A 70,310-nucleotide genomic window follows, 5' to 3' on the forward strand; every position below is an offset into this window, starting at 1 on the left:
CTGCTTCAGCTGCAAAGGTAGGAGAGTATCATGCATCACGCTCCAATGGTGTGACCTAAAAGGAACGATGCATCCGTTTACCAAATTTAGGTCGCGAATGTGTCGGGCTGGACAACACGTGTTCTCCCAGGCCCTCCAGCTAGCCACTAGCCAACACATGCTCCCACACATCCTCCCCTTGGCGACGCCAGGCCCTCCCCTAATGGCCAGCGCAAACCGAATGGGTCGCGTCGCTAGGAAGACTAGCCTAGCATGCCGCTCCTCGTTTCAATTTATGTTCGTGGCGTGGCCCAAACGGATAGAATTGGGTCGAGATGGTCAATATTGGCCAGATCACGCCGCTAGAGATGGCCTAAGAGCATCTCCACCGGTGCCCCCCAATTAGGCGCCGGCATAGCAGTATGGGTGGAGTCGGCACTTCATCCTCCATCTGCGGGTGTTGCTCCCACGCCGGCGGCCCCAATAGGATTTTTTAGCGAAACTAAATATTTTATTGTAGTTTCATGTTCATGTTAGTTAGGATGGAGGAATGAATAATGTTTTAGCAGAGCGAATTCGGGTTCGCTTCGCGGGCAGTAAAACGCTATTCATTCCTCGATTGTGGGTGACATGTGAAATCGTCTAAAACTCTAGCCTACTGGCCGGCCAGCTCTACGGAGAGGTGGACAATCGCCTGCTGCTGCGCCGCTTGCTCTCCCCGCTGGCGCGCCACTAACAGCGCGGCCCCATTTCAAAACGTGATGCGCCGACGCGCCCGATTCGCACCCTTTGCGAAGGGGCCGGCACGGGGTTGACGGCGCTTCTGTTGGGCTCGAAAACTAGCATGTGCCTTTTGGGGCGCGCCGGTGTGAGACCATTTCGCTGTCGGGACCGATATGGGTAGCGTCGATCGATGGAGATGGTCAAAGTAATTTGAATAGGAGCTATTTACCCCATCCTTACATTTAGTAGAGTAAAAAAAATTGGAGTAAGGACTTTGGATCGATCTTGGCATTTAATTGGAGTATAGGTACTACTAGTACACTTTGTGCGGATGGAATTTGAGCCGTTTGGCATGCATGCGCGCATGAGACAAGTTTGGTATGGCATGGATTAGATGATTAGCGATCTTTGTTTTTGGTGTGCAGCGCGGCCGGAGCGAAGAAACGAATGAAGCGGGCGGCGTATTAATTTCACGCATTAATTCGTGGCTGTCTTATATTGGTGCAGCACGGAACGGAACGATCGAAGCGGCTGGAGCTAATTAAGCACTACGTATGTGCTGCGCGCGTGGATGCATGTCTGACTCCGTCCTCATTATATTAATTAATGAATTAATTCTCCGCAACAAGGCCGGGAGAGGCAGGCGGGGATTTGGTGGCTCGCTCAACAGCCTGGCTGCAGCTGGCGAATATCCGTAAAGATAGCATCCGCACACACATCACACATGCATGCGTCCTCCGCTCTCTCGCACGAGACGGCGGTGCTACTCCTGCTCGCACGTGAAGAGGCGCGCGGCGAGAAGAAAAAGGCGAGAGCTTTATAGCGGTAGCCGATCGAGACGGACGGCCAACTCAGATCATCACAGAAAGAAGAAACTAAGACGGGAAGCAAATTAATACTGTAGATGTATTTCTGATCAGTAGACGTCTCCAGCGTGCAGGTAGTGGGCACGCCATACGCGCACAACCAGAAGTGCATACTCGTGGACACGCCGGCGTCCGAGGCCAGCCGTCGGATCACGGCCTTCCTAGGCGGCCTCGACCTCGCTGCCGGCTGCTACGACACCCCGTCCCACAGGCTCTTCGGCGACCTGCACACCGTCTTCCGCGGTGACCTCCACAACCCCACCCTCGGCGACACCGATGCGAACGACGGACCCCGGCAGCCATGGCACGACATGCATTGTCGGATCGACGGCGCCGCCGCGTACGATGTCTTGGAGAACTTCGAGCAGCGGTGGCGGAAGGCGACCGCCAAGCACAATCATTGGAAGGACGACACCCTGATCAAGCTGAAACGCATCCCCTGGATCCTCAGCCCCGCCGCCGGAGCCGCCGCCGACGCGCTGCGCGTCCTGCCGGAGGATGACCACCGGTGCTGGCACGCGCAGGTCTTCCGGTCGGTAGACTCCGGATCGGTGAAGGGGTTTCCGCGTTCCTGGGAGACGGAGGACATGGCGGCACGGCACCTGCTCTGCGACAAGAGCCTGGCGGTGGAGCAGAGCATCCACACGGCGTACGTAGCAGCGATCCGCGCCGCCGACCGGTTCGTGTATCTCGAGACCGAGCGGTTCGTGGGGTCGTCGTACGCGTGGCCGCCGTCGTGCAGGCACCCGGGCGCTGGCAACCTGGTGCCGATGGAGATCGCGTTGAAGGTGGCGAGCAAGATCAGTGCCGGCGAGGCGTTCGCTGCGTACGTGGTGCTGCCGATGTGGCCGGCAGCGGAGGGCCCGCCGGGGTCGGCGCCGGCGCAAGAGGCCCTCTTCTGGCAGGCGCAAACGATGCGGATGATGTACGAGGTGGTCGAGGAGGCGATCACTGCGGCGGGGCTCGCTGGCAGAGCGCACCCGCAGGACTACCTCAACTTCTACTGCCTAGGCAACCGCGAACCGGCACCACCGCCGTTGCACGGATGGACGTCGGAGACGGCGGCGGCGCTGGCGCGGAGGCACGGGCGGTTCATGGTGTACGTGCACTCCAAGGGGATGATCGTGGACGACGAATACGTGCTCCTCGGCTCCGCCAACGTCAACCAGCGGTCCCTCTCCGGCTCCCGTGACACAGAGATCGCCGTCGGCGCACACCAGCCGCACCACACCGGCGCTGGGGGCCGGCGGCCGCACGGGCAGGTGCATGCGTACAGGATGTCACTGTGGGAGGAGCACCTGGGCGGGCTGACTCTCCCGGAGATGGAGATGCCGGAGTCGCCGGACTGCGTGCGGCTGGTGAACCGGGTGGCGCGGCAGAACTGGGAGAGATACGTGTACGAGGGGGAGGAGGTGGAGAAGATGCAGATGCAGGGGTACCTTATGAGGTACCCGGTGGAGGTGAGCGCCGACGGCAAGGTCGGGCCGCTGCCGGGACACGAGTTCTTCCCTGACGTTGGCGGCAAGGTCCTCGGCTCCACCAACAAGCTCCCCGATCACCTCACCATGTAGCATTATTCTACCGCCTTCTAGATGACTACCTACTCGTCCCTTTGATTGAGTTGTACATATAAAAGTTAATGGCTAATGAAATGAAATTTTATGACTAGAGCAATTGAGAAGGATGAGCTTGTGCATCTTTTTGATGCATGCTAAGTGATACAAGTCGTGGCCTCGTGGCCCGATTTAGCGCTCTAAAAATCCGATTTTTTTAAAGCAAATCAACTCTGTGCTGTGCTGCAAATATTGATTTACTGCACAACTAGAACTAAGAAGGAAAAAAAATGAGATGTATGGTAAGTGAGTGAGCACTCTATTTAAGCCACATTCACGTCCTTGAAGAAAAAATGTATTAGCACTATGAGACTACAGAGAAGTTGGGATGATGCAGAAAAGACCTTGTGCATGTATAGTTTAAATAACATAATTGTAAGTACAAAGAAATAACATATATAATTGAATAGTGCATGACCCTCTTAAATGCGACCTTGAAATTACCTATGTATTGATCAGAATTCTCAAATACCAAAGGGAATTCTTCGACACAAAGAGACCCTTGGTGTGATAGCCCAGACGCTAGGATCCAGGCTTCTGATGCACATGAATATGTCAGGTTATGTGTTTTTGATGTATACATGTTATACAGGGAGGTGGGATGCAAACTAGTGGCGAAGACACGAAGAAGTTCTTCAAGCACTCTTCGGTGATTTGTGTTCTCTCACATCGCTACCCTAAAGGCAAGCTCAACATGGCCAAGCAGAAGGCAAGCTAAGATACCATATGTTCTCTTATGCCCCTAATATTATATTTTTTATTAGTAACTACATAATAATTTGTTGAGACATGAATTTTAGTAAAATGCACATAACAATATCTTCTTAAGCGCTAAATCCAACATGATCCCACCTCAACAAATGCCTCGTCGCATATCCAGATATTTTTTACTGTTTTTTTTCTATTAGTGCCATTTCCACTAGCTACATCTTTCTTTATGTGTCTATATCTTCTCTCTCCATGTATCGGGTTGAAAGTATTGTGGACGGAACTTGGGTTGATGTTTCTCATTTTGATGAGATCCAGTCCGCGTGATCTTACTTTATTAGTTTGCGATATGTGTGTGTGTTTGTTCACTAGGGGAAAACAAGGCAACCTTGATGTTGGAGCAATTACCACTTTAAAAACTCAATCACCACTGGTCACCACTCTTAAAATTTCTATTACACTTAAATAATTATAATAAGTTATATTTTCGCCAGAATATATTAAAATATTTTTTTGGGGATGCATGTTTGAAGTTGCGCGTTGTAAATACATTTTTATACGAAATTTCAATAATATATTACGACACAAGTTACATTGATTATTTCTCATTTAGTACCTTGCCTCTTAAAAACTTTCAACGCCCTCTTGGATCTCACCAAACTTAAACAAATCGCATCACTCTGGATATTAATTTAAATTATAGTGTATATGCTCTCCTCTTTTGTAGCATCCTCTAATGTCTTGATCCAAATATGTTATCAGATGTTTCTAGACAAAAGGGTTGTGTATGTTAGTTATAAATAAATAGAAAATTCTACATGATTTATATTTTTGAAAATATATAAAATGGATTTAAATGAGATCTAAAGTGCTAATAAGAAAGTTTACATGGCTTCACAGCGTCAATAGTAGCAACTGCCAAGAGACTTGATGTTAATTAACTAGAAATCATAATATAAAATAATGCTTCTATCTTTTGAAATTCCATATGAATCCATATAGGTGAGATTAACGTAATCAATGAATTGATAGTTCACAAGTATCCATTGGGTGTGTGGCTCACTTCAATTAACATCAAATAAATTTGGTTAGCATCATTACACTAGCTATGCATACACACCTTTTGATCCAACTAATACTAGATATGGACCTCACTGGCCTAATCTACTATTAACTCTTTCCCAAAGCTTAAGGATTTTTTTTTAAAGTCAAATCAAGCAAAGTTCGATCAAACTAATAGAAGAATTTATCAAAAAAAATGATATTTTGTAGATACCATATAAAAATATATTTCATTATCTATCTAATGATATTGATTTTGTATTTTTTAAATTAATATTTTTTGATAAAAACTTAATTAAACTTGACATAGTTTAACTTTCTAAAGAAATATAAGCCTTAAGCCTTCGGATAGAGGTAGTACTCATTTTGGCTTTTTGACACTAGTTAAGGCTAAATCCTAGCTCTTCCTTTAGCAAATTCCTCATTCGTCATGGAATCATTGAGTGGGCCCTATTATCAGCAAATTTTCTTGCATGATGGAACAAAAAAAAGAATATACTTGATTCTTACCTAAGTTGATGATTGTTCACTGAAAACCTTTTTAAAAATAAAAGTAGTAATATATTCTAGTCTTATCAACTATACCACATGGTCATATGGAATATTTCGATAGTTAATTTTGGATATATGGTTTCCCTAAATAACGAGCCCATGTGCATAGATTTTGAGTTGGAGAAGAAGCCCAAGTGAGACTTAGAGATTAAAAAAAGATGGGACACTAATTGAATATAAATTTTGTAGATGATTTTTTTAAAATTTAGACAATAAGTATGGTCACCTACTCTTGTGAGGACCCTTACTTTGCCCGTTCAAAGTTTTTGGGTTTATAGGGTAACGTTAATATATATCTACTTTCTTGTTGTTTATCTCTTTTATTTTCTAAAGATGTTTATTGTTTTAGTCTTTGCCGATTTCTCAATACAGCGTTGCATTTTTCTTTTGCTTCTTCTCGCATTACCAAATAATGTAAATTTAGTATCATGCATAGGCCACTATTGTATTTTAATTGTAATTTTTTAATTGTGATAAATCATGGCGTTTCATTTTAACCTTTTTTATGTATTTATTAATTAATACTATATACTGGTTCCATATTTCGTGTATATTTTTGATTTTTTCCCTTTTTCTATTTTTTCTTACTTCTTTGATGTCATCTTTAGGACACATGACTAACTGAGATCAATTATACCTTGGAAAAAAAACATGTGGCACAATTATATAAAGCTACCCATTTTTCATGTAAAAAGAATGGACACGTCTAGACTTCAGGCGATTTGGATTTGACTAAACCTCCGTGACGTGAAGTCATCCAAGTCCCCATTAGAACCTAGTTTCAAGTCATATGCAAGTCATAGCTAGCAAGAATCTTGAAGCAAATTTAACTATGTGGATATTTTCCTGAGTTACAATCTAGATGTAACTCAGAAAATCTCAGTTAGAGTTTACTTGCGAGTACAAAAATCTCAGTTGTAAACCTGAAAAATCTTAGTTGCAACTGACATATAACTAGAAAAATCTTAGTTGCAACTGACATATAACTAGAGAAAACTCAGCTGCAAGTCATTTGCAATAGTCGTATCAGCAAGAATCACGAGTCAAATCTAATGGTTAAGCAGTGGACGGAGAACAGGCGGCTTACTTTTAGCAAATCCGAAAAGGAATTTAAACGAAAACTTATAAATTAATAGATGCATTCTGATCAGTAGACTGTCTCCAGCGTGCAGGTGGTGGGCACGCCATACGCGCACAACCAGAAGTGCATCCTTGTCGACACGCCGGCGTCCGAGGCTACCCGTCGGATCACGGCCTTCCTCGGCGGCCTCGACCTCGCTGCCGGCTGCTACGACACCCCGTCCCACAGGCTCTTCGGCGACCTGGACACCGTCTTCCGCGGTGACCTCCACAACCCCACCCTCGGCGATACTGATGCGAACGACGGACCCAGGCAGCCATGGCACGACATGCATTGTCGGATCGACGGCGCCGCCGCGTACGATGTGCTGGAGAACTTCGAGCAGCGGTGGCGGAAAGCGACCACCAAGCACAATCATTGGAAGGACGACACCCTGATAAAGCTGAAACGCATCCCCTGGATCCTCAGCCCCGCCGCAGGAGCCGCCGCCGACGCGCTGCGCGTCCTGCCGGAGGATGACCACCGGTGCTGGAACGCTCAGGTGTTCCGGTCGGTAGACTCCGGGTCGGTGAAGGGGTTTCCGCGTTCCTGGGAGACACAGGACATGGCGGCACGGCACCTGCTCTGCGATAAGAGCTTGGCGGTGGAGCAGAGCATCCACACGGCGTACGTTGCGGCGATCCGCGCCGCCGACCGGTTCGTGTATCTCGAGACCGAGCGGTTCGTGGGGTCGTCGTACGCGTGGCCACCGTCGTGCCGGCACCCGGGCGCTGGCAACCTGGTGCCGATGGAGATCGCGTTGAAGGTGGCGAGCAAGATCAGCGCCGGCGAGGCGTTCGCTGCGTACGTGGTGCTGCCGATGTGGCCGGCCGCGGAGGGCCCGCCGGGGTCGGCGCCGGCGCAAGAGGCCCTCTTCTGGCAGGCACAAACGATGCGGATGATGTACGAGGTGGTCGAGGAGGCGGTCACCGCGGCGGGGCTCGCTGGCAGAGCGCACCCGCAGGACTACCTAAACTTCTACTGCCTCGGCAACCGCGAACCGGCACCGCCGCCGTTGCACGGATGGACGTCGGAGACGGCAGCGGCGCTGGCACGGAGGCACGGGCGGTTCATGGTGTACGTGCACTCCAAGGGGATGATCGTGGACGACGAATACGTTCTCCTCGGCTCCGCCAACGTCAACCAGCGCTCCCTCTCCGGCTCCCGTGACACCGAGATCGCCGTCGGCGCACACCAGCCGCACCACACCGGCGCTGGAGGCCGGCGGCCGCATGGGCAGGTGCATGCTTACAGGATGTCACTGTGGGAGGAGCACCTGGGCGGGCTGACTCTCCCGGAGATGGAGATGCCGGAGTCGCCGGACTGCGTGCGGCTGGTGAACCGGGTGGCGCGGCAGAACTGGGAGAGATACGTGTACGAGGGGGAGGAGGTGGAGAAGATGCAGATGCAGGGGTACCTTATGAGGTACCCGGTGGAGGTGAGCGCCGACGGCAAGGTCGGGCCGCTGCCGGGACACGAGTTCTTCCCCGACGTCGGCGGCAAGGTCCTCGGCTCCACCAACAAGCTCCCCGATCACCTCACCATGTAGCATTATTCTACCGCCTTCTAGATGACTACCTACTCGTCCCTTTGATTGAGTTGTACATATACAAGTTAATGGCTAATGAAATGAAATTTTATGACTAGAGCAATTGAGAAGGACGAGCTTGTGCATCTTTTTGATGCATGCTAAGTCATACAAATCGTGGCCTCGTGGGGGAGTAAGTCCAATACATATGTTTGCACTCGACACTTCCATTAGGCCCGATTTAGCGCTCTAAAAATCCGATTTTTTAAAAGCAAATCAACTCTGTGCTGTGCTGCAAATATTGATTTACTGCACAACTAGAAATAAGAAGAAGAAAAATGAGATGTATGGTAAGTGAGTGAGCACTCTATTTAAGCTACATTCACGTCCTTGAAGAAAAAATGTATTAGCACTATGAGACTACAGAGAAGTTGGGATGATGTGTTCTATTTGATGAGATACCATCTATATGAGATTAATTAATTAATTTTTGGATATTCAAGTCTTTGGTCACTGCCAATAATTAACATTGATTGATGATACCTAAAATTGTGACTTCAAAAATTCAATCACCACATTTATGGTCAAAAAACCTAGGAGAGATATTTTACACACATGTGGGATTTAGGCCCACATGTATATGCACGCCTTGAAGTAACTGATAATTTAACAAACTAGAATAATGTAATTGTACTAAAAAAAATTTAAAGTTTCATCCAACCTTCTTAGATGCGAGACCAACCATTATCGATTAAAGTTTGAAATCCCAACTAGTTCTTATTGGAGCTACAAAATGGAATCATTTCTTTCTAAGAGATTGCAAAAGTACCTTAGTATCCGAGTTTGGACGTGCATAGTTGGTAAATACACTCGGGGTTAAGAAAAAGCTGATTTCAGCAATCATTTCGGCGGTATTGTAAGTGAGAGAGAGAGCATGGTGTAGTTATAGTATTGCACTAGGTAATTATTAAAGTTTTCTATTACACTAAATAATATTGTTGTTGTGGTATTCTAAATACAATTTTATTTGGGATATAATTTTGAAACGCGGTGTCGCCAAATGGGTTTTATAAATTTAATAGTATATTACAACAAAAGTTGCATCAATTGGTTATTTTTTGTTACAATCCCTCTTAAAAACCTTTCACTAAGTCGTGTCCTTTGGGTCTCCCAAAAGCAAAAAAAAATGCACATCTATGTACTACATTAATTGGTAGCTCTCATGTAAATTATAGTGCATATGTTCTTTTCTTATACTAGTACAAATGCCCGTGCGTTGCCACGTGTCTTCAAATTTTATTTCTCAATGTACATATATAATTTACAACTCACTATAAAAATTTGAAACAAATTATGGATAACATAATATGCAACACGATAACACCAAAGCAATAACAAGAAACATTGTTGTGCATCTACGTGGTTTCAAGTTCTAGCTCTTGTTATTCTTCCGCGGCCTGCCTCTACGTGGTTTCAAGTTCTAGCTCTTGTTATTCTTCCGCGGCCAGTCCCACACCTGTGTTCTAGGCCTTCATAACTGTTACCTCAACAACCAACAATTAGAAGTGTGACATAGATAGTACAGACTTCATGCGACAAATCGAGATAAACTCAATATTTTGATTATTATATGCATCGTGCAAGAAAATCGGTAGACGACAAAAGAAATGGGACCTCGTCGATGGCCTTGCATATTGTCAAAGTTTTCTGCTGACATACACCTTCTATATGTCTACTTCGGCAATCTTTATAGCTAGGTCACTCTCGAAAATTACTTCATCTGCTATAATAACTTGCTTCCACATAAACTGGAGGCTGCGAGACAATGCAAAACCTAATAAAATGGTGACAGCTCTTTTAATAAATTAATGGTATGAAGTGCAAGCATCACATCCAGGGATCAGAAATGAATCATGTTATATTATTGGTCTGGTAGGTAGCCAAATCAATTTTGTTAGATTAGCATACTATTTCTTTCAACATTACGGTGTCTGGATTAGCATCTGAGTTTAACAACAAAGCTGCATAACAGTTCCACTCCTCACAGATCATCACATACCTGAACTAACTATTAAATCAACTAATTTGCAAAACAACACAGTACATCATCCCAAACCTGAACTAACCTTACATAGCAAAAAGGAAGCATTAAAAGAACACCAGTTTTTAGCTCACATAATACCAGCTTTTGAGTTCTCCCTGTCCTTGTCACCTTTGCATATGTACATGTTCTTCTGCCCTTGTCACCTTGCATATGTACATATTCTTCTGTCCTTGTCACCTTGCATATGCACCTGCTGGATAAAAAAATAATTTCTGATATCAAGAACTAAATCCAAAAATAGAGCCGTTGAACCCACAATTGCAGAAGTGATTAAAGTAGATTACAGAAGAACAGAGGGGAGCTGTCACTGCCCATCTGGGTGGCATGCTCATCTCCACTCTTTCTCATCACTATCTTATAATAAAAAAATATGATATTGATACAAACCAAATAAATACATGACCATCCAAATATATTACACCGACATATAACTCATAAGTCGTAAGTAGCTTGTAATATAATATCTTTGCAATTGTTTCTAAATGGTCCCAATTTGACAAAGCAAGCTCCCCATTGTGTGAAGTGCTTACAAAAATCTTCGGACCTAGTCAGGGTAGCTAGGTACTGCTGGTGTTATGCGTCAGAGGTCATGGTGATATAGGTTTGCATATGGAGATATTAAATTAGGAGGTCAGACCCTGGTGCTAAAATATTTTGTCTAAGTGCAGTAACTTAAGCTACTGAAGCATGTACTATATGAGACTATTGTAGTAACCAATTACTGTACAATATGTACTTAGGTGTACTGAGATAATTTATAAAATAAAAGGAGCAACCAACTATAATGAAGAGAGAACTGAGAAACCCCCTAGTTTCAATACTTGAATCTGCAACACTTTGTTTTTTCACCAATTGTCGTCATACAAGTGAATATTCATATCTCACGGCTATTTGACTGGCCATGCCCAGGTTTCTAATAGAAGAAGGAATCCTAACCCATGTAAGCACTATCTTGTTTGTAGTCAAAGAAATAGTTCATATACTTTCGAAACTTCTGTAGGAGGTGCATTACTTACCTTGGCCAATATCTTAGTGTAGGAGCTAGATGTCAGTTATGGCATCCTAAATAAATCATATTTAACGAAAAAAGTTTCCGTATAACTTAACCACACAACCTAGAAAAGAACCAAATGTAACATGCATTTTGACAAAAACGATATGGACAAATGTACAGAAACATCACCGAGACAACCTGCTATGATTTGAATAACCGAACTATAAGATAGTGCACCAAAAAATGATCAGTTGGGTCGTACTGGAGCAGCACAGACAAAAAAACTTCGCAGAGTTATTTACGAAAAGGAAAACCAACTATAGAGTTTATGCACGCTGAGTTTATTCACTTCTTGATGCACATTTTCATTTATCATATAAGAGGGATCGAGGCCTGTTAAGAAAAATAAGTGAGAAGGTTTGTAATAATGGAAAAAGGCAAATTCTGCATGAACACATGCATTTTCAAAAATTCTAAATCTTTAAGATCTTCTTGCCTTGATATAAAATATCCATAAGGAGCTTGACTTTGGTGTTAGAAAAAGGATAAATAAGTGTAGACAAACACTGTTAAACAGTCGGTACTGATGCAACTATCAGCAAACAAAACACCATCATAGACTGCTTATGCATATTACAAATACCAAGGTGATTGCTAGTGCCACTAACATAACCAGCTTAGGTAGTTCAAAAAAATTACAGAGGCTTTTTACGAGGACGACCAAAGTTTGACGTAGTGGTGGGTGGGGCAGAATAGGGAACATATTCCTCCTTTTTAAGTAGTGTAGATGTAGATTATACTGGAATACATATGCCACTAATAATTTTTTTGGTGTATCAAACATATTTAAAACATAAAGAACTGTTAACTAAGGCAATAATATTTAGCATATCAGTGGTTGGTCCATTGTCCATTTCAAACAGACCGACTACAAAAACGCAATTGGTTTCTAACCAGGCCTCGATCCCTCTTATATGATAAATGAAAATGTCTTTGAATGCCAAATAAAGGATGTCTAGAAGTAAATAATCAATCATTATTGCAGTCTAGTATTTTATTTATCTTCTCAAGGCCATATGAGTGACATTGATAACAATATAACACATATAATTTTATTTGAAAACAATTAAATAGAGACAACAAAAGAAGAGGTTTTGAACTTAGATGTGAAGCTATAAAGATTTATGAACAAAGCAGTACGAAATTCATGTCATGCACATGGAGATTTTGAGTTGTGCAGTATCGTTGAGGTCTAGTTCCAAACTTGTGTGCTCGGGATAGCAGCAGTCTACAAACTTGTGTGCTCGGGATAGCAGGAGTCTACAGGCTGGTGAGACAACATACATCAGCTGGTGTCTTTGAAGTCAAACCCCATGGAACTGCCAACATTTTTAGGACAGGATCAGCTGTTGTAAAAAACAATTGTATTCAGAATTTAGTTCGGTCCAAAGCATACGATGTAAACTTGGTCAGATCATCACGGAGGTCAAGAGAACAATCATGACTGTCAGTTGGGTTTCTCACCATTTTCTTTTCAAAAACCAAGAGGCATTTCTGATGGTCCAAAGAGACCAACAACCAGCATCAACTCCACAACAGATAAAAAACAATTCAGTTTTGCAGTGACGCACCTAGGCACGAAGTTACTGAATTGAAGAAGAATGGGACGGCCAATCTAGCAACTCCCCTATCACAGACCAAATGCAGACAGCTGTAGGACATCTGAAAATAAGATGATATGCTGTTTGAGTTTCCCAATGAAAGTGCTCATTAGAAAGTGATAAAACTGGTAGTTCAGAAATATATTTTGACTGGTTCTCATTTCCAAGAATGCATGTGTGATAGTAATTTCTGAACATGTACGACTCACATAACTCACCTAAATTCCATCAACATTACTCTTTGTCCATATTTACAGGAAAACACAACTCAAGTGCCTGGCAAAGAATGTTGATACACTGTTATCTATAAGAGAAGTAAGTTGATTATTATAGAATTATATGTACCATAGTTAGCAATCTAGTTTACCCATGTTGTACATCAGTAAACGAATGCTAAATCAGCCCATCTAACACTCCTCACTCATATTCATTTCTGACATAGCTCACCTGTGGATAAATGAAAGAATAATAATTTTAAAATTGATGGTAACCATTCCCCAAAATTATGTTAACACTAAATTTTCAGGTATTACGGTTACAGATTTCAAGTTATTTTCAACTGGGCAAACAGATATATCATTACAGACATCTAACACCTGATCCCTTTGACAGTTCAAACAAACTTACAATCACATGCACCTTTACCTCCGCAAGGATATATGAGTGTGCAACTTACTGAATTGGTTGGAGGTCACGAATTGGAGGTCTTGTCCAGGTACATATATAGGACAAAATTGCAAGCTGAAGTCCCCAATATCATTTCAAAGTTCAAACTGCAAATAAAAACACAAAGAAACTTTAGCATATCTATTCCTGAACTTCCATGTAATGTTTTCTATGTCAAATAATGTTGTTGCATCCTTGTGATCATTTTCATGGTTCCATCGATTTTAATCTAGATGAGAATTCATGAAATACACAAACTCTCATATACACAAGCACGGGTATCTAACCATACTACAACAGCAGTTAGGAAAAGAAGCAGACTTGTGTACTATTTTTGATTTGCATTTACTCGCACTCCAAGTAAATGACCTAAACCAAAGCAATTGCCGCTTTTTAGAACACGTAGAACACATTAGCACCTGATATGTAATGTGGTGAATGCAACAAACAAAATATAGTGGATTCGTTTATTCTTCTGCGGAGCAATAGAAAAAAGAAGAATAAATGAAAGGAGGTGAATTGAAGCTAATACTGCACGAGGTTACTGACTGCAGATATATGTGATCGAAACAGTAGTTATGTAGTGTGACCCAGCAGTTGTAATCTCGGCAATTTTCTCTCTTGTTGGATCGAGACACAAACGTAATACCAAATACAAGTCACCTTTCATGCATATTTACTATCAAATCAGAATTAAGAAAAGTGTATGGCTATGCAACAGTCTTTACTACAGTATTTACTATAAGCATATAAGTGGATGATCTTTTGTCCTACCAGCAAAACGTGCAACTATGTAGAGAACCTATTTTATTTAGGTGGATAGATGATAGCATGTTCTTATTACATGCAGCAGTATCCCCATTGTATCCAAAACATCTGGATACCATAAGAGGTCTTATACAAGAAGAGATGAAGATATACGGGTCTACAAATCAAAGGGGCTATCAATCACTATTCTCGATTCAGAGATCACTATTATCTGGTGTCTTTTTGACCTGCTTGCAAAAATATGGTTTTGAACGATTTGTTTGAAACATCACTAATAAAGTTGGCAAAAAGGGTATTTTTCCTAGCATTCAAAGTTGGACAGAGTTGGTACCTTGAAGGAGAACGCCGTAAGAAAGAGCAAGGAAATACTATTTGGTACCTTGGAGTAGACAAAATCACAGATCTTGAGACATGGAGCTGGATTACCATCTAGTAACGTATTCTCCAATTCCATGTCCCGGTGTCAGATTTGCTGAAAACTCAAACGAATTTAGGATTCCACACCTCATCAGTAGAACAACTTTCAGATTTATTCATGAAAAGAGTTTACTTCGTTGCTATCCTCACCATGAAGTGGCAGTAGCTAACACCACAAGTAATCTGATGGAAGAAATACCTCACCTAGAACAGAAAGGACGATGTTAGCACATCAATCTCAGAACCGTCTAAGAGCATCCTCGCTGAATATACAACACAGCAGATCTGGTCGAAGAGCTCATGATCTGAGCCCCGCCCGCTAGATCCGTCACTCTTTGGTCGCCAGCGACGACGTGTGGTACGCTGATGACGGCCAACAATCCGGTGCCGTCTCGGCCGAGCGAGGCCCGAACCGTGGCGCAAGGAGGAAGCTTCGGCCATCATCCCACCCAGTGGTTCTTCTGCTTCAGGCGAGAGAAGGTCTATGTAGGGGGATCTCGTCGATTCCATCGACTGGATCTCAGAAGAGCCTAGATGGGAGGAAAGGTGCAACGTCGCGGATAAAGAAGGGAGGCCCCTGCTTGCTGGCCAGGGCGCGTGGGATGGACGGCGGCGCAGGGTGGCGACAGGCGCGGGCGAGCGACGTGATATCTCAGGCAAGAGGAAGGAGAAGTTGGGCCTGGGTACTTGGCCCAGCTGAACGCGTGCGGGAGCGAAAAGAAGCTGGACGAAAGAAACGACGAAAGGATGGTCGTAGTGGCAGAATAGGGAACATGTTCCTTCTTTTTAAGTAGTGTAGATAACATCCTCTAATATTTGATTCAAATATCTTATTCAAAGTTTCGAGACTATATGGTTATATATGTCATATATAAATAACATGGAATTTCTACATGGTTCATATATTTTAAATATTTTGTAAATCTGGATTTAAAATGAGAGCTGAAGTACGCCTTAGAAAGTGTGCATGGTTTCATAGATTCAATACTAGCAACTATCAAAAGACTTAATTTCCTTAATTATAAAGCATCATATAAAATAAAAATTTCATATACTTTCGTGTATTTTTTTGAGTTTTGTTTCCCTTTACTATTTTTTCTTACTTGGTGGTGTCACACCCTAGCGTCGCCCCCGCGGGCTACCTGGGCTCCCTGGCGGCGCCCCTCCCTCCCCCTCCCCCTCCCTTCCCCCTCCTCCTCGCCGCCGCCAAAGGCGTCGCCGGGCAAAGCCCACGCGGCGTCGGCGTCGGCATCGGCGGGGCTCCTCTGCTCCCTCGCGCGGTGGCGGCGGCGCGGGTCTTCGCGGCCGGTGAGTGCGGGTAGGGCGCGGCGGCGAGGTTGCCCTGCAACAGCGCGGCTACTACGCGGCTCCTGCGTGCTCGCGGCGGCGACGGATCTCCGGCGCGGTCTTCTGCGGGCGACGCGAGCTCGGTGGTGCGGCGGGCCGGTGGAGTTCGTGAGCATCGCGGGTGAGGCCTGGTGCGGCAGGGCGCGGCCGGCGGCGGCGTCCGCCCTCCCCGTCTCGGAGGCCCCTGGCGAGGTGCTGGGTAGTGCGGCCAGATCTCGATCTGGTCGCCTCGAGTCGGGCTGAGGCAGGGGCCTGTGCCCCATTCGAGCCCACCAACCTCCGCCCCAGATCTGCGGGCTCCCGCGGCCATGGGGGCTGCTGGTTGCCGATCTGGACGGTGGTGTTCTCCTGGCGCAGCGGCGGTGCGGCGGCGATTCGGTGGTTTTGGATGGGCTCTCTGGGCACCGCGCTTGCGGGCCAGGGCAGGGGCCCTAGGTTTGGACCCATTCCATCTCCAGGTTCGGCGTGCCCGGCAGCCACGGGGGCTGTCGGTTTGCAGCTTCGGTTTCTCGCGCGGCGGCGTTTCCCGTCTCCTCTATCGTTCGTCGGTGCTCTGAGCTGGGACGCCGGGGCGGCGGCCCTGGAAGGTGGGAGTCATGTTGGTTGGCGGGCGAGCCAATGACTCTGGTGCTGGCTGGTGACCACGGCCGTGAGGGCGGCGTGGTGATCGGCGAGTTGAGTGCTGTGGGGTAGAGGGCGGTGATCTTGCCAAAGGGAAACCTTTGCCCCTTGGGGCCACGGTGGCGGCGTCCGCGGACGGCGTTCCCTTGTTGAAGGCGCCGTGAGGCAAATCTTCGTCCTTCTACTTCCTCCGGGTGAAAACCCAAGATCCTCGGATCGGGCGGTGGCGGCACTCCAGTGTCGTGCTCTTCTTGAAGACACCGTCTTGGAGCCCACAGCGCAAGGCTCACCGTTGGTTGTGACGAAGGTGATTCTTCGGCGATCTTCGGCAAGGCTTGCTCCGTGCCCTTCCCTTGTCGAGCTTCCTTGGCGCTGCTGTTCAGTTTGTGAGCTTCGTAGGTCGGTCCCCGGTGGTGGTCGGCTTCCGGTGGCGTTTCTGCGACGGAGGAGTGTTGTTGAGGCGCGCGTGAAAAATGGCTTGCTCTCGAGTGAGCTCCGGCCCGACACTGTAGACTCCAGCTCTACTCCGAGTCCTCGTAGGCGCTTTGGCTGAGCATGTTGGTCGCGTTTTCGGCTGTAGCTTCTTCGGTAGTTCGTGTGGGTGTGTGGTGTCGTTCTGTAAGCTGGGTTCATCACTTTGTACCGTTTTCGTCGTTGATGGCTTTGTTAATTCAAAGTTGGGCACTTGAGTGCCTTTTATCTAAAACAAAAAAAATTCTTACTTCTTTAATGTCATCTTTGGGACACATGACTAACTGGGATTTGGGCAATATCTTGCCTAAATCTGTGACAGATTAATTTGAATATATCCAAGAGTGGGGTAATTCTGTATGCATCTCATGGAAACTGTTTTTATTTGTATAAGTTTTTTTTAGATCAACAGGGGTCTCCCCCAGCTCCATTTTTCATTGAAAAAGGAAGCCAAGTCTTTTACAGGAGATAGTTCACACACACGCGAAAATAAGGAGCAGGCTTTTTTGCTGGGGAGTTTGGCTGCCATCCCAACCAACCCCGAAATACCAGCAAAATCCTGGAACAAGTACTAAGGATAACAAAGCACACGCTAAGAGCATACGATAGCTAAAACCATTACAGTAAACGATCAGAATGAGCCTGCCAGCATAGCTCCCAGCTTCTCCAGCTTTTTTTTTTTGGCGCCCTCTTGTGACTACCTCATCTTCTCAGTCTCGATCAGGTGACCACATGAATCTTGTGGGAGTCACCAGGATTGTCCAGGAGGTAGGCCAGCGACGCCCTGCCATCAAAGCTTGAGTTCCAGGAAGAGACCCAGTCGAAGGAGGGACATCTCACCCCACTGGGAGGCAGAGAGGAGCTCTTAAACTGGTTAGCAGCAGGTCCATGAATCGACCGTTTTCTCCAGATTCTAGCTCTTTGAAAGGTTTCAACCAGTCCCGAAGGAGGAAGAGGACCCTTCGCCACACCTGTTTCACATTAATCCAAGTGGTTTTGTTAAACACCAGACTATTTCTATTAAGCCATAAACTCCACAGAACAGCTGAAGAAGCTACATTAAAATGCATGAACTTTTTGTTACAAAGCCATTTAGAAGTTTATTTGTATAAGTGAATATATAGGTCATGTTAAACAACCAGAAAGCTGAAACTACTCTAACAAGTCCCTCCGTTCATGGATGAATCACTGAACATCGACAGATAGCTTCAAGCCGTCGTTGCAGTCGTTCCCGACGCCGCTGGAGAAGTACCACGTTCCGGACTGCCTCAGCACCACCGTGTCGTCCCCGGAGCTCAGCGTCGGCAGGTAGTTCAGCGAGGTACAGTCATTGTAGTCCCCCTTGTCCATCACCACCACGTTGTGGGCGTCATCCCCGCTCACAGAGTACACGAACTCTGCAGAGACATATAATTAATCAACTCGATCATCCTAACTCTTATATCATGGGTGCTATGCCAACGGAGAACAATACCGAGCGTGTCGCCGACTACGAACTCCTTGCCTTCCACCCAAGCGCTGTAGTCGACCCCGGTGTCCCATCCGTCGTCATCTCCGACCATGTACGCCGTCGCGGCGGAGGCAGTCGCCGGGAATAAAGCGACCACGTACACGGCGACGATGATGGCCATGGCAGCGAGAGTTCTCCTACGAGGAGCCATTAGGCGCAACAGAGATTAGTGGCTTATTTATTACTGGGTTATTTAGCGCAGTACGTGCTTACGATTAATGGAGGCCGCGCACGTACGTATATATCGAGTGGCGGCGGGCTCATGTCGGATATGGCTGTATTCGACCAGTGGCTTTTGGCTTGTTTGGAACAAGACGCGCAGCTTACGATTTCATCTATGGCGAAATAATGCACCGTTTTGGTTTGAAGCTCGACAAGTTCTTGATACGAACGTGCAAACGCTTTCATATGTACATACCCGCTGTCGTCAGGATAAATAAGAAAACTACCACAAATTAAACAGAGAAAACAATGATAAAAGATCAATGCATATAAATTTAAAACTCATGTCATCAGCATCATCAGCACATAGAAGAGTGAGCATACATTTTGTATAGCATACTAGTACTATGCGAGTTTTTACCGAGTGTCAGTTTTCCACAAATATACTATTGGTATCCTTGAAACCTAAGTCAGCGGTATAGATCCTTGTACAGTTTTTTTTTCCTCTACACATTTCTTGTATATCTATCTCCCATTCATATGAACCATGGTTTTAAATAGCCGGCTATAGGCTATAGGCGTGGCCTCCCAAAACAGCTATAGTCTGGCTATAGCAGTTAGCCGTATCATGCGGGAAAGGCTATATCGGAATATGAGCTGTGTTACGGTGATTGGGTAGTACTACCCAGTATTACCGAGTACTACCACTCTGATTAATTCTGGCCGTCCGATTAGCCTAATTAATTTAATTTATAAATTAACGTCCCGAGGGGTACTATGGTAACTTAACACTGCAGAACTGCCCCGCACGATCAGCCTTGCCTGGAGTCACTCCATCGTCCAGACGCGCGCCGCCCCTGCCTCGCCAGACGCGCCGCCCCTGCGTCGCCGTTTCGAATCTGGCCCGCCGCTGCCGGTCGCCGGATGCGTAGCCGCTCGCCGACGCGCAGCCGAATCCGCGCTCCGCCTTCGCATCCACCGCTCCCCGGATCACCTTCCTCACCTTGGAGCTCGGCCGGTTCGCCTGCTCGCACTCGAGCTCGTCCGCGTCGTACAGGAAGTTGCTCGCTCCTCTCGGCAACTGCACTGCAACAGAACAGCCGGGGACTTCCCACTCCAAACCCCCACGGCGGCGACAGCCTTTCACTCCCCGTCACCTCCGCGCCGGCGATCTCCACCTGAAAGTGCAGAGCTCCTGAACAGCTAGGTACACATCAACCCAAATCAGCTTTCATTTTTTGGGATTGTGGTACAGGAACATGCCATATGTTAGGTGTTTGTGCAACATGGATGCCCTTTTTAGTATTCACGGGAACCAATTCACACATACTAATCACAAGTTCAGGAATATACAGAACCATAGGAAATGTTAGTGTTTTCTGGCAGTAAACATCTGAAGATATGTACTCTACGAAGCGAGAAGAAACAGTAGTCAGAGCCCATTTTCTTGTAGTCATCTGACAACTGAATTTCAGCTTTCAGTTAGGCAGATACAAGTGAGAGTAGTCATGCGTGACAGGCTAATTGTTATATGAACACTCCCATTTTTCCCTGAAAAAATGAACTGTGTGGTCTAATTCTTAGTGCTATCTCTTAAGCAAGAATTTCATATGTATACATATACAATAGTGTATCACGTAGAAATATAGTTTAACTGACAGCATTTGTGTTATAGCTTCTTTTCCAAGATGCCTGTGCTATAGCTTAGTTTCAGAAAGTACACCTATGTGGTGAATAAACGGGAGAAATTATTAGTGAAGAAAGGGATAGTTCTTTGTAATTTTGGAATCCGAGAGATATGAATGCCACTCTCTTGCATGTTCTCATCATCTCCCCTTTTGCTTCTTATAGACATATTGAGAATTAAACATTGTGTTTGCAACAAGGAAGATATTTAGAAAACTAAACTTCTGGTTTGATTAATGCCTTTGGTTCTAATTTTTGTGTTTAAAAAAACGCCATTCTGACATTTTTATGTGATACTCAGGAAGACATGGGCGATGAGTCTGCGCGTGAGTACTATGACATCGTCAGCAAGACTTTTGCTAGTGAGGATGATGCCTTTGAGTTCTATAACAGCTATGCTCTTGAGAAAGGTTTTAGTGTGCGGAAAAGCTATGTTGAGTGGGATGAAGCCAACCAGGATATAATTCTGAGGAAACTTGTCTGTAGTCGTCAAGGTTCGCGAGAAGAGAAGCACATGAAGAGAGAAGATAGGAAGAGGAGGCCACGACATCTCACTCGTGTTGGGTGTCGAGCCAAATTGGTCATTGCAAAACTCAAGGAAACAGGTCGGTGGTTTGTGAAGGATTTCATCGATGAACACACCCATCCTCTGGCCCCACCGGATCTTGCTTGTCTGCTGCGTTCTCACAGAAGAATCAGCGACGAGCAGAAAGCGGACATTGTAGAGATGGAAATATCTAGGATCCGCAAACACAAAATCATGGATATCTTGATGATGCAGTACGGTGGATATGATGAAGTTGGATGCACCACAAGGGACATATATAATTTCTGCAATCAATATAAGCAGGAAACAGTTGCTGTCGGTGATGCCAAAACTGTGATTAGTCACATGATGGCGCGACAGGAGAGAGATCCAGATTTTTTCTTCAAGTACTTGGTTGACCGAAAGGGTCATTTGAAGGGATTGTTCTGGGCTGATAGTCAATCCCGGCGTGACTACGAGGCTTTTGGCGATGTTGTTGTTTTTGATAGCACGTACCGGACTAATAAGTACAATCTGCCCTTTGTGCCTTTTGTTGGGCTGAATCACCACCGCAGCACTGTTATTTTTGGATGTGGTATTATTTCTCACGAAACAGGCGAGGCATACGAGTGGATGCTGCGGACCTTTTCTAAAGCAATGGCCAATAAGCACCCGATATCCGTGATCACCGACGGGGACCTGGCAATGCGAGAGGGCAATCAGAGTGGTCTGGTCTGACACGGTTCATAAGCTGTGTGTATGGCACATTCAAGAGAACATTGTACGTCATCTGAGTGATGACGCGGTGAAGGAAGAATTCAGATCTTTCATATATGATCGTTCTTCCATACAAGAGCATGAGAGCAAATGGGTAGATTTCTTAGAAAGGAATAAAGTAACAAGTGAGGAGTCGTGGTTGCATCAGATGTATAAGATGAGGAAGTTGTGGTGTGCTCCATATCTGGTGGGACGCTGTTTCCTAGGATTGAGCAGTAATCAAAGGAGTGAGAGCCTAAACTCTGTTCTGCATACGCATCTTGATGGTAGCATGACATTGTTTAAAATGGTAGAGCACTATGAGCGTTGCCTTTCTACACGACGCCTAAATGAGGCGGTGCTAGACATTGTTGCCTTGCAGTCTGTTCCATTTACAGAGGTGGATGCTTCTAGTCTTGAGAAACACGCTGCACAAGTTTTCACACCTGCAATGTTTGTGCTGGTCAGATATAGCACAGATGCTGTCAGGAATTGTACTCTCAGCGGCGAGATACTAGATACAGACGATTTGACCACATTTGTTGTGGCTAAGAAGCATAGAGGAGAGAAGTTCCAAGTGGAGTATGAGAAAAAGGAAGGTTGTTCGGAGAGGATTTCTTGTTCTTGCCGCAAGCTGGAATGCTTAGGCACACCATGTTCCCACATATTTTACATATTGGGATTATTAGAAGTAAAACGACTACCCAGTTGTTGTGTTCCTATCAGGTGGACGATGAGTGCAAAGGCCACATGTCCTGGGACAAGAAAGAGCTGCATGTACGATTATTCGGCAAGCCTGAGGAGGTATCGTGAGCTACGGAACTTGAGTCACGCGAAATGTTTCTCGGCAGCTCAATCTGTTGAAGCGTATGAGCATCTGAAGATGGTTCTAAATGTACAAGATGATTGGAAGGAATCATCCAGTGGTCACAAGGAATGCATGAGGTATGGGCCGGTGCTGCCTCAAACGGCACGACTTGATTCTGGAGAATTGGAGAAGGTTCTAGATCCTGTGCATGTGCAAGGCCGAGGTGCACCGAAGAAAAGGTTGAAGAAGAAGCGGAAAAGATCAAACTCAAAATGCGGCTATTGTAGGTTGGAGGGTCACAATCGGCGTAAATGTGCCAAGTGGATAGAGGTAGTAAATCAAACAAAAGTTGATTTTTGCATGTGGTTGACTTGCGAATATAGTGAGCGGAATAAAAATTTTGTTTCTTGTGCAGGATAACAATCTGACAGGGCCTTGTTAGCTCTCTTCACTTTGTGCTTTCTCCTAGGTATTTTTTTAATAATCTTGGCTGATTACATCACATATTTTGTTTAGTTATGAAAAGAAAAGTGCAGACACAAAATTGCATGAACCAGCTTCTTGCTTCACCTTTGGTACTTTGAAATGTGAGTCAAGCCATGACCATTGTTGTTCATGTGCAGGAATTGGTGATCTTTCCAATAAAGGAGGCTATTATCGGAGTCTACATATGCTTCTTCGATAAGGGCATGCTTAGCTATTGCCTCACTTTGTCTAGGACCTCATTTTCCACAGATTATTTGCATAGTTTTTCTAGTAATTTTTGTACTACATTGTGTTGAGGTGAACAAAAAGATAATTCTTGTGCAGTATATGTATACCTTCTTGTTCTACTGTTAACCTTTGGCTTACTTACTAATGTATTGCCGGTATGTACTAGAAAAGTTTGCATGAACAAACTGGTAACTTTGCCTACTCCAAAAAAATGTAGGCGACATTGTATTCATTTTCCACGATAAAGTGAAATGCATTGGTGTTGCCTCAACTAAATTTACTCTAAAGTTTACAGCAATGCGTCTGGTCTAAAGTTTAAAGTAGTGTGTCTGCTCTTGGTTTACAGTAGGATGGTACAAACTATGCTGATACCAATTCCCTTTTCATACATGACCATTTGATCTGCACGGCTTGCTATGTGTTTGACGGAGAAACGGACGACAACCGAGGATAAGTATGTATTTCATGGTTGAAAGGAAAAACCTGCTAGGTGGCGCTATTTTGTGTACAAAAGATTGTTGAAATTTCTGGCCTGTTAATAATTTGAAATATGGACTGATGTTAACATTGATTGTACCTGTGGTAGCAATGTTGTCAGCTTCTGCAAAAACATAGGCAAGAATTGCATTCTCAGTTTTCCACTTACTTTATATGAAGTATTTGTGCTTGTTCTAATTTACTAGTACATTTGTTTCCAGTCGGAAGAAAAACGATCTTTCCAGCTTCTAAGAGCAACACTTATATGTATATTTCCTTGCTTTGTGCTGCAGACAATAATGGCCAATCTGTAGCCAAGACCAGATTTCCAACTAGCAAGCAGCATGCTATTGCTAGCCCTCATCATCTTCTTAACATGAAGCAAACATCTGGCTTGGAAGGTAAGAATACTTGATAATCTGTGGTTGAATTACAGTTATGATGAAATATGCTAATAAATTGGAGACACCTTGCAATTAAGAGAATGGAAAATACATGGCAGACATAGATATTAACCAGTAGCTTCATAAAATTTAGTAAAATTTAACCAGTAGCGCACACATCTGTTCAAAATAAGAATACAAATAACACCCAAATAGCATCTGTAATCACATAAATAAGAGTAGAGATAATTGCGTAAGGTAAAGTGATCAAACAAGAAACCATAGAGAGCGGCCGAACTACGGTTTTTGTAAACGAGAGTAGAGACTATGTGCTCGTGTCCTCGTCGTCGCTGCTAAAGTTCAACGCCCTCTTATGAGTGTTCAGTTCAGGTTGCTCCGTCTGTGGTGATGACCCAGCTTCCTCCGTGTCCCACTCGCCCCTATCACTGGCCTCCCCCCATGAATCTTGTCCAAAAGCATGAAAGATCATTACGATCAACATAGAAGGAATGTAGAGAAAAACTTTGTAAAATATGTACAAAGTTGTCAACGTAAGCTACCTCAGCCATGTCGTAATAGCCATCATTACCATAACTATCAATTGAGGGTGGACCATTCCTGACAATGTACAGATCACATTTTTTCCTTCCTTTGAGAGCTTGCATCATTTGCTCTACATGCTCTGGACCTTCGATCAAGACCATTCCGTTTGGTGGTACGCATCCATGCTCTATGTAGTACAAATTTGCTAGTCCTCTATAATCGTGAGGAGCTAAATGTTCCACCATCAGATACCACTCCACTTTGCCAGGTTCATTAATTATCATGGAACCAGGTTTTCCTTCAAGGTATCCTTTCGGGATATCAGAAAGTTCCCTGTCCTTGTAAATACTAAAATCCATTACAAGTCCCTACAAATAACAGTTATCCCATTATGTTTATGTTCATACAGAATTTTAGATGTGCATAGCATCGGTGCGACATACTTACCGGGCGGGATTTTGAGTCCGATTGTTCGGTTGGAGGGATCTGAAATTGTATATTGTTAGTCGTAGCTTGCAATTGTTATAGAATGGTCATGGTATGTTGGTTGGCGAAATGATGAACAAGATATGAAATGAAGAAATGTACCTTTCGATCTGTCCTTGCATATGCATGATCTTCGCTTCCTGGTTGACTTGCTCCAGCACGGCCTTGGATTCTATCTCCTCTCGCTTCTGCCGCAACTTCTGGTCCATGTCCGCACGTGCCTGCATATTCTTGCAGTCCATCTTGGCTCGCTCGAGCTCTATAGCGCGGTCCATGTCATCGCGGTCCTGCTGCAACTTCTGGTTCATGTCCTTACGGATCTTCTTGAACTGTTTCTCCAATTTCTCATGCTCCCGCTTGAACGCCTGATCCGTGGCTGCACGTTCTTCCATCACCTTCCGGTCCATCTCCTCACGCTCTGACTTCAACTTCATTTTCATCTGCTCATGGATACTTTTGAACTTCTGGACCATCTTCTCGTGCTCCTGCTTCATCACCTTGTCCACGGCTGCACGTTCCTGCCTCACCTTGTTGTCCATGTCATCACGCTCGCACTGCACCCTCTTGTCCATCTCGTCACGTTCGTGATACACTTGCTTATCCACCTCAACATTGTTGTGACACACCTTTGAATCCATTGTCCCTACAATACATATCCTTCAGTTAATCGTAATTATTCATTTGGTGAATAACAAGACGTCAAATTATGTGCATAGTAAAACTAGGTATATTTTACGCTTGGTACAATTGATATCTACAGGAGACAGAAATTCAATATTGTTCATTCATAACACTGTTCATCACCAGCTAGATTACAATGATTATTAGCACTGTTGTTTTACGAATTCAGTCCACATTTCATTAGTTCACTGAACCATGTTGACTAAACAATATTCATTTGGTTACTTGTATTCTTTTGGTTAGTTGCAGTCTAATTGGTAACTAAGGTGCTTGTTTTCTTGTTTTTTTTAATAGGAAAAAATAGAGGCGTCTTCCACATTTTTGATTACCAACCGTGCATAAATTATGCAGACAATGCATACAATTTTCATTCTAAATGTTGGAGCTGGTTTCAGACTGATCTGGACTGCTCTAAAGCTACTACTTGGTCTTCAAACGTGATCTAAAATTCATGTATGAACTGTGGTTGCCCCTGTGCTGCAATGGACTGATTCCATGTGGTTTGCCGGTCTAATTGCTCATGGTTGCTGTACTCAGATCATCTGGGACGGAAGATCACGGTGCCACAAGGGACATGATGTTGCTAAGGCTCCACCAGAAGGGCATCGACGCATACTGATGCAAGCAGTACACGGCAACATTCATACCATTCTGAACTAATGTTCAGTTATCTTTTTGCAGAGTAATTGCGAGAAATGGATACTTCCACTGATAGTTTTGATCGCACAGGGTTACCATTCAAAGAAGAAACAGATGACGTATATTCATGCCACTTTGCTTGAAATCTCTTGGTAAATATGACCAGATAGTTCTTTTAGTCTTACATATATTTCATGTGTGTTGCAGGAATTAGGTGTAAGACATGCAAGAATGAAGTTGGCATGCTCACCAACTAGATTTGCAAACACCATAAAAGGTTTCTCACCTGCCCACATAACGGCCATTGAAGGAAAAACCGGACTTGCAGGACTCCTAAAACTGCAGAACACGTCTCTACGACGTATTATGCCAGTGAGGATTGCCAAGCGATACAACAGAGATAAGAAAACTATTTGGATCCGTGGTAAGGATATTCCTATAACCGAAACGGACGTGGCCCAAATAATGGATCTTCCGACACAAGGGGAGGATATCAACCTCCGCACAAAAGGATCAGAAAACATAGAATTGTTTAATGCTTACCAATCAAACGGCAAACTTATGGTGTCTGCCCTTGAGAAGCAGATTAGAAGCTCCACATATCCTGATGATCACTTCATTAGACAATTTGTTTTGTATGCCATTGGCACTATTTTAGCACCCTCAGCAAATGACTATGTGGATCGCAAATATTTGACCCTTGTTGAGAATGTGGCAGATATTCCCAGTTTTAACTGGGGGTGTTTCACACTCACTCACTTGTTGGATTCCATCCTAAAATTTCAATACCTAGATCAAACTTCTCTTCAGGGAAATTTACCCTTGCTGCAAGTAAGTGACATAACAGTACCTCACGTTCAATGCATCAACCATACAAATATCCTTATGCTGCATCACTCCTCACACATTAACTAATGTTTCATGCAGGTTTGGTACTGGGAGCACCTCCGTGCTGGGGCGGCTTCTTATGCTCCTAGACCACCTCCGCTGATGGCGCGATGGGATGAAGCCAACGCAACCTTAAGAACGACGGCTTATGCTCTTGGAGGACCAGATCGAGGAGATGTGCTATTCTATACATAAGTATTTCATTTTAGCTTATTAATTTCTTATGACTGATGTGTTGTACCTTTTGCAAGGTTGTCATGAACATTTGCCATGAGAATGGACGGCGCAACGTTACCAATGCTCATCCTACCATGGCAACAAAAGGAGAGAGGCATGCGGATGCACATTTCAGCTATGAAGCACAGCCACCATATCAGGGCATAAGCAACCAACAAGTAAGTCCATCAAATGCACGTCCTGTTCAATACCTCAATACCACAGATAAGCTAACACTCAACTAACTCATTAACCTTCATTCACAATGTGTTGTTATTTATGTCATAGATGGACTTCATAATGCAAACTATCTCAAAGCATCGCCAAGAACTCGAGAAAAAAATAGGCAGACAACTATTTGACATGGAGCACAAAATTGACTCCAGAATTCTCGAATTGACTGATGAGGTAGGCGAAATTAGGACTGAAAACGCTGCTCAAACTAGGTTGTCTAGGGTGGAGGACGAACTTCTTCAGGTCAAAAGGGAATTCCAGGTATCTATACTGGAACATCAATTTTACAAGCATCTTCCTATAGATAGATATATTATGTATTTTGTGGTACAGAGATTCAGATGCATGGTTGATGCCAGCACGCAATCAACGTTTAAGGCTGCATATGTCCAGGTGATAATTGTAGTCCTAGACCTTGCTAATATGAATGGATTTCTGATCAATGAACAATTTTTTTTGGTAGAAAGAAGGCAATGTTAGAGACGACAGGTTATCACCAAATCCTCCGTTCGATGCATCTACAAGATCAACAGGCCAGGCTGCTGCAACAACACCCGCCGGTGATCACGTGGTGCAAAACAAGCCATTGGAGAAAGATGTCACCGACCAAACCACACCATCTCCAAAGCCTGTATTCGACAATGATTACAAGTTGACGGACGAAGACATAGAGGTGGCAGCTTTCCTCCGCCAAAGTTACGAAGATGCTGATGTAGTTGACGTCGGAGAGACGGTGCTTAAAGTTCATCACCTAAAGCAAAATGTCATAAAAAAATTCATTTTCGATGAGGTATGCCTCTTGCATTGCTTCTCATTGAACTATTCCAACCGGTGGCATGTTGCCTGATCGCGGATTTTGCAGGTTATTCATGCATATGCCCACATTAGTAATATAGAGACTGATACTACATCAGTTCTATACCCCAAAGATACCAGGAAGCTGTTACAATCATATGGGGGTACTGCTCGGGCACATGGTCCCAGCGAAAGCAATTGGCTTGCTCGTATAGCAAAAAAATGTGTGGGACGCCGAACGGTATGTGTGTTTCCTGACTTTCCTACTTCACAGACTTTCTTATTTCATAATCACAAACTACATGCAACATTTCATCTAGTCGGTCCCATCAAACTTTATTTTATTTGCATATCGAAATGCTTGCCTATACTGAGACTGTGCTAATTTTGCGGCAGGTTCGAATCCCGTTCAATGTAAACAATATGCACTGGCATCTACTTGTGTTGAATTTCGACAAAGAAGAGATTCAAGTCCTCAACTCTCTGCCGCTTATTCGTGACGAGGCCAAAGAAACTACACTGGTGGAGTGCATTCAGACATGCATCATAGAAGCAGTCCAGGGCGGCTTGGTACAAACACCAGGTCCCATCAACATTACAGAGTGGAAAAAAGTATGCTATACAAACATCCCACAACAGGAGGATGGGTAAGTATTGAATTCTACATTATTTTCCACCTACGGAATAGTACTGAACTTTAACTATACATTTCAGCTATTCTTGCGGGTCATACACTCTGAAATACATGTTGTATTGGGACGGAGAAAAGATGACCGATGATTTCACACAGGTGAGCGGAACACTAATTTTATTTTCTACCCTTTACTTACTATGCCTACGTCGCCATGCTAACATATGCGTTGCTACCACATTCAGGCACAAATTCATATTTTCAACTGGAAAATATGTACAAGCCTTCTACGTTCAGATTGTAACACGCTTCGACTAGAATCCTATGAGAAACCTATACTGGTTAGTCCGACACAACTGTCTTTTCAATTCAGCAAAATCTTCCATGTTTGCACAGTACAACTAACATACCGGTTTCTGCTCTACAGAAGAAGGCCTACAAAGCTAGAATGGCAAAGCTTGACAAAGACAATGCTGCAGATGACGACATCCAGGTAATGAGCAATCCAAATGATGCCAGCAAAAAGGAAGAAAGCCCTCCAAATGATGCCAGCATAAAGGAAATCAGCCCTCCAAGGCCAATTGGCAGCCAAAAGCGGAAACGCGGGCGTCCAAGGAAGATTGAAACTCTTAAACCTACTAATCCCGTAAAGGATCAATATAAATTAGCCACAGATGCTGTCACTGGGCTTGTGGAGGGAAGAGCACGCAGGAAATCAAATCCTGGGCCCCAACAGGTCAGCCCATACAAGGAACTATGAAACTCACAGGGAGTGGCTGTCAAGGGTAGTTTCACATGAGATGCTCTTATAGCATGTGATAATTTAGACACAGTCATGTTCTTCAATCTATGCCTATACTTAAGTTCTGCCATTTTGTCATATTGCTGGTAAACTTTGTAATTTTAAGTTCGAACCGATCTGGAGAGTTGTTACATTTTAATGTAAGCCATTTGTTTGGCTTGACTATTCTACATGACTACTCAATGCTGCAGTGTTGTTGGTGTGTTATTCAAAATTATCCTCGAATCTCGAGTTAAGCGGAACTTGCCTTAGTCTCCTGTTCTCCCTTGCCATCAACCATTATGAGCTTTGGTGAAGACCCATAAGCATATCGCAATGAGCAATATACAAGTACAGTGCTATATTGTATGTTTACTGCTCAACTGCTCATTATAAGCCTTAAAACCATCGTTTAACATCCTAAAGAACAAGTTCTATAATCTTGTGGAATGTCAAAAATTAAAGATAAACATATGCCATGCATGTCCAATAAATCAATAGATACCATGATACACTTAGCCTAATTATTTACTGCTAAAACTTATTTTTAAAGTAGTCGATGCCAATCAACAGGTAGTAGGATTAATTCGTGCTTAACCAACACTTCACAGTGGTTCTATTCTTAAAGCAAATGGCATTCACAGTAGTAGTGAATGCCAGCAAATGAGTTTGAAACTATACGCTCTATAATTCTAGATACAGGAGGATAAATCAATGAACACTAGCTTCATCCAGGACGTTGACCCATTGGCTAAGCAACCATTCTTACTGCACATGGCCATCGGTACATTTGCAAGAGACGGAACTCAAAAAAAGTGCTGCACTGGACCGGACGCACCTGATTATCATGTTCAACGCCTCCAGTACCTCCGACGCATCGGGCCGGCATCACGCGGCGTCCCGGCCACCTGCAGCTTCGACACCGCCGGGTCCACCTCCTCGGCCCCCGGCGCCGCACCGGGACGCTGTCAGAGAGGCGCTCTGCCTCCGACATGTAGTGCCGACGTCTAGTCGTCCGGCGGCCCCGAATGTGGCATTTCGTCATGTTCAACACCACCAATGCCCCATGTGGCATTTCGTCAAACAGCTTCCACGCAACGTTGCCAAGGTCCACCGCTGTGTACATGCCCATCAGCAAGTCGCGGTCTACTCGTCCCACCATCCCTGGGCAGCCGTGCCGGGGACGACGTCTCGGAGGCGGTCTAGTCGTGCGGCGGGACTGGCCACCCGTAGCTTATGCGCCGCGCTCGGCAGCTACAGCCAGCACCACCTCCTCTGCCTCATCCCAGTGGTCCAACGGGGGTGAACTGGAGGTTGTTGGAGAGCTCCTGTCTCGCGGACGGTGAGGTGTGAGTGGTGTACGTCGTCCTGGGCGACGAATCCGTACGGCGGCGCGGCCACCGTCCAGGGCGATGCTGCAGGAGATAGGGGATGGAGGTGGTGAGCGAGCATGGATGGGTGAGCCGGCGGGGACGGAGTGGCGGTCGGAATGAAGAACAGGGGCGGCGACGGGGGGATGGGACATGGGCGACGGGGGGATGGGACAGGGGCGGCGGCCGCCTCCATGGCTGAGAACAGGGGCGGCGACGGGGATGGGACAGGGGTGGCCTCCGTGGCCCAGAGAGATGAGCGATGCCATCTAAACACGAAATGACATAACTACCCTTCTATTAAATTAAAATAAATGAATAATTCAAGTACTTTTTAGTACTTTCCAGTATTTATTTTCCAGTGCTTCCCTGTGCTACTATTTTATCCACCGTCGGATTAAACATATTGAAGGGCTCCTAAATTCCCCAACCATAGTAAAAGTTGTAATCGGAATATAGCCCGCTACTTAAGGACAGAGATTTGGTGCTCCTAGGCACCAGTGCTCCTGCTATTTTAGAAAAAATAAAAATCACATTTATGTGTTTTAAAAAAATTAGAAAAAATTTCATGGTGTAGCCAATGCATTGTCCCACAAACGTGCAAAATTTCAATTTTAAATACAAAAAATTCTGGGCTACACAAAAATAACAAACGTGTGGTATGCATATTTCAAATCTCCAAATTTTAATAGATTTTGTCTTTTTTATGTAGTCTACAATATAAAAATTTCATATTAAAATTTTACACGCTTGTAGGTTACGTCATTTATTATGTCTAGATTTATTTTCAGATTTTTTTGAAACAAATATGTATGATTTTCAAAAAAATTTAAACAACAGGAGCACTGGTGCCCATGAGCCAAATACACTTTTCGGCTATTTAAAACAGAGATCTGAACATCGGGGATTAGAAGATCTTGGTAATTTGCTATGCAGAGGCGTCCTTGCAGATGCCAACTTAGGTTTGGAAATACATTCTTCCCCAATTTTTGTTGTTCACATGCTGGATTTGACAGCGAAGACAGAGGAAAGTGAATTCTTTAATTATTTGTTCTTCCATGCACCGCCACATTTTTTTTTACCTAGAAGAAATATCAAAGGAGAAGAAATTGTGGTTGATCCGAACTCTAAAGCTATGTGGAACTTGAAAGAACAATCTAAAATCTCAAATGTTGAATGATTGCCAGCTCGCGCACATGCGCATTTCCAGCCAACGGGGGGAAAATAAACAAACCTAATGCCGCACAATTGATCAAAGAGGTTCCTCCTGCAGCGTGCACGGTTATCCTTAGAGCATCCCCACTCGTTGGCTGGCGTTCCCCACGCCCAAATCCGGTGAAATTTTCGTCTGGATTGGAGGAAGATTTAGCGTGGGGAGTAGTAGTTTCCCAGCCGCGTGCCCAGGCGAAGTCGACGAGGCGAATTTAAAAAACGGAAACTTGACAAACTACGGCTAAAAACGGGTGAATATAGACTAAATTTAATGATATTTATTACATAACGGGCGGAGTTCATACATAGAGGCCGAGTTCGACTATATTTCGAATTCGGCTAGGGGAATTCAAATGCTAATTTTAAAACACGGCGCTCTACATGCCGAAATGGCGGTAGAACACCGTGTAGTCGCCGCCGTCGTCGTCGGAGCCGTCGTCGTTGACCTTCGGCTGCGCGGCCTGGCTGCTGCTGCCCTGGCCGGCGTCTCCCCACCCCGGGGATGGCTTGTACCAATCGTCGTCGGAGGACTCGAGGTCGACGACGGGGACAGCGACGCCGGATGGAGGTGTCGCAGGACGGCGGAAGCGCGCGGCATCGTCGTTGGCGGTTGTAGCGCCGCGGGCGGGGCGTTGGCGTGCGACGGCCAGGTCCAGCAGCCGCCGCTGCTGCTCCGCCTCCTGGCGCTCCCAGTCGCGCCTGGCCCAGTCCAGTGCGGCGTCGTCCGCGCGCTTCTCCTCCTCCATGTCATTCAGCGACCTGGCGATCGCCTCCGCCATCACGGCGTCCTCCGCGCGCTTCGCCTCCTCCTCGGCGAGTTGGATTGCGGCGGCCTCTTTCTTCGTCCTCTTTCGGCCGCTCTGCGGCGCGGAAGGCTGGTCGCGGATGACGAGGGCGCCGCTGCTGCGCCCTCTGGTCGGCGGCGGAGACGCCGGCTCTTTCTTGACGCGCACCGGCGTCGAAGGCGACGTCGTCTCCTCCCTCTTCACCGGCGCCAAGGATGACCTCGGCGCCGATCCGGAAGACGACGAGCTGGCAGCCATGCGCCGTGGCTGCCATACGTTTCCCCGGCGGCGGCTCGCCGATGCCCTCGATGGAGGGGGCATCGTGAGCACCGGGAAGTTGCCGCCCTCGATGTGCTCGAGGACGGCCTCGAGATTCCGGCCTGGCGCGCTCCACCAACGTCGGCGGCCCGTGCCGTTGTTGCGCGGAGGCGGAGTCGGCGGGCCATCGTACGAGGCGAGCTCCCGCTCCCACCGCCGCAGGAAGTACGAGTTACACGCCGTGTAGTTGTCGGGGTGGTGGCGTGGCTCGGCGCGCTCCTCATCCGTCATGGTCATCCGCGCCTCCTCGATGGCGGCGTCGAGGGCGGCGCCGGGATTGGTACGCCGCCACGGCTTAGCCGCCACCCGCCGCCGGGAGGCCTCGTGTCCGGCGGGCAGGGGTACCCCGCCTGGTGGAGGAGGTGCCCCTCCCACTGGTGGAGCGACCGGCGGGGGAAGCCATTGGAGGCTGCGCCGTCGTCGTCGGAGAACGCCATCGTCGCAGAGTAGAGGGAGAGTGGAGGGAGAGTGGAGGGAGAGTGGAGGGAGAGTGGAGCACGGGGTACGCCTCGCGGCGAGCGGAGCGGCGTATATAGGTGCGGATGGCGCGGGGGATTAATGCCGTGTGCAGTGCGACGCGTCCGCGGCGAGCTGACCGGCGGCAGCCTTTATTGCGCGCGGAAGACGATGCGTGCGCGGAAGACGACGACATTAACTCGCCGCGTGGCCGGCGAATGCAGACCGGCGGCAGGCTTTTACAGCGTGCGGAAGACGATGCGATGAGGACGACGATCGGTTTCTCTCGCCGACAATTTGGGGCCACCAGACGCGCGGGAAGTTTCCTCGGTATTTCTCGCGCTTTCGTTTCGTCCGGAGTCCCCGAGCGCTCCCCGGGGGGCCGGGGATGGCGTGGGATCGCCGGATGAATTTAGGCCCAAATCCGGACGAAAACGAGAAACCGGGGGCGCGACTGGGCCGAATTACGCCGTCCGGATGGAAAAAAGGCTCGCCGGAGGCCTCGTCGGGGGGACGAGTGGAGATGCTCTTATATATAGTTTCAAAGATGGTTGAACAACATAACGACGCTTTGTGAGAGTCTTGTGGCGAGAAGATCTAATGAGGTAATGGGGGTCTCACATGAGGATATATGAGTGCGCCACAAACATGATTATTACTTATGAGATAGCAATATCAGAAAGCAAGATGCACAACATTATGGGTAGCATGTACCATACCATACGACAACTCCATTTAATCTATGTGAACTCTCTATGTCAGCAGCTAACTCACGAGTAGATGTATGATAACGTCGAAAATACTCTGGTCATATGTTGTGAGATGAGAAAGGAGGATACTGATTTTGCATATATTGTTACGTCGACCGACATAACCAACCAAAGACTTTGATAAGGACAAATCATCGTAGCAAGATACATTATGCATGTTTTGGGGATGTTTTTATGGTTACAATCATAAGCCAAAGCTTGGTCTACTTTGTCTGGGAAGACATTGTTCCAGACCGTTGAAAAACCTACTCGCCGCACCTATGTTGCACGGATACGGCTGAAACTCCACGTATCGGGGGTTGGATACGTTCGGACACGCGGATACGGCCGGATACGCTTGGATACGTATCCCATACGTATCAGGCAATTTTTGGCATTTTAGAAAAAGAAAATAATTCGGATACCGGAAGGATACGCATGGGATACGTGAGTGAGGGATACGGGACCTTTCGCCTGGAATCCCTCGGTATTTATGCAGCTTGCAGAGACGGGCCGACCCATCCCATTCGCTGATTCGCATCCCGACCTTTCACCTGGGCGGTGGCGATGCTGCATCAGATCGCCGGCAACATCTACTGCTGCGCCGCCGGCCGATCGCTGGCGCAGGTCAGTTTCCCATCATCCCATCTCAGTTTCTCCGTTTCTTCTTAGTTGGTCCTGCCCGAGATTGCTTTTGCTGGCTTGCTGCGGCGGACGTGGCCGCTGGCCGGGCCGCCGGTAACCAGTACGAGTCATCGGAATTTGAGGACTTCAGGTCTCGAAGAAGCCCATACACTTGCACTCTGCGGATTGTAGATTGTAGAACACCTTGATTGAATATAGAAATATAGACTGTAGAAGTGTAGATTGAATATAGAAATATAGACTGTAGATTGTAGATTGTAGAACACCTTGACTACGTAATAATGTCGTGTTAGTTTCTCTTCTTGCAGGTCAACTGAGTTGATAAGTATATTTTGGCGAACAACTGTTACGGTACTCATATGCTCCTATATAATAATTCTTGTTCAAAAATCACTAATGTATACAATTATTAATTTTTATTATATATATAAACGTATCCCCGTATCCATATTTTTGGAAAATTGCCGTATCCCCGTATCGCGGTATCCGTATCCGTATCCGTATCGCCGTATCCAGGCAACATAGCGCCGCACTAGGCAGCACATTCATAAGTTGCTTTATTTTGAGTTCTCCTAACAAAGAGACACTTCCAGTCAAAAAAAAAAGAAAGGAAAGCAAACTCAGAAAAGTAGCTCCTTAGGTGTGACCGTGAGCTCTTTCCCTAGTGTGCATCACGGATAACTGATCCTAGCGGAGGAGGATCCCACTGCTTTTGATCTTCAGTTATAAGAAGAAGCGATGAACTTGGGGGGAACTGCATGTCATGTCATTTGCAGGTTTCTTACGTTTCTCATCTGTCCAAACAGAGTCGACAATAATAGCAGTACTATTATAATTCAAAGTGTCAGCATAAGAAAGAAGGAACCCAGCTGATTGCTCGATAGTTGCATCTCCTTTTGCATGGTAGATATCATTTCTCAAATGCCATGATCTCCATAGGGTGAGAAGTATGGCCTATGCAGATCCTTGTTGGAGTTATTGAGCATGATCAACAGCCAGTCCTTACCCGTTCTTTTGAAACTATCCTCTTTTGGTAGTATCCAAAAGTTTCTCATACGATGATGCAACGCTCTTGCTTGGTACATTCGACGGCAGCATGGAAGCTGTCCTCGATCCCATTCCCGTAAATAGTGCATGTGTTCTGCAATTCAATCTTCCTATGCCATTTGTTTTTCTGTGTAGGCAAATTATCAGCAGCCAGATGCCAATTGAAAATGCAACCCTTATTTGGAACCGGCGCCTTCCAGATATTTTGCCACAACATCGCTTACCATCTGGAGCATTGCTTGAGGCATTTGGAGCTTCAGTGTTGATGGTGGTCGCCAGCTTGTAGGATCTTTTGACAGTGAAGATGCCATTCTTTTCAAGGTGCCAAGCCACAGTATCTTCCAAGTCATTTGATCCAACTATGATCTTCAACACTTCTTCAGCATCGTGTGGGAGAAAAAGTGAATTTACGAGCTGCACATGCCAACCATTTGTCCCATTACCAAATAAAGCCTTCACTTTCTTTAGCCTTGTGTTCTTTTTTCTTCCAGATATCTTCAGATTTCCATTTCTCCTAATCCAGTCGTCTCTCCAAATATGTATCTTTTCACCGTTTTAGACCCGCCATATGATTACTTTTTTGATCAATTCTAGTCCATGCTCCACATCTTTCCAGCTTTGAGACGTATCCTTTGGGAACACAGTTTCCAACATGTTACCCATTTGGATAATATTTGGCTTTCAACAAACATGCACACAACAAACATGCACATAAAGAATTTGGCTTGTGCGGTAGTCTCCAGGCTTGTTGTGCAAGGAGGACTTGGTTGAAACATTTTGAATCCCTAAAGCCCATACCACCCATGCACTTTGGGCTCGTGAGCGAATCCCAAGCAGCCCAATGAACTTTCCTTTTATTTTCTTCTTCTCCCCACCAAAACTTTCTAGTCATCTTCATATAATCATAGTGGAAACTTGCATGTAATTTGAAAACTCCCATGGCATAGATTGAGAGCGCTTGGGACACTGATTTGATCAGTGTTTCTTTTGCGGCCATCGACATGTACTTTTCAGACCAGTCGGTTAGACTTTTCTTGTACCTTTCTTTTATAGGTTGAAACCTTGAAGCCTTCATTCTTCCTTCCGGGGTGGGCAGACCAAGGTATTTTTCCTCAAAAGAGTTGTGTTCCACTTCAAGAATCGCCTTGAAAATATCTTGGGTTTCTTCTGGGCATGCTTCATTGAACAAAGTAGAACATTTGTTGGGGTTTATAAGTTGTCCTGACCCAACCTCAAAAATACCAATTTCGGCTTTGAGGACTCCCGCTTGGGTAGAATTTGCTTCAAAGAAGAGTAGGCAATCATCGGCAAAGAGTAAGTGTGAAACTCCCGGCGCCCGCCTACTCAGTCCTCTTAGATCTAAGGAAAAAAATTACAAAATCATCTCACATATGCTAATTTGTGGCACTCTTTAGAAGTTTAGCGTATATGACTTGGTGTACATGTATGTGCCTTCTAACTTATATATAGCTTATAGATTTCTAGAATGTATAGTATAGTTGCCTATTCAAGGTATGTAGAAAATTCTAGGATATATGATTGTCTATTGAGGTGAAGTACATAAAAAGTTACAAAGTGTACCGAATGTATGCAAGGATAAGTTCTCGGAACTTGATTTGGCAAGTCGTTTATTGGTTCTTTTGGGCTTAGTTGATTCTTATTTTCTCTTGAGTTCAACAATCAACCCTGAGCATATTGTTGTACTAATAAAACTTGATTTGCTAAAAAAAGAGTAACAAAATTGTATATATCAAATGTGATTACACGCATGGGAGATATCGAAAATATCTACGATTGTATTGCTATGCATTTTGTTGTTGTTTCTTCTTTGAGATGTAGGTTCTATATAAGTGTGGACCTCAAGTAAGAATAATTGTGACTTGCACCACCCGTAAGCGGCTCAAATCCAACCCAATTCACCAAGTCAGATGCATTCACATGTTGTTCCATTACAATATATTGATGGAAATTATGTTATGACATTTGAATATGTGAAACATTATATACGACATATATTTGGTTATGAAAAAAGATGAGCACTTTTTTGTTGCGAAAAGTTAGAATATATTATCTGAAACTAGCCCTTACAAGAACACCCATACAAGCAAAAGAAATAAAGCAGTCCTTGAAGATTTCAGCATCATCTTCCTTCCGCATCCCTCGATGGTGCACTGTGAGCCAAACTCGATGCCGCCTCTAGGTCTCCGGCGTAGCAAAGCTCGTGTCGGAGAAAGCTTGAAATTAAAAACCTAGGCGCTTGAAGAAGCAGCGGCCGATAAGTTGTCGACGTAGACCAGAAGATGTTAGCGATCGCGGTCTCAAAAGATATCGTCTCAAAGAAGCTAGTACTGAGAAAGGCCGATATATAATCTTAGCCCCGACCATTTGGAGATGGGGGACTCCAAATTCACAAGTTCCTCGACGACGTCGTACCTCAATGAGCTTCATCAGGCGGAACTTGAGGACACCAATATGCTGCGATATCATCCCCCTAAGGAACGCCACCGCCATGGACATGTACTTATCATGCCAAACCTAATGCCACACGATCGACTCCAAACTCTAGCCCGTCGACAATCCTCTATGGAAAAACACCAATCTAGGCGGGCTGAAGGACTTTTATTCTCATCGCCGCCAATTCCCCTACACCGGAGACCAAGAACTCGAGGACCCTATAGGGACCGGACATGTAGTCCGTGGTTCCCCCACCCTCGCCGCAGGTGAACCGGTGCCAGTTCCGTCAGCCGAGGGCAAGACATGTAGATCACCTCTCCTAAGTGCTAACCCTAGAAAACATTTCGTTTGTCCTTAAAAAAAGAAGAGCACATTACCAAGGAAATGGCACAAATCATGGGAAGCACAATCTGATTATATCCAAGCCACACTTCAACTAGGATTAGAGATGCAAGAAATCATTTCAAAAAATTAAGAGGTGCAAAAAAATAGTTTCTTTTTTAACAATACTGTAATTTAATTTCCTGCTGCACACGGTCACAACGTGAAAGGGAAAAAAATGGAGAGAAAATTTGTTTCCAAGCATCCAAGCAAATGGAACTAATTACGAGAAAGGAAAAATAAAATGGAGATGCGGGGTATCGATCCCCGTGCCTCTCGCATGCTAAGCGAGCGCTCTACCATCTGAGCTACATCCCCTTGTTGAATTACTAACAGCTTGAAGCTTGATATTAGCTAATCTAGTCGCTGCTTTTTTACCAACTGACGGCCTACGTCTCCGCGCCTCCCAAACGCAATGGACTCTGCTTCCGCGTCTGGGTCCTCGCCGGAGGCGGAGGAGGACGAGCCCGGCCTTGCTCCACCGGCGCGTATGACCACGGTATCGCGCCACTACTTCGGTGGCGCCTCCTCCGAGCATGACCACGCGCTCCGGGTCGACATCGTCGAGGTCCGTCTCGTTTCACCTCCCTCCCGCACACCCGCTTCACCGGTGAATGGTGCTCGTTAATTACACGGCCAAGAGCCACCGCTCCCACCCACTGTTCCGCCACGGCACTCAATCTCGTTCGTAGGAGTGCCGTGCCGACCAGCGACGGCTGGTGGGTAGGCCGGACGGACTCAGAGGATGCAGCCCAGCCGCTCGGCGAAATGCTGCTGCCACTTCCAGTCCAGGGCTACTGCTCGGCTGTCTTATCTTCCAGCTCTGATGCTATTCTACGTCCATAACTCCATATTGACTTTCACTGACAATCTAAAGCTGCATGAATTTTGGGTGCGCAGAATATTGAAGAGGATTACGGGATGTTCGTCTGGCCGTGCAGCGTCATCCTCGCGGAATATGTCTGGCAGCAGAGGCTGCGGTTCTCCCACTCAAGAGTTGTCGAGGTACTTATCATCTTTGTGCCAATCCTGAATTTTATGTCAACCATGAATCGAACTGTATGCCTGTTATGACCTCTTTGTATTCGACTATTCGTGATGCAGTGTTGTAGGTCCTGAGTCCCTGTTGTGATTTTTTTTTATTTTGGTACAAGAACTAATTTTCAGTTCTACAAATAAAAAAAATCGGAAATTGGGTGTCATTGTTCTTATTTTACACTTTTTCTGATTCACGTCTATGACTTACAGCTTGGTGCCGGAACCTCGCTACCCGGTTTAGTAGCTGCAAAAGTTGGAGCAGATGTCACGCTGACAGACATTGCACATAATACAGAAGTCAGTTATCTCAAACCCATCTTGGCGAGACCTAAAATGCAATTGATGTCTTCTTATTCAGTTGCTGATCTCTCAATACTAATCACTTTTCGCTTTTGTTGACGATAAGTAGGTACTGAACAACATCAGACAAATATGCAGTCTCAATGATGCCAACTGTAAGGTATGCTTTGATTTGAAGTTATTTGTTACAGGTTGCATCCTTCGAAAGTAGCTTTACAAGTAGGACATTACTTAACGATGCAGGTGGTAGGACTTACTTGGGGAGAATGGGATGAACCTGTATTTGATTTGCACCCTGATATTATCCTTGGAGCCGATGTGCTTTATGATTCAGCCAGTACGCTACTTACTTATTACTCTGCTTGGTTTGCATTCTTGTCACTAAGGCTGACCTACATTAAGTAACATGCGCTTCATCTATTTTGGTAAGAATTTGATGATCTGTTCGCGACGGTTACATTTCTCCTGGAAAATTCTCCTGGGGCAGTGTTCATTACCACATACCACAACCGGAGGTTCGAAGAAATCATTCATCTTTATTAACTTGATATGCTGTGGTTCCTTCGAAGAAAGCAGCTGCTGGGACTGTTCCCTAATACATTACTTTGATTCTTCTGTGCAGTGGTCATCATTTGATTGAATTCTTGATGGTGAAGTGGGGTTTGAAATGTCTGAAACTCCTGGATGGGTTCTCATTCCTTCCCTCATGCAAGGCTGATTCACTACAGGGAAACATTCAGCTTGTTGAGATCGCACTTGAGAAGGCAAAACCTAAATGATCTTCAGGTAATGGGAGTACACTAGCTTCATGTATTTGATTAGATTAAAATATTGCATGTAATCTTCAGAATGGTTCTTTGTTTTCATGTGCTCTAGTCTAGGGACTTGGCTGACAGAATAACCAACAAGGACATGACAATAAAATGTTTGGGCAATGACGACACGCAACCGTGTACATTAGGTAATTCGAGCAGCTTGCAGAGTCATCCACCATAACCTTAGTCTGGAACGATTTGTTTGGAAGGAAGGAAACATTCTCCCTATTTGGATTTCATCAGGAATTGAACCATGTTATAGCTTAGGCAAGTGAACATACAATCTTTTGTGTAAACTCTGATCCAGTTATAATGACAGATGTGCATTGCTTGTTGGTTCATTGATTGCACCATTGCCTTCTTGAAGTTTCAAACAGCAATCAATTTGATCTTCATCTTTTTGTTTTTAGCATAGTTCTTCTTGGATAGTACAATAATATTATGTCAACTTTCTATGCTTTTAATCTGGATTGCTGCTTTGGTAGACCATAGAAACTGTGCTAGTAGTTATATCTAGAAGTATTATGATGTCATAGCTTTGGGGGACGCGGCTGGAAGCGTTTTTTTGTCCGGCACGCCCCAAATCGGTTTGGGGGACGCTTTGGGGGACGCGACTGGAGATGCTCTTAATGCATCTTCTCTTCAAGATTTGAGGGGAAGTGTTTCATCGCATGTGGTTCCTCCATGTTCTTCCTGAGCGGGCGGACCAGAATGTGGGAGGCTTCACCACCGGAACGATGACTGAACTTCTCCGCTCTCTTCATAGAAGACCTTTTGGTATTTCTTAATGTAAGTCATGAGCATGTTTGTCATGACAGAGTAGTAGTTCTGAATATTGTACACATAACTTGATGTGCCTGAAGAATTAAGAAAAACAGAGGATTAATAAGATGCACTAAATCAAAATCAAAAAACAAAATCCAAAATAGTGCGTACCATGAGGAGGCAAAAGTTGGGGCCGGCGCTGCAGGGGGTGCAGGCTTGACTGCCGGAGTACCGCTCGCCTTGTCCTCCAACACCTCTTATACTAGTTGCTCCACACTCACTTTCACGTGTGGCAGGACATCGTCAAGTTTGTCCTACGTATAGGCAAACGAAGGTAATCTTAGTGTATGAGCAGAACTACACATCTGAGGGACCTTAATAACGATGAAAAGAAAGTTACACGGTTACATGACTAATCAAGCGTGCAGATAGATGATCTAGTCTTCATCCTGCTCCCAGTGCCCGTGAACTAGAAAGAAAACACCAAGCACACATTGCCGGCCACCAACCAGGTCGCGCTCGTGGAGTCATGGTCCCAAGTATTGAGCATGAAAAGTAGCAATTGATGTGATATGTTTACCTGCTCTCCCCAAGATGGAACAAAGGCGCCGTAAAAGGAAAGATATGGAGATTCGTTAAGAAAATCACTAAGTTAAGTTCGATGCTTTTAATTTAATACGTATTATACTTTGCGGGGAGAGACGGCTTCCAAGACCTAAGTAGCTCGACTTCTATATGCCTCGTTTTTGGTGTAGAAGCTCAAAGTTTGGAGTCAGAGGGAGAGATGCGAAGTGACGCCTACTCACCTGATGTGGTGGTGCCTGGCCTAGTTGGGTTGCTTCCACATCTACTAGGCCTGCCCTTCTTGATCACGACTACACGCAGTCTATGCATGTACCTATGGCCAGATGACTTATTTTTTATTTCCCAAAATAAAACACGTAGGTCATATACAAAAGTGTACCTCCCAACCCTAACCCTCCGTCCCCGCCCTAACCCTCCGTCCCCGCCCTCCGCCGCCGCCGCCGCCGGTAGCGCCGCCGGGGGCAAAGTCCCTCGGGGCGTGGCGGCGGCGGGGGCCCTTCCTCGTTGCCGCGTGCAGATCGGCGGCCGGATCCCCACCTCCTCGCGGTGTAGACGCGCGTGGGATGGACGTCGGCGGCGGCGGCCCTCCTCCCGTCGGCTGTCCCTCGGACCGGTCGGCGCGGGTGGGATGGGCGGCGCTGCGGTCTCCCTCTTCTCGTCGGCTTCCCGCAGCACTCCGGCAGGGGTTGGTGGTGGGCGGCGGCCAGACCCTCGGTCTGCGCCATGCCATCCACCCCCGCCTCTCGTTGGTGCGTGGAGGCGATCTCGGGCATCTTCCGCGACACGAGGGCGCCCGAGGCAGCGGCCTTGGGTTTGACGGAGGAGGTGGCCTCTTCTTCGCCGGAGAGGGTCGGCCTGCGGTTGGTGGTGGTGGATTTTTGATCTATCATCGCCGGCCGGCGGTGAGATGGAGGTGCATGGAAGCCGGCGATGGTGTCGCCGGTGGAGGGTTGGGTTGGCCAGCCCGGGATGGTCGCCGACGTGGGGGTCCGGCCTAAATAAAGGCGGCGGTCCTAGGGCCTCTCTTGCGTGAAGAGGAGGACCTACCGGAGGCCTGGACTCGTGATCTGGCCGGAGGGTTGAGTTCCGGAAGGCTCGACGGCGAATGTAACGAGTGCTTTGCACGGAGTTTGCTGGATCGAGAGGTATTCGGTCGTGCGCACCCATGCGTTTATTCCGACCGTTTGGTTCCGGAGGGAGCGGCGCGAAGCTCTTTTTCGTGTTGACATCAAGTGACTATGGATCCATGATGAAAGTCGGAAGAAGAGAATTTCATGAAGGCCGGAGGGAGGACTAGCTAAGGGAGGTTCAAGTCTCCGCGCTGTTGAGGGGCTTGCTTGGTGTCCGGAGCTTCACGGCAGCGGTATGAAAGTGGGGGCGACAACACATGTGAAGCGCGAGTCCTACCTTTCGGGGTGAAAATCCAAGGTCCGGCCTTAGCTGGTTGTGCCTGGCGGTGACCTTGGTGGAGGCATTGTTTTGAGAGTGGGGACTATCTTCGGGGTGAAAACCTAAGATCTTTGATCGGGCGACGACGGTGTTGGAGCACTTTGTTCCCTTCTTGGAGGCGTCGTTTTTTGGAGAGTACTGCAATTCAGGTGTTGTCATGGTGGTGGATGTATTGCTGTTGTTAGGTCCGTGATACTCGTAGCGGGACTTTTGTTTCTTAGTTTTCTTTTCATTTTTTTGGCTGTGTGCATCCGTAGTGCCATTAGGGTGGTGCGTTGTTGCAGAGGCTGGGTGTAATTGGTATCTCTCGATATTAATATATTCCCTTTATCGAAAAAAAAATGTACAAAAATCCATCGGTCAAGGATAAAAAAAGTAAGTCATAAAATAAGGAAAGTTACAAGCAAATGAATCGTTGCGGCTCCAATTTCCAACAAAATATAAAAGTAAGTGTTTTTTTTAATTTTTGTATAAAAGTAACATTAATCGCCCAAGCTGGTGGCGGGACATGCAACCTTAAGGAGTCAGCTATATTATTGGAATTCTGCTTAACTTATATCATTCTAAAATGTTACATTTTGACATTATTATAATTTTAAGCCTACAAGCTTCTTGGGATTGCTAGGCTTTCAGACGAATATATTGGTGTTTTTAGTTGTTTTTAACAACATAATATGTTAACAACTAAAATTTTCTATCACACTTAACAAAATTAACCAAAAAATTAATGCTAAATATTAAGTTACAATGTCATTGGTCATAAATTGTATTGTTTCATAACAAATACAATTCCAAATGAAATTACATCTTACATCAAATGTTACATTGCTTTTTTTATTTTGATGCGTTGTAACTTCAAAAATATTTCATTAAGTTGAGCCCTTTGGGATTCAAGGATTTTTTTTACAAAAACATGACTTTGCATAATATTTTGTGACACTTATAAATACATCACAATGCACTTTGATTCATTTTAGTATCCTTAAATATACTGCTAACGATCTCTTAAGCTTGTCATCTAACACCTATCTTAATTGGAGGGTTCTAGACTATATGGTTGTCCGCCTTAGGTGTAAGTAAACTTCTGATTGTTACATGATTTCCACTAAGGTGCATGTACATAAGAATTTATACACAATATGATATGTCTACATGATCTATTCTCGGATATTTGGCATTAATCTTTTAATGTTTCTATCTTTGTCAAATATATCTTTCATATTTGTGTGGTTTCCACAATTAAAAGGTAATGCATGTGTTCTGTATACCTAGCTAGTATCAAATAGAACTAAATATAACATACACATGAGAATGAAAAAATAATAAGATTTTAACATTGTGTATTTAATATTTATTGTTTGATATGTAATTTGCATAAACTATACAATACAACCTAGAAAATAATAACGACTTCATCCTAGCTGGCTGATACGTCTCAAACGTATCTATAATTTCTTATGTTCCATGCTACTTTTATGACAATACTTGAATGATTTATACATACTTTACATCATTATTATACATTTTCCGGCACTAACCTATTAACAAGATGCTGAAGTGCTAGTTGCTGTTTTCTGCTGTTTTGGTTTCAGAAATCCTACAAAGGAAATATTCTCGGAATTGGACGAAATCAACGCCCAGAGTCCTATTTTTCCACGATGCTTCCAAAAGACCGAGGGAGAAACGAAGTGGGGCCACAAGGCGCCGACACACTAGGGCGGCGCGGCCCAGGCCCTGGCTGCGCGGCCCTAGCGTGTGGGGCCCCCGTGACCCCTCCGACTCCGCCCTTCCGCCTACTTAAAGCCTTCGTCGCGAAACCCTCTGTACCGAGAGCCATGATACGGAAAACCTTCCAGAGATGCCGCCGCCAATCCCATCTCGGGGGATTCAGGAGATCGCCTCCGGCACCCTGCCGGAGAGGGGAATCATCATCGGAGGGCTCTACATCATCATGCCCGCCTCCGGATTGATGCGTGAGTAGTTCATCCTTGGACTATGGGTCCATAGCAGTAGCTAGATGGTTGTCTTCTCCGCTTGTGCTATCATTGTTTAGATCTTGTGAGCTGCCTAACATGATCAAGATCATCTATTTGTAATGCTACATGTTGTGTTTGGTGGGATCCGATGAATCTAGAATATTATGTCAAGTTGATTATCAATCTATCATATATGTGTTGTTTATGTTCTTGCATGCTCTCCGTTGCTAGTAGAGGCTCTGGCCAAGTTGATACTTGTAACTTCAAGAGGGAGTATTTATGCTCGATAGTGGGTTCATGCCTCCATTTAATCTAGGACAGTGACAGAAAGTTCTAAGGTTGTGGATGTGCTGTTGCTACTAGGGATAAAACATCGATGCTTTGTCTAAGGATATTTGTGTTGATTACATTACGCACCATACTTAATGCAATTATCTATTGTTTACAACTTAATACTGGAGGGGGTGCGGATGCTAACCCGAAGGTGGATTATTTAGGCATAGATGCATGCTGGATAGCGGTCTATGTACTTTGTCGTAATGCCCTGATTAAATCTCATAGTAATCATCATTGATATGTATTGAATCTTTATTTGTCAATTGCCCACCTGAAATTTGTTCACCCAACATGTTAGTTATCTTATTGGAGAGACACCACTAGTGAACTGTGGACCTCGGTCCATTCTTTTACATCTGAATACATTCTACTGCAATCATTGTTCTTACTGTTCTTTGCAAACAAACACCATCTACCACTCGATACGCTTAATCCTTTGTTTTCAGCAAGCCGGTGAGATTGACAACCTCACTGTTACGTTGGGGCAAAGTATCTTGATTGTGTTGTGCAGGTTCCACGTTGGCGCCGGTTTCACTGGTGTTGCGCCGCACTACACTCCTCCACCAACAACCTTCACGTGCTTCTTGGCTCCTACTTGGTTCGATAACCTCGGTTTCTTTCTGAGGGAAAACTTGCTGCTGTACGCATCACACCTTCCTCTTGGGGTTCCCAACGGACGTGTGCTTCACGCGTTATCAAGCTCTTTTTCTGGCGCCGTTGCCGGGGAGATCAAGACACGCTGCAAGGGGAGTCTCCACATCCAATCTCTTTACTTTGTTTTGTCTTGCTTTACTTTATTTTATTTACTGTCTTGTTTGCTTCATATTAAAAACACAAAAAAATAGTTACTTTACTTTCTGTCTTGTTTACTAGTTCTATATCAAAACACACAAAAAATTAGTTACTTGTCTTTACTTTATTTGCTTAGTTTACTTTTATTACTGCTACAATGGGTACTCCTGAAAATACTAAGTTGTGTGATTTCACTAGCAGAAATAATAATGATTTTATAAGTACTCCTATTGCTCCACCTGCTACTACAGCAGAATTCTATGAAATTAAACCTGCTTTACTGAATCTTGTTATGAGAGAGCAATTTTCTGGTGTTAGTACTGATCATGCTGCCCATCTTAATAATTTTGTTGAACTTTGTGAATTGCAAAAGTATAAAGATATAGATGGTGATATTATAAAACTGAAATTGTTTCCTTTCTCATTAAGAGGAAGAGCTAAAGATTGGTTGCTTTCTTTGTCTAAAAATAGTATTGATTCATGGACTAAATGTAAAGATGCTTTTATTGGTAAATATTATCCTCCTGCTAAGATTATATCTTTGAGAAGTAGCATTATGAAATTTAAACAATTTGATAATGAACATGTTGCTCAAGCATGGGAGAGAATGAAATCTTTGGTAAAGAATTGCCCTACCCATGGACTGACTATTTGGATGATCATCCAAACCTTTTATGCAGGATTGAATTTTTCCTCGAGGAACCTATTGGATTCAGCTGCTGGAGGTACTTTTATGTCCATTACCTTGGGCGCCGCGACGAAGCTTCTTGATGATATGATGATCAATTACTCTGAATGGCAGACTGAAAGAACTCCTCAAGGTAAGAAGGTAAATTCTGTTGAAGAAACCTCTTCTTTGGGTGATAAGATTGATGCTATTATGTCTATGCTTGCAAATGGTAGATCTCATATTGATCCTAATAACGTTCCTTTAGCTTCATTGGTTGCTCAAGAAGAAAATGTTGATGTGAATTTCATTAAGAGTAATAATTTCAATAACAATGCTTATAGGAATAATTAGGGTAACAACAACTATATGCCATATCCTTCTAATAATGGTAGTGGTTATGGTAATTCTTATGGTAGATCTGCTTTGCCTAATGAGGAAAAAATATTGGAAATTGAAAGAACTAGTAAGAGCTTTATGCAATCGCAATATGAGCAAAATCAATTGTTTACTAAAACTATGAATGAAGAATCTGCCTTGTTGAAAAATATAGGAAATCAAGTTGAAAATTTGAATGAGAAAATTTCTGGTTTGCAAACTAAACTTACAAATGCTGAAAATCGAATCTCATATATGTCTGAATCACAATCTTCTTTAATTAATAAAATGGCTGCTAAACCTGAGGATAATGATAAAAAAATTCTGCTACAGCAAATGCCATCCAAGTTCGAATTAATGATAATATTAGAATGTTGGCTGAATTGCATGCTAGGTGGGATAGAGAAGAAAAAGAAAAACTTGCTAAAGAGAATAATGTAGCTAAAGTTTGGAATATTACCACTACTAGTAATGTTGATTCTCCACATGTTGCTACACCTCCTACTATCAATGGTAAAATAATTGGTGTTGGCAATGTTTCTACTCCTAGTGCAAAGCGTGCAAAAATGCCTGAAACTGCTGAAACTGCTTGTGATAAAACTGCTGAAATTTTTCAAAATATTGGGGACAATGATTCCATTGCTGTAGAACATGATGGTTTAGATTTTTATGATTGTCATATTACTGAAGTTATAAAGTTCTTACAAAAACTTGCTAGAAGTCCTAATGCTAGTGCTATAAATTTAGCCTTTACAAAACATATTACAAATGCTCTCATTAAAGCTAGGGAAGAGAAATTAAAACTTGAAGCTTCTGTTCCTAGGAAGTTGGAAGATGGTTGGGAGCCCATCATTAAGATGAAATTCAATGATTTTGAATGTAATGCTTTATGTGATCTTGGTGCTAATATTTCTGTTATGCCTAAGAAAATTTATGATATACTTGACTTGCCACCATTGAAAAATTGTTATTTGGATTTTAATCTTGCTGATAATGTTAAAAAGAAACCTTTGGGGAGGATTGATAATGTTCGCATTACGGTTAACAATAACCTTGTCCCCGTTGATTTTGTTGTCTTGGATATTGAATGCAATGCATCTTGTCCTATTGTGTTGGAAAGACCTTTTCTTCGAACTGTTGGTGCTGTTATTGATATGAAAGAGGAAAATATTAAGTATCAATTTCCTCTCAAGAAAGGTATGGAACACTTCCCTAGAAAGAGAATGAAGTTGCCTTTTGATTCTATTATTAGAACAAATTATGATGTTGATGCTTCTTCTCTTGATGTTACTTGATTTGCACTTTCTGCGCCTAGCTGAAAGACGTTAAAGAAAAGCACTTCTTGGGAGATAACCCATGTTTCATTTTATTTACTGTATTTTTGAGTCTTGGAAGTTGTTTACTACTGTAGCAACCTCTCCTTATCATGTTTTTGTGCCAAGTAAAGTCTCTATGGTAAAGTTGATGCTAGATTTGGATTGCTGCGCAAAAACAGAATTGATGTCTGTCACAAATTCACGCAGAACTCTCTGTAAAAAAAATCAAAAAAATCTGCCAATTTACGTGCGTGATCCTCAGATATGTACGCAACTTTCATTAGTTTTGAGTTTTTCCGTTTGAGCAAGTTAAGTGCCCCTGCAAAATTCGTCTTTACGGAATGTTCTGTTTTGACAGATTCTGCCTTTTATTTCGCATTGCCGCTTTTGCTATGTTGAATAAGTTTCTTTGTTCCATTAACTTTCAGAATCTTTGTGCAATGTCCAGAAGTGTTAAGAATGATTATGTCACCTCTGAATATGTGAATTTTTGATTATGCACTAACCCTCTAATGAGTTTGCTTGAAGTTTGGTGTGGAGGAAGTTTTCAAGGGTCAAGAGAAGAGGATGATACATTATGATCAAGAAGAGTGAAAAGTCTAAGCTTGGGGATGCCCCGGTGGTTCATCGCTGCATATTTTAAGAAGACTCAAGCATCTAAGCTTGGGGATTCCCAAGGCATCCCCTTCTTCATCGACAACTTATCAGGTCACTTCTAGTGAAACTATATTTTTATTCCGTCACATCTTATGTTTTTTACTTGGAGCGTCTTTTGCTTTTATTTTTGTTTTGGTTTGAATAAAGTTGGATCCCACCATCCTTATATTGGAGATATTACACTCCGCTTTTTCATATGGAACACTTGTGTTCTTAATTATGCTTTAATGTTCATGGCGAAGGCTAAAAATTGCTTCGTTAATTGCTATTTGGTTGGAATCAGAAAATGCTTCATATGGTTTGGAATAACTGAGCAATTGTTTTGAGCTCTCATAGATCATGTTTAAGCTCTTGCATCATGTAGTTTAATCTATTAGTGGAGAACTACCGTAGAGCTTGTTAAAATTTGGTTTGCATGATTGGTCTCTCTAAGTCTAGATATTTTATGGTAAAGTGTTTGAACAACAAGGAAGACAGTGTAGAGTCTTATAATGCTTGCAATATGTTCTTGTGTAAGTTTTGCTGTACCTGTTCATACTTGTGTTTGCTTCAAACAACCTTGCTAGCCCAAACCTTGTACTGAGAGAAAATGCTTGTCGTGCATCCAAACACCTTGAGCCAAAACCCATGCTATTTGTGTCCACCATATCTACCTACTATGTGGTATTTTTCTGCCATTCCAAAGTAAATTACTTGAGTGCTACCTTTAAAATTTCATTCCTTTATCTTTGCAATATATAGCTCATGGGACAAATAGCTTAAAAACTATTGTGGTGATGAATATGTAGTTATGTGTCTTAGTTCTTATAAGTTGCTTGTTGAGCGGTAACCATGTTTCTGGGGATGCCATCAACTTTTTACCTTTGTTGGATATCATGTGAGATGCTATGCATGTTCGTCTTGTCTGAAGTAAGTGTGATTTCATGATCAAATGGTTTGAGTATGCATGTGTTAGAGAAGAACATTGGGCCGCTAACTAAAGCCATGTATCATGGTGGAAGTTTCAGTTTGGACATACAACCTCAATTTCTTATGAGAATATTATCTGTTGTTGAATGCTTAAGCATTAAAAGAGGAGTCCATTATCTGTTGTCTATGTTGTCCCGGTATGGATGTCCTAAGTTGAGATCTGTTAAAAACGAGAAATCAAATGCAATTGATCTCCTAGTACCTTTGTACAGGCGGCATAGAGGTACCCTTTGTGACACTTGGTTGAAACATATGTCATGCAATGATAATCCGTGTTATCCGAGCTGATTAGGACAAGGTGCGAGCACTATTAGTACTCTATGCATGAGGCTTGCAACTTGTAGGAAGTATTATGCATAACACATATGAATTATTACTACCATTGACAAAATTGTTTCTATGTTTTCAAAACAAAAGCTCTAGCACAAAAATAGTAATCCATGCTTCCCTCTGCGAAGGGCCATTCTTTTACTTTAAGTTGAGTCAGTCTACCCACTTCTTTCTATCTTAGAAGCAAACACTTGTGTTAACTGTGTGCATTGATTCTTACATGTTTACTTATTGCACTTGCTATACTACTCTATGTTGACAATTATCCATGAGATATACATGTTACAAGTTGAAAGCAATTGCTGAAACTTAATCATCCTTTGTGTTGCTTCAATGCATTCTACTTTGAATTTATTGCTTATGAGTTAGCTCTTATGCAAGTCTTGTTGATACTTGTCTTGAAAGTACTATTCATGAAAAGTTTTGCTATATGATTCATTTGTTTAGTCATCATATTTTGTTAGAAATCTTTTGCTTCAGATCACTCCATCCATCTCATATGCTTTACAATAATGTTGATCAAGGTTATGTTGGTAGCATGTCACTTCAGAAATTATTTGTGTTATCGTTTACCTACTCGAGGGCGAGTAGGAACTTAGCTTGGGGATGCTTGATACGTCTCAAACGTATCTATAATTTCTTATGTTTCATGCTACTTTTATGACAATACTTGAATGTTTTATACATACTTTACATCATTATTATACATTTTCCGGCACTAACCTATTAACAAGATGCCGAAGTGCCAGTTGCTGTTTTCTACTGTTTTTGGTTTCAGAAATCCTACAAAGGAAATATTCTCGGAATTGGACGAAATCAACGCCCATGATCCTATTTTTCCACGAAGCTTCTAGAAGACCGAGGGAGAAACGAAGTGGGGCCACGAGGCGCCGACAAACTAGGGCGGCGCGGCCCAGGCCCTGGCCACCCGGCCCTAGCGTGTGGGGCCCCCGTGACCCCTCCGACTCCGCCCTTCCGCCTACTTAAAGCCTTCGTCGCGAAACCCTCTATACCGAGAGTCACGATACGGAAAACCTTCCAGAGACGCCGCCGCCGCCAATCCCATCTCGGGGGATTCAGGAGATCGCCTCCGGCACCCTGCCGGAGAGGGGAATCATCACCGGAGGGCTCTACATCATCATGCCCGCCTCCGGATTGATGCATGAGTAGTTCATCCTTGGACTATGGATCCATAGCAGTAGCTAGATGGTTGTCTTCTCCGCTTGTGCTATCATTGTTTAGATCTTGTGAGCTGCCTAACATGATCAAGATCATCTATTTGTAATGCTACATGTTGTGTTTGGTGGGATCCGATGAATCTAGAATATTATGTCAAGTTGATTATCAATCTATCATATATGTGTTGTTTATGTTCTTGCATGCTCTCCGTTGCTAGTAGAGGCTCGGCCAAGTTGATACTTGTAACTCCAAGAGGGAGTATTTATGCTCGATAGTGGGTTCATGCCTCCATTTAATCCGGGACAGTGACAGAAAGTTCTAAGGTTGTGGATGTGCTGTTGCTACTAGGGATAAAACATCGATACTTTGTCTAAGGATATTTGTGTTGATTACATTACGCACCATACTTAATGCAATTATCTGTTGTTTACAACTTAATACTGGAGGGGGTGCGGATGCTAACCCGAAGGGTGATTATTTAGGCATAGATGCATGCTGGATAGCGGTCTATGTACTTTGTCGTAATGCCCTGATTAAATCTCATAGTAATCATCATTGATATGTATTGAATCCTTATTTGTCAATTGCCCACCTGTAATTTGTTCACCCAGCATGTTAGTTATCTTATTGGAGAGACACCACTAGTGAACTGTGGACCCCGGTCCATTCTTTTACATCTGAATACATTCTACTGCAATCATTGTTCTGAATGTTCTTTGCAAACAAACACCATCTTCCACTCGATACTTTAATCCTTTGTTTTCAGTAAGCCGGTGAGATTGACAACCTCACTGTTATGTTGGGGCAAAGTATCTTGATTGTGTTGTGCAGGTTCCACGTTGGCGCCGGTTTCACTGGTGTTGCGCCGCACTACACTCCTCCACCAACAACCTTCACGTGCTTCTTGGCTCCTACTGGTTCGATAACCTCGGTTTCTTTCTGAGGGAAAACTTGCTGATGTACGCATCACACCTTCCTCTTGGGGTTCCCAACGGACGTGTGCTTCACGCGTTATCACTGGCTCAAAACCAACTCAAGTCACCAGAACATATATACTCATGTGTTGATTTGGAAACCCACTTGTCCAATTAAAATCGATGGATACATAATTTTATACTAATTGTGCCTATAGAACCGACTAAAATCTAAAAAAAAAAGATCTTCTTAAGTAGTGGGCATTGTCCATCCATGAATGCATGCTAGGGGGTGGGGGTGAGACCTTTGGCCTCACCTGGAAATTTGTAATATATTATATCTTAGTCCTTTTGCCTTGAATCATGATCTATTTTCATTGACTGATACGTTACAATGAGTGCAAAAACCTGAAGTTCGTATGTTATGTTTTGAAAATATTGGTTTCGTTTATTATCATATTGTAATAGATTGGTTAGCATCATGCTAGTAATGATTTCTTAGGTAATTAAATCTCACATCGCATAGCTAAAACGTCTTTGATCAAGTAACTCAAGCATGTTCAAGACCTCTCTACTATGCTTAGAGTATATGACGGTGCAATTTTAGATTTCATAAATCATAGAGTCATGCCAAATGTTTGGGTTTTTTTACAGTTTTTTTTAAGACAAGCTTGCAAGTAGGGGGAGGGATTGCATTAGTATATTGCTGCTAGATAATGATAAATTGTCTCGATAACTTCAATGAACTGGACAGATTTTTTTCGATAAAGGGCGCTTTATTATGAATTGGACAAATAAGTCATAAGTTAGACAAACACTATTTTATGAATGGTTATGAGTTTGAAAGTTGAATGCATTATAATTTGTTTTAAATTTTAATCCATTATAATATGGTTTTCTCGTATAAGTATATGCACACTGTTTTCTCAAGACAACCTAAAAAAGATGTGGTGATGACTAAGTTACACAAGAGTCAATTTCTTGAGTACTAGGGAGCTCAATGTTGGATTTTTTAATATTTGTAACTTTGGGATGGCTTCTGTTTCCTTCACTCGTGCAAGGTTGATTCACTTCAGGGAAGACAAAAACATTGGGTTCATATTAATGATAGGTGAACTATATTGTGTCTAGTACAAAACTTTCCGCGCCAGGTAGAAAGAGATTGCTATACAATACACGAGGAGATCAAAATGGGCCTTGCCGTGCGTTGTCATCTCCTCGTGGATTGTAGCAAAGTCCTACTTGGTACGAAGAGTCAGGAGGTCAGCAAGACGCTGGTCCATATATGAGCGGTTGTTCTTGACGTGAAAGCATCCCAGCGACAATTGCGCAGGCCCGCCTTGAGATTTTCAAGCACTGAGCGCTCCGGACGTAGGAGCTGCTTCACAAGGCGCGGAGGGACCACCCACTTCTCATAAGCGAGCCACCAAGACCTTGCGGTGGGAGATCAACATCTCCCAAGTCGGCATGGGTCTTGCCGTCATAAGCAAAGATCCAGACCTTTCAGTATGCCATTTATCACCTCAAATGGGGTGCTCCTCGTCTATGGAGATGACAGTGCTGCCCAATAAATGGTGCTACTGTCGGAGTAGGAGTAGGGATGCACACTTCGTGGCCCCTTGACGGTCGAGCATTAGACCACCGGTGGAGGCAGCGGTAGAGGCGGCGAGATCCTCTGCTAATTTGCCGCTCCTGACTTGCTCGTTGATCGGCTAGGTGCAGCATGAGCCTCCCCGCCCTTGTTTGTGCTTGTTGATTCGATTTGTGACCGTAGCGTCTCAGCTTGAACTGCTTGCTCCGGTGGGACTCCCTCTTTAATTTGTGACACTTAGATGAATCATGCAGCGCTCTAGTTCATTTTATTGCATCCTTAAGTATATTTCTAGAGATCTCTTAAGCTTGTCACCCAACAACTATGTTGATTGGAGCTTTTTTTACTATACTAGCAGAAATGCCCGTGCGTTGCCACGGGATAACGAAAAATTTACTCATCGGTAAACAATTATTTTAGTCTATAAATGTGCGGAAACATAAGTAATATGGTTCTCGTCCATATATGGATGAGGACTAATGTCATGTCTCACGACCTATTCTTCCACTCCACCTCTCCATCCCCTTCATTTGCTCTTGGTTTAGCATTGCCATCTCCACCCCCTTTATTTGCTCTTGTTTGACATTGCCATTGCTTTAAAAGTCTGGCATCTCACGTAACCCGAGGGAACATCAAATAGTAATGTCAAACTTTGTGACCTACTAACCAAATCTAATTAGGTTTAATCGAGGGGGAAAATCAATAGGAAGTATACATTCAAATTTGCATTTGCTTCACCTTAGTACATCATTAATAAAAGTGGGAGAAAAGAACGGTGTTAACTATATGTTGCATAGGACAACAAATTTAAAATCCCAAAATTGTGGAATACACGAGGGTTTCTGCAGGATCTTTCCTAACAACCAACTAAACAATACAACTACCTCCATTACGTTTTAGGTGTCGGGAATGTCGTTGAAAACATTTTTTTTATTTCCACCCTTCCTAGTACAAATGCCCGTGCAATTTAAAATAAATCAAGGATATCATAATGTACTATATCATTATAATACCGAAGCGTAATAACAAGACAACATTATTGTGCATTGAGGTACCATGACTTATGTAATTATGAGGCTTAGATAACCCGACCTGCTAACATGTTCTTATATCCAGCAAACACGAGATGATGTATAAGATTAAAGTGCAGCAGATGCATGCGAGAGGTTGTGGTCTAAAGGTACTCTTCACTATCTATCGAAACCTTTTCATCAGCGCTGGCAGGTGTAGAAAAATCTTGTAGTGCAGTACTCAGCGAGTGGAAGAAGTCAGAGAGAGATAAAGAAAGGGTCACGGGATAAAAATTTTCTTATCTCAGCGATGAACATTAAGATTTCACTTTGTTAAATGTATATTTATTTAAACGGACAATTTGAGTTCAATAAAGCAAACGCAAACTAATTGTCTCATGCCGATGAATAAAATTGTAGTAGGATATGCAAGCTTAGCCGCACTCGTGACATTGGTATTGATCATTAAGGTTACCAAGATCGATGTTTAAGATATTCCACTGTTCTATTTTTTTTAAATGAGGCAAGATTCATCATTTTCATTAATAGAGAAGAATAGGTGGCCAGTTTTTGGTACAAACACCCTCGCCGACCGTCGTGGAGCACAACCGTCGCGAGGGGACACACAACCACCCTGGCTACCAACAGAAGCTGCAAAAACACCACCAAAGAGAAGATCGTCATCAAGATTGCCCACCAGCGTCATCATTGGTCTATTGTTATGTAATATATTGCACTTCCCAAGGTTATTTTTCTAATAATGCATCAAGTTGGCATGACAATATGAAACCACAATTTTATATAAATAAACCTGATATTGTGTTACAAACCAAATTATGTTGTTACTTACGGCGAAAAAACATAGCAAACCAGTGTATCTAATAAGAAAATAACACACTAAGCTCTCATATATGCTCAAAGGAGCATTTGCATCACTGGATTGCACACAGTAAAAGGTAAGCAAACTAAAATAATCATACAATTAGGCAACAGAACCCAACAAACAATATATATGATTACAAAATAGCATACATATTACATTGGCTCAAGTTTATTTCACAACAAGCCCAAATTAGCACGTCTTCAAAGAATCGATCATGTGATAATTCCGAAAGCGGTTACTCCAAAAAGTAGCATGGATATCTGTAGTGATAAAAATGAAATAAGGATCCAGACCATTGAAATAGAACAATATCATAATTAATTGTTTTCACCTTAAAATATCATATAAAACATATGTCTATCAGAATACCATGCTTTTTAACTCGATGTATAATCGCCAAGTCATTTTCTCAAAATCATGGCGGCTCGCCACTATATAGCGACTTTCATGACTTTACACTGAGTCGCAGGGTTGGGCGACTCACTCTTGAGTCGCGACTCAAAAAAGCTTGCAGCATACAACCAGGGACGGAGCCAGGATTTAAATCTGCAAATTTGATATGTGCAAATTTTGTAATTTCTAAACTGTGTTGGTAGGAATTTACAGCAATCTCATGGTCCGGCTTTTCTTACTCTTCCCTAGAGCAATGTAAGGTGTTAGTGCTGAATATCAACGAACGGAGATAGATGCAGAGGTCACTTTGCCACTTCTTAAGAAGAAAAAAACAAAGATTTTCTTGGCAACGAGCAAGGATGCTACTATTATTTCAGAAACGGCGCCAAGGCCGCTACTATTATTGATGGGTAACATCCAAAGAACACGACAGATACCAACATACTGGCACACACCACATCCCTCTGTCTCAACTCACTCCCACTACTGAATCAAAATAGCCCATCAACTCGACCTTTACTCTAAAAGAGCAGCGCCTAGGAAGAAAACCAACGCATTCTCAAATCTCAAATCTTTCAGAAATCCAAGCCACCTTTCTTCTTCTTCAGGCCGAGAGGTGGCCAGATCACTTGCTCGAGGGCTCCCCCTCGACAGCCAATGGAACAGTGCTCGCCATTGTGCGGTACTTGAGCGCGTACAACATTTCCAGGTAGCGGCGGTTCTCACGCCTCTCGAGGTTGGAGATGTACTTCCAGAAGCCATAGACACCGGTGAGGGTCATCAGCCTCTCAGAGTAAAGCTTCCAGGTGTATCTGAATAACATGGGTCAAATGACAGTGTTTAGTTAGTTGCAGCAAAACGGTAAAATTCAGAAATAGAAACCAGTGACTAAAATAAGTTGCATACTTCTCCTCAATACGCTGAAGCCCTCCCAGTGAGATCTTGGTCCAGTGGCTGTGGTCTCGCTGGCACTTCTCAAAGAACTCAACGAGCAGAGCCGAGGCCTTGTCACCCTGGTAAGGATCAATGTGGTAGCCGGAGACACCGTTCACGATGATCTCAGCTGGACCACCATATGCAGTTGCAAATGCTGGAAGACCACAGGTCATGGCCTCGATGACAGTTAGCCCAAAAGCCTCATAGAATGCAGGCTACACAGAAAGGAAGCATATGAGAATAGAGATTTTTTACAAGGCAAATGATTCTGTTTATGCAACATGCAGGTACCTGCACAAAAGCACCCTTGGTGTCGCAGATGCAGCGATAGAGCTCAGCATTACGGACACGGTTCATCTGAGCAGAGATCCAGCGGATATGGCCATTCAGGTTGTACTACTCAATAAGGTCAAACATCCTTTTGAACTCAGCCTGCTCCTCCTTGTCCTTTGATGGGTTGCCATGGTCACCACAAACAACCACAAGGTTAACAAGCTCCTGCAAGCGAGGGTTCCGGCCATACAGCTCAACCATACCAGTCAAGTTCTTGACACGGTCCAGACGAGCCATCGATAAGATGATTGGCTTGTTCCTGTCCTTCAGAACAAACCTGCACAATGTAATCTAGTCAGATTAACAGCAATGCAGGCAACCCACGAATGCAGAACAAGCAAGTAAGAAACAATTCTCCACTTCTTACTTGTGTTCATCGTTGTCGACATCACCGTAGAGAAGCTCCTCGATCTCTCGGGTGGAGTGAGGTGAGCCTCCTTTGTGACTCTGAGTATGGGAAGTAGATGGACATGTCCGCACCAGGCGAAACTATGTTAAACTTGGGGTCAAAAACATCGATACCGTGGACAACACGGTACATTCCAGGCATCGTGAATGCCATGTGAGACTCGTACTGACCAACAGTGTCCTTGCTGAAAAGGAAGAATTTCCATTAGATCATGAAAAGATAAATACATTTCACAACAACACTGAAATGAATATGAACAACAAAAGTTTAGTTGTACGAAATATTACTTTCCAAGCAATCTCTTGAAAGGTACTTGTGATGATGAAGTCCGCGTGGTTCATTGCAATCAAGTCGGTGGTGAACTGGCATGAGAAGTGGTAGTGATCCTCAAACTTCTTCCAAGTACAGGTCAGAGTTGGGGTACTTGGTTTTCTCAAGCGCATGGGCAATGGTACACTGCATACCAACGAACGGCCAAGGTAACATCAGAAAAATGATCAATATATATGAGCTAAATATATTCCCAACAGAAAACTAAACATAATTCATACATGAGTAACGCCCATCTTGTGTGCAAGCAAACATGCAACAAGGTTTCCATCACTGTAATTTCCGATGAACGAGTCGTGGTTGGCCTGGAGCTCTCCAGAAATCTTGTGCGCCACATCCTGCAGAAACGGGGAAAGAGTCAATAAGATATTTGTGTTAACAAAATGAGTACCGAAAAAGGTATGATGTTGAGGTTATGTATCTACATCAGTGAAAGTCTTCAGGTATGGCCAGACTTCAAAACGTGAGATCCATTTGCGAACAATTCCATTTTCAGTCTGAATGGCACACAAAGGATGTGGGTGTGCTCAGTACCGAGGACCTTCTCAAGACGCTGACCGCAGGTCGTGCCAGTTGCATCAGGGAGAAGCCTGGTAAGCTGTGCAGGGACAGAAAAGAAAAGGTCGAGTTTCATAACAAAATAGCTGAACATTTTTATTTATCATGAGATATCAGACTTACAATAAGGATCCGTGGTGTGATATCGAGTCCTTGCTTGATCCTCAAAAGCATCTCATTCTCCATAGCACGGACTTGATCCAAAATGTAGACCACCTTTGGGGAATCATAGCACAAAGATTAATGAGAACAAGTCTAGTCAAATGAACATCTATTCATGCCAAAACTATGAAGGATTTTACCTGCCCTCCGGTGTCAGGGTACCCCAATACATTAGCTTGTGCAAAGTAACCATGTGGAGAGAGGATGACAACATTGAACACCATTGGGATTGTACCAAGGAACTTCTCAAGTGTGGACGGGTCAGGTGCCTCAAGAAGGTCGAGGAGTAGGTGAAGGGTCTCTTGCGCACGTTTGGCACAGATCACCCCAACCCTTTTCCAAACCAAGTTCTTGGAACCTGTATTTGTTCAATCAAAAGAACAGTCGGTAATATTAGTGCTTCCTAGTCGAGAACAGACAACAATGACATAAAAATGATCATGAAGTACCTGTGGTGACAGTCCGAGTACGGGTTGTCCGCTGGAAGACCAGACAGATGCTCCTCGGCCTTCCTCAGAGCTCCCTGGAGAGCACTTAGACTGCGGACTCTGTCGTTCATCATCATAGGCTGGAGGAAGAATACAAGTTTAAATACATATTCATTCTTCCACCAAATGCAAAGTTTAAATAAACATCAAAGATACAAATGAAAGATTAGGTTACCATGCCCTTGTAGTTGTGCGCACGGAGGAAGTTGAGCAAAGGGTACATGCTCTCCTTGTCATGGAAGAGCTTTGATGACAGGTGCCTATTGAGGAACTGCAGACCGTTGCCAATTGACTTCGACAGGGAAGGACGAGGGAATGAGGCATTGAATGGCTCAAAGTCCAGCTCAAGCACAAAATCTTTGTTACTGCCGAAATATAAAAGAATTACGCAATGTTATCCAATATCATCATAGTAAATGAACCAAATGAATAAATGATCAGTAAACTATCCCAATTCTATGGTACAGTTTCTTTTTACCTTCCTTCGACAAGCTGTTCCTTGAACTGCAAGTACTCAGGGACACTCGACTCCTCAACAGCGAGCTCGCTCACATTGACCCTCACATACTCCCAGACACCAGGCCTAGGATGGATGGCAAGTGCAACCCATGGGGAAATGACTATTGCCTCCTGTATGATATAAAACAGTGCAACTGATTCCAACAAGAAATAAAGTGAAAAATGGATACTGAAATCCAATGAGAGGCCAGATGCAAACCTGCGCTGCCCTCAGTACATCCTCAAAGGCGCCATCCTTGAGCTTCTCGCGCTCTGCTTCAGGGATTGCAGTGTTATACTCAGCGATGATCTGGTGGGGCTGCAGCATTCCCTTTACAAGGTTGACCAGCCTGCAGAAAGAATTATCATAATTCACAACTCATAAGATCCACCGATATATTGCCAACTACCTGGAAATTGCATTTAAAAAGTAAAAACAAAAGTAGTTTTGAAGTTGCAACTGAGTTTAACAAAATTGTAACAAGCTCTTCACAACACCCTGCTGAATTAGAAACAGGCTCTGGCTATGAGATTCAGTTAGATCTTATGCTAAATAGATCCTGTTAGATGTAGGCATGGACTTTAAGAAGTTATATGTGATTCAGTTAGACCTTATGATACATAGATCCTGTCAGATCTAGGCATGGACTTAACGAAGTTATTTGAGAGTCGGTCTGATCTTATGCTACATAGATCCTGTCAGTTGTAGGTATTCTACAGACCAATTAGTACACCATATTCAGTAAGTAACTAAGTATTAGCACCTGGAGAGTATAGAATATAATCATTCTATCAAGTTGTACACATGTCTATAGCTAAAATATGTATGGGGCTTACCTACTGATGAAAAGAACATATTAATTCTGCAGCTTCAGAAATCCTGATGGGGACAAGGCAAAAAAACCGTACGAAGGTTGATACTCTGCTGATACATTAAATGCCCTTGTATATATGTCAGGCCGGAGCAACCGGAGATCAGGGCGGCGTCCTCAGGGTCGAGCAGCGGGGCATTGGCGGCGAAGCGCAGTCACGTGAGCCGGCGGCGGGTGGCACAGTTAGGGTGGGGCGACGCGTGGGCAGCGGCGGGGCGGGGCGGGGTTGTGGCGATTGAGGAAGAGAGGAAGTGGACGGGCGTGGCGATAGCGGAGATCCATGATCCATGTGGACGACCACAGGACGGGCAAGGGCTCCGGCAGGCGGATGACGCCGGAGATGCAGGCGTTGTCGAAGGTGTGGAGGCAGGCAAGGGCTCCGGCAGGCGGATGACGCCGGAGACGCCGGTGCTCCATGACGGACGGGAGAGAGGGAGTCAGAGGGGATATGGCGTGGGAGGTTGGACGAGCGCGGAGATAACGCTAGCGGCGAGGGATCTTGGACGAAGGCGCATGCGTAGGCGGAGATAGCAGAGGCGGCAGCGGTGTTGATGTTTTGGATAAGACGATAGCGGAGACGACGAAGCGACGTGAGCCATGAGACACGGCCTGCAAAGCCCACGTGGGCGAGGGGGAACGACCAAAAGGACGACCAAAGTAGAGATGGTTGCTTGTCTTAAGTGCGAGTAAGAGTAAAAGTTGATGGTACATGATTGTCCACTAAGGTGTATGTACATAAGGATTTATTCACAGTATGATATGTCTACACGATCTATTCTCGAATATTTGGCATTGATCTTTTAGTGTTTCTTTTATCTTTCACACTCGTAAAAAACACAACCATAAATTCATACCCAATTAGCCATAATGACAATGTGGTTGCAACACTGCCTTATTGAATTCCAAATGTGAGAAGTGAGAACCACTTCATTTTCATATTTTTATTTCTATGTAGCTCCTCTTGATTAGTACACCAATCGAATGTAAAATCTTGTTGTTGTTTTGATAGACCATAGATAAGTTATCACATTTCCCATGGAAGTATAGTGATGTCAGAGAATGTATATAAGAAGCAATCAATGTAAACAGAAAAGAAGAAAAAAAATAACATGCTAAAGTTGCAAACTATTGAGCCTCCAAATTCCCACACAAACTTAATGAACCTCTTTTCAATATTTGTATCAAACTAATATTCATTTCTCTCTCAAAAAAAAACACTAACATCCATTTCACAAGCATTGCCTGTGGGGAGGCGATAAAGTTGTACAGTACGGAGTCAAATGCATAAGCTTTTATGAGTTTCAAATGATTGCGAATTCAAAGCTAGCTTTGCACTTGGACAGAATATGAAGTGTTTGTGAGTATCAGTAACTAATTAAGGTACTATCAAAATAGTCTAGAAAAAGCCCACAGACTCCCTCCCTGGTAACTATATGAGGCTTCAACTGCACTTGAATATCATCGCTGGTAAAGATTCATTTATCTGGATTTGGCTCTCAAATTCCGAAGAAAATAAATGGCATCACGAGATCAGGCCAATGGTCTTGAGATCTGAGCACCAGCTCCATATTGAGAAAACAATACACAATTGGCAGTCATGCTCTGCAAGCATAAAAATGAATCAGAAGTCCAGACACACGCTCGTCCAAGGCCATTGCTGTCGCTTGTCAGGAAATCAAAAGGGTCTAAAATTGCACGAATACCTTTTGGTGTCAGCAGATTCCTCTCAAGTTCTTGTAGTCCTCGAAACTAAGAAATTTATCCTTAATTTTGAGCCAGTCAGCTGGTTTCGGCATGAAAATTGCTATGTATCCTTCTCTGTCAGCCTATAAGTGGAAAGGAAAAGGGTGCTGGTCAAACTACGGTAAACATCAATAAGCCAAGGAAGAAACTGAAAATTTTGGCAAATGTGTGGGCAAAACATTTCAGCATATCATTATGAGAGATTTGGCTGTAACATGCATGGGCTGTGGCCCCGGCAATTTGTCCTAAATTTTCTCCTTGCCTACAAAACAAATCACGTCTTTCGCCTCGTTTCAGAAAATAAAAGGAATACAGTAAACAAAGCAAACTAATGTGCACAATCAGAATGTTATATAAATAAAGGCAAACATCTCATAATCCACAGACTTTGATTCACATGCAAGGTTTCGTGCGCACTTATGGGCAAAACATGACATGCTTCAACATTAGTAATGTAATATAATATACATATATGCAAAAGTGCAAGTTTTTCCATGCTAAACCAAAATTCTCAAGTTTGAACTCTTTTTCGGTGCCAGGGAACGATACCAACATTGAGTTTAGAATAGAAATAAGTTGAACATTTCAGGTGTGCAAGGACAAGAAGTTTGCACCAGATAACTATCTTCAGTAAGAGAGAATTGGTACCAACTAAAAATATATAGGTGGTTCGATTTGTGTATGTAGGCCCGACCATTATTACAATATTGCTACAGACAAGCCACACCAATAGCAAAGCAGCCAAATCATCCTTCTCATTGAGTTACTTACAGAGGTATTAAGCAGATTGGGTTGTTTGATCAATCTGTCATTGACCTCCAAAAGTGAACCTTTCACGCAACACCTGTGAAAGTTTTACATGAACAGCACTTCAGTGTAAAAAAAATCATCGAGCATAATCAATTGGGACATATAGCGGACCAACCTCACCACAAAAGATTTATCAGCCGCGCCGACTTTACATAACACTGAATTTTCTTGCAAATGTTGTGCATTCTGTAGCAGGAAACATACATCAAATAATTCTGCTAATTAATTAATTAATCAAACGGAGAACATATGTCTCGTCCAATTACCCTTTTTCGTTTCCCAGTGACTTTTATCTCACTGCGATCTGTCTTCCCAACATTGAAGTCAACAGCAGTTATCCCCCCTTCCTCTTTCAGTGCAGCATGGGCTGGAGCTAAACCAACCACACACAACCTAAAATTTTGAGGAAAAGAAGAAACCAGAGAGAGTAAAGGTCCTGCCTGTTCACCAATGTCAATATGCGCCAAGTATAAGAATAATGATTGGCACTTGGCGACTAGAGTTGCATCAGAAATAGGTGACAGGAGAACAATGTAATATGTCAAAGATTATTATTCATGCATACGTTGAATCATCTTTGTCTACTACCTGGAAATAATCACTAGCATCAGATCCACAACTAGTGAATATGCAAAGTTCACCAAAAGACCACTTATTGCCTATAATTCTGAGAAAGCCAACACTGAAATTTTGAAAACCTACCCGTTCGGATGGCGGTAGACGTACTGATCGTGTCCTGGGTTAAGATAATCTGGCAAGAAAATGAGCAGAGATGAATTTGACGACTTGAAGTGGAGTTCTTGAAACCAGTTCAAACATGTTGGTTAAATTGGACTGTAGATTAGTTTTCTCCAATAAACTGTTAAACAGCACCAGAGTGCAAAGTGCATACACAGAGACACGAAGTATCCTGTCAAGCTCTATTTAAGAAAGAAAGAACATCACACATAAGGTGGAGAAGAATACATTCCTTGGTTAAATAACAAGGTAGCTGATAATTTCACAAACAACTGTGTCAACCATGTAACCAGTCCATGCCCAATAACAGTTCAACATACGCACAAACAGCCAGGTAATACACACTACAGAGAGACTAAAGCAAACGCCTCTTCCAGAGATCAAATGCTACCCAGAGCTCAAAATCCTCTAGTCCTAGGTTTATCATTTGGAGGAGTAGTGAAGTTAGGAGTGTTCTCTTTTACCGGCGACGAAGTAGCGCGCGAAGTTGGCCTCGACGGCTGAGGGCGGAGTCGCCGGGAGGCTCCCGGCGTCGGGCGCGATGAGGGCCCGCGTCTCCTCGTCGAACGAGGCTGCCTCCCGTGGCGCCAGATCGTTGACCGGGGTCGCGCATACCGTTGCGTCTTCTCCCTCCATTGAGCTGCTAGGTCCGCCGTCCGGCGGCCGCGGCGCGGCGGATATGGAGTCCGGTGGCGGGCGGCGGCGCGGTCTGTGCGTGCGCGCGTGGGTGGCTGCTGGAGAGGTCCAAGTGATCTGGTGGGCTTGGGTTTGTAGGTCACGCTTTCGTGTCAGCGACAGGTGGGCTGATCTGGGCCGGTCCTAAGGCATGGGCTTTGAAGCTGGACGAATTCCTTAAAAAAAAGTATTCTGCTAGTCACTTGGCGCAAAGAAAAAAGCAAAGTGGCAATGAGAAATGAGATAGAATGACAGGTGAGTTGTCTCACTTTTTTTTCCTTTTTCTAAAATTCGTTTTTCCAAAAATATTTTGAGGATCGATCGTCCAAATTACGAACCGTTTTTATTTTTTCAGATCACCGCATAGACATATTTAAAACCGAATACCATGTTAATAGTGTCGAATATAATTGACTAGTCTCTTCCATCATATCGGTCTTATGGTTGAACTGGCTAGAGCATGCAATTCCACATGGTATTAGATCTACAAGGTCTGGGTTTAAATCCTAGCCAACGCAGTATTTAAAATAAATATTTGCGGCCTCCCTAAAAAAATCCAACGGTACATGTCAAAGACCCGAGCGAGATCTAAAAAAAATCTCACCGGGACGAGAGGGGAGGTGTTAAATATAATTGACTAGTCTCTTTCATCAGATCAGATTTATGCAATTCCACAATAGATTTGAAGAACTTTTTTTACTCTAAAACTAGTATGGTTGTACTCGGGGTTTATACGTAATTGTATTTGGATTTTCACTAAGTTGTACTCATACTTCAGTATACTCTAAGGGTTTCACTAGGAGGTTACTTGTACTTCGGTTTTCTTGGTTTTTCATTGAGTTATACTCGTTATTCGGTGTACACGAATTTGTATGTAACTATACTTATGTTTTGTACATAAATGTATTTGGGTTTTCTGAGTTGTACTCCTACTTCGGTGCAATTGCATTTTTTTATATCACTGAGTTATACCCGTACTTCGTAATACTCTTTTTTTTTTTGCGGAGAAAGAGCTGATATATTAAGCCACAGATCTTACAGATAGACCCAGTACAGAAAGCAAAAATAGAATAAGGCCCTTCTGGAACTCGTCTTCGTCAACGCCAAGCGAGACGTGCCGGCGGCGCGCCGCCGCCTCACCTCCCTTCAGCCTTGGATCAGAGGTGTCCCCTAGCGGACGGGAAGTCGCCGGTCCTCGAACTCCGAAGAGCCTCCACCGCGCTCCGTCGACTTGGACGCCATGGCCACCAACATCAGCTCCTCCAAACAGAACAACTGGTCCGGAACCACCGCTACTCGGCCTTCGGCGGGGAACAACTCGCACAGCAGCTCCAAAGACCTGCCAGCGAGAGAAGGGCGAACGATCTGCGGCGAGACTCCACCGGAGCATCACCACCGAAGAGGACGACCGCCGCCCCAAAACGCCACTCCGGCCGCGCCGCCGCCTCCTCGACGCTGCCGGCTGGTGCACTGCACAACCCTACGCTATAAACGAGACGAAATCCGTGGCTCCCCCACCCTCCCGCCGCCGGGGCGGCCGACGGAGAGCGAGGGACCCGGCGGAGCTTCGACGGTGAGGTGGATCGGCCGGCGATTCACAAATCGTCTCTCTCGTTACCGTAGCGGGAGAGGATAAGGTCCAAGGTCCGTGTGTGCCTCGTACTTCGTAATACTCGGATGTATTTGTAACTACACTCGGCTATTGTGTACACAATTGTACTGCAGGGTACTTTGGATTTTAGTATACTCGGATTTTTCTTAAGGACGTATTTGTGCTCGGAGTAGAAGGTAGATGTGCAATGATTGTACTTCTTTTTAGTAGTCTTAGAACTGCCTACTAAGGAAAACCATGTGGTAGAGCTGACGATTATTAGCGATAGCGCCGATCGATTGCATATATACATGTGCTATAGCTAGCTAGGGGGATGGTCATGGATGCATGCGACGGCGCGCCGCGCAGGCTGGAAGGAACGTACTCCCTCCTGCCTATTTTATATTGCTTATAATTTTTTATGCAAGTAAGCTGTGCAAAATTTAAATAAAAATATAGATAATAATACAAAGATATACTATGACAAATGCATATAATATAAAAATACATTTCATGGCATTTCTAAAAATATGATTCTTTTGTTATCAATATAGATGATAAAACTTTACGAAGCTTGGCTTCGACCAAACCAACATTTTTTGGGCAGAAGGGAGTACGTGGCCTCTGGCACATGTCATCCAGCGGTTGGTCCAACTTCTCTTTAAGAAATTCCATCTCTAGCGAATTCAGGCCGTAGGCATACATTACATATATTCATAAACATAATAATATAAAATTGGTACACATACAAGTAACAGAACACAAGGAAGATACAAACGGTTGTGCTGCTGAAAACGGCCATCGCCACAACTACCAAGCATACACATCCTTCTTTGTCGCCGGAGAAGAAGAGCACCAACAGTTGATCCATTCGTTGACGCTGAATAAACCCTAGCCATAATGTGTTAATGAGCCACGATAGCCACCAACCCCGTAAGACTGGATCTAGCCCGATAAGGAACATCGATGGAAGGAGCCCCCGAGCCTCTTCGGCGCCGGATCTAGGGCCAACACCACCCCGCCCTTCAGGCGGCTGGATCCTCACCATTATTCGCAGACACACAATAGTCAAGACCGCCGCTCTCCAAGAACAACCCATCTCTGCCACCACGCCACGATACAACGTCAGATCGAAGTCATTCCAATAGCTTGGACTCCACAAAGCTCTCGTCGGGATCAGCAACACCTCCGCCAAGCAGGGGCATGGACTGAGAGACCATTATTCCTAAAAACACCATCAATGGCCCCACCGTTGAAGGAGGAATCTCAAAAACCATCAATCGTGCTTCAGCCGGAAGCAGGGGTCAAACTCTCTCATGCCATGAAGGATTTCCATGAACAAGCCCTCGCTCATCCTATAGCGCCGCAAAAAACTGCTGGCGTGTGTTGCAGTGTTAGAGAATTAGTCGTAGTACAACATCATATGACCCTCCAACCTCTGCCGGAGCTTCGACTTACTTCTTCCCGGCCTTGAACCTCCATGGTGCGACCTCTTCTTCTTCTCCTCGGCGCCATCAAACATTTTTTGAAGGCAAGTGATGATCACCAACTGCTCCCGAACGTCATCATCGTAGGCTGCATCGTCGTCCAAGATTTGTTGGATCATTTCCTTGTCGCTATCCATGTCTAGAGGCAAAAAAAAAAGGTTAGAAATCATCGGCAGCAATGGAGGCAACAAACAGCGACCGGTGTCGCCTACGGTCGGGTCGAGCACCTTTTGTACGCAGTGGAGGGGGGAGTGGCCGCCGCGTTCTGGCCCGATTTAGTGAACCACATGCAGCGAAAAGGGCGGCGAAGGAGTCAGGCGTCGCGGCAGATTCCAACGCAGGCGAAATATTCCGTTGGAGTGGCCGACGATTTGATCAACGGTGAAGGGGTGAGAGGCGTGGGAGGGGAGACGCGACGCGAAAGGAAGGCGGAAAGCAACGATGTGAACTGTGGTCGGTAGCAGGTAGATACCCGTGTCGCTTTTAGTTGCGTCCCTCCCTCCCATTAAATATGTCTAAATATGGATGTATTTAGATATCAAATAATATCTAGATATAATATTAGATATAATATCTAGATCTAAACATGTTTAATGGAAACGGAGAAAGTACTATACTTTCGATCTTAGTATAATACTCGAATTTTAGGGATGTATTTGTGCCTCGGAGTAGATGGGCTGATGTGCAATGACGCACTTCTTTTTAGTAAATGAAAGCGAACTATGTGTACTAGGAAAAACCATGTGGTGCTGACGGTGATTAGCGATAACGCTGATCGGTTGCATACATGTGCTAGAGCAAGCT

General features: G+C 44.2%; 6 protein-coding genes, 1 long non-coding RNA gene, 1 other non-coding gene and 2 pseudogenes across 8 annotated transcripts; 6 read left to right on the forward strand and 4 right to left on the reverse strand.

Moving 5' to 3' along the window:
• The first annotated feature begins 1,426 nt into the window (after positions 1–1,426).
• LOC124689594 (phospholipase D delta-like) lies at positions 1,427–3,182 on the forward strand. Its single transcript, XM_047223098.1, has 2 exons — positions 1,427–1,510; positions 1,643–3,182. Exons 1-2 carry the CDS (start codon positions 1,427–1,429, stop codon positions 3,137–3,139), a joined length of 1,581 nt encoding a protein of 526 aa, XP_047079054.1. The 3' UTR covers positions 3,140–3,182.
• Positions 3,183–3,782: 600 nt separating this feature from the next.
• Positions 3,783–8,172, forward strand: LOC124686313 (phospholipase D delta-like). Its single transcript, XM_047220281.1, has 2 exons — positions 3,783–3,890; positions 6,676–8,172. The coding sequence occupies exons 1-2, from the start codon at positions 3,783–3,785 to the stop codon at positions 8,170–8,172; spliced, it is 1,605 nt and encodes a 534-aa protein (XP_047076237.1).
• A 4,909-nt stretch (positions 8,173–13,081) lies between these two features.
• Positions 13,082–13,182, reverse strand: LOC124693930 (annotated as a pseudogene).
• A 9,882-nt stretch (positions 13,183–23,064) lies between these two features.
• Positions 23,065–23,503, forward strand: LOC124691653. The gene is made up of 2 exons (XR_006999057.1): positions 23,065–23,117; positions 23,272–23,503. It is a non-coding gene; the product is annotated as an uncharacterized LOC124691653 (long non-coding RNA).
• A 3,124-nt stretch (positions 23,504–26,627) lies between these two features.
• On the forward strand, positions 26,628–27,654 carry LOC124689595 (protein MAIN-LIKE 2-like). The gene is made up of 3 exons (XM_047223101.1): positions 26,628–26,690; positions 26,779–27,402; positions 27,499–27,654. Exons 1-3 carry the CDS (start codon positions 26,628–26,630, stop codon positions 27,652–27,654), a joined length of 843 nt encoding a protein of 280 aa, XP_047079057.1.
• Positions 27,655–28,463: 809 nt separating this feature from the next.
• On the forward strand, positions 28,464–30,351 carry LOC124691652. The gene is made up of 6 exons (XM_047224928.1): positions 28,464–28,699; positions 28,772–28,945; positions 29,101–29,351; positions 29,419–29,494; positions 29,581–29,676; positions 29,763–30,351. The coding sequence occupies exons 3-6, from the start codon at positions 29,128–29,130 to the stop codon at positions 30,093–30,095; spliced, it is 729 nt and encodes a 242-aa protein (XP_047080884.1). The 5' UTR covers positions 28,464–28,699; positions 28,772–28,945; positions 29,101–29,127; the 3' UTR covers positions 30,096–30,351.
• A 9,427-nt stretch (positions 30,352–39,778) lies between these two features.
• Positions 39,779–39,851, reverse strand: TRNAA-AGC. The gene has a single exon. It is a non-coding gene; the product is annotated as a tRNA-Ala (tRNA).
• A 586-nt stretch (positions 39,852–40,437) lies between these two features.
• On the forward strand, positions 40,438–41,744 carry LOC124686314 (probable methyltransferase-like protein 23). Its single transcript, XM_047220282.1, has 6 exons — positions 40,438–40,538; positions 40,782–40,868; positions 40,981–41,031; positions 41,115–41,208; positions 41,302–41,386; positions 41,494–41,744. The coding sequence occupies exons 1-6, from the start codon at positions 40,455–40,457 to the stop codon at positions 41,648–41,650; spliced, it is 558 nt and encodes a 185-aa protein (XP_047076238.1). The 5' UTR covers positions 40,438–40,454; the 3' UTR covers positions 41,651–41,744.
• A 16,757-nt stretch (positions 41,745–58,501) lies between these two features.
• Positions 58,502–62,879, reverse strand: LOC124689596 (annotated as a pseudogene).
• Positions 62,880–63,675: 796 nt separating this feature from the next.
• On the reverse strand, positions 63,676–66,389 carry LOC124689597 (protein Abitram-like). The gene is made up of 7 exons (XM_047223102.1): positions 66,218–66,389; positions 65,718–65,814; positions 65,282–65,408; positions 65,131–65,201; positions 64,977–65,049; positions 64,166–64,288; positions 63,676–64,064 (listed from the first exon to the last, which is right to left on the reverse strand). The coding sequence occupies exons 1-6, from the start codon at positions 66,387–66,389 to the stop codon at positions 64,175–64,177; spliced, it is 654 nt and encodes a 217-aa protein (XP_047079058.1). The 3' UTR covers positions 63,676–64,064; positions 64,166–64,174.
• Positions 66,390–70,310: the final 3,921 nt, after the last annotated feature.

Source organism: Lolium rigidum, chromosome 2 (assembly GCF_022539505.1).
Source record: "Lolium rigidum isolate FL_2022 chromosome 2, APGP_CSIRO_Lrig_0.1, whole genome shotgun sequence".
NCBI classification, from domain to species: domain Eukaryota; kingdom Viridiplantae; phylum Streptophyta; class Magnoliopsida; order Poales; family Poaceae; genus Lolium; species Lolium rigidum.

Coding starts and splice junctions, on each gene's coding strand:
- LOC124689594 (XM_047223098.1), top strand. CDS start 1,427: ATGCATGCGTCCTCCGCTCTCTCGCACGAGACGGCGGTGCTACTCCTG. Junction 1,511..1,642: donor CGCGCGGCGAGAAGAAAAAG/GCGAGAGCTTTA, acceptor TCCAGCGTGCAG/GTAGTGGGCACGCCATACGC.
- LOC124686313 (XM_047220281.1), top strand. CDS start 3,783: ATGCAAACTAGTGGCGAAGACACGAAGAAGTTCTTCAAGCACTCTTCG. Junction 3,891..6,675: donor TCAACATGGCCAAGCAGAAG/GCAAGCTAAGAT, acceptor TCCAGCGTGCAG/GTGGTGGGCACGCCATACGC.
- LOC124689595 (XM_047223101.1), top strand. CDS start 26,628: ATGGATACTTCCACTGATAGTTTTGATCGCACAGGGTTACCATTCAAA. Junction 26,691..26,778: donor TCAAAGAAGAAACAGATGAC/GTATATTCATGC, acceptor TGTGTGTTGCAG/GAATTAGGTGTAAGACATGC. Junction 27,403..27,498: donor GAAATTTACCCTTGCTGCAA/GTAAGTGACATA, acceptor TGTTTCATGCAG/GTTTGGTACTGGGAGCACCT.
- LOC124691652 (XM_047224928.1), top strand. CDS start 29,128: ATGCACTGGCATCTACTTGTGTTGAATTTCGACAAAGAAGAGATTCAA. Junction 29,495..29,580: donor TGACCGATGATTTCACACAG/GTGAGCGGAACA, acceptor TACCACATTCAG/GCACAAATTCATATTTTCAA. Junction 29,677..29,762: donor CCTATGAGAAACCTATACTG/GTTAGTCCGACA, acceptor TCTGCTCTACAG/AAGAAGGCCTACAAAGCTAG.
- LOC124686314 (XM_047220282.1), top strand. CDS start 40,455: ATGTTCGTCTGGCCGTGCAGCGTCATCCTCGCGGAATATGTCTGGCAG. Junction 41,032..41,114: donor TCAATGATGCCAACTGTAAG/GTATGCTTTGAT, acceptor TTAACGATGCAG/GTGGTAGGACTTACTTGGGG. Junction 41,387..41,493: donor ACCACATACCACAACCGGAG/GTTCGAAGAAAT, acceptor TCTTCTGTGCAG/TGGTCATCATTTGATTGAAT.
- LOC124689597 (XM_047223102.1), bottom strand. CDS start 66,389: ATGGAGGGAGAAGACGCAACGGTATGCGCGACCCCGGTCAACGATCTG. Junction 65,202..65,281: donor TCACTGGGAAACGAAAAAGG/GTAATTGGACGA, acceptor TTCCTGCTACAG/AATGCACAACATTTGCAAGA. Junction 64,289..64,976: donor CCAATCTGCTTAATACCTCT/GTAAGTAACTCA, acceptor TTCCACTTATAG/GCTGACAGAGAAGGATACAT.